Below are 72,089 nucleotides of genomic sequence, written 5' to 3'. Positions count from 1 at the left end.
TGCCCACTCACTGAGCCTATCTATGTCGTTTTGCAGGTTTTTTGTGTCCTCCGCACACATTGCTTTTCCTCCCACCTTAGCTACATTACACTCGGTCCCTTCATCCAAGTCGTTAATATAAATTGTAAATAGTTGGGGTCCCAACACTGATTCCTGCGGCACACCACTAGTTACTGATTGCCAACCCGAGAATTTATCCTGACTCTCTGTTTTCTGTTAGTTAGCCAATTCTCTATCCATGCGAAAATATTACCCCCAACCCCATGAACTTTTATCTTGTGCAGTCAAATACCTTCTGGAAGTCCAAATACACCACATCCACTGGTCCCCTTCATCCACCCTGTTCCTCAAAGCCAGAGTCAGCACTTTTAGGGGAAGAGAGGGAGGGAAACTAGAGAATGTGGAACCTAGTGCAGCCACACTCAGCACCTTCAGGGGTGGGGAGGGAGGGGAACCAGAGAGTGTAGACATGAACCCAGCCAGAATTGGTGGTGAAAACTGGGAATGGAGGAGAAACAGTGTAGAAATGTGCGATTGTTTGGATTTCAGCACAGCAGAAGGGACAATGTGTGGGACAGGGATTTACAGCTTTGGAAGAACAAGAAAGGAAAGAATGTTCCATGGAAACTAGATGTGTCTATCCTGAATCTCTGTCTTACACTGACAGCGATGAGTTTTATTATTTCCTTTTACAGAATATTAGAAGGGGAGATTTTAAGACAGGAAACGCAAACCAAACATCATGTCAAGATCTGACGGAGTCAGTCGATTCATCAGGACCTGAATATCATCGGTCTTTGAAAGTTGAAGGAGAAATGTTTGTCTGTTCTGTTTGTGGGAAAAGATTTCAAACATCAGTGTGACTGGAAAAACACCGAGACACACACACGTGAGTGAGAATGTTCCAGTGCACTGCCTGTGGAAAGAGCTTTAACCAATTGCACAGCATGAAAAAACATCGCCCCATTCACAGCACGTAGAAATTGTAAACGTGTTGTGTGCGTGTGCGAGGCTTCAACCCATCGTCCAACCATGGAGAGTCACAAGGATACCCGCACCAAGGAGAAACCGTGGAAATGTGGTGACTGTGGGAAGCTATTCAGATCACTGTCTAAGCTGAAATTTCATCGCCGCAGTCACACTGGGGAGAGGCCATTCACCTGCTCCGAGTGTGGGAAGGGATTCACTCAGTCATCTGACCTGATGCCACACCAGCGAGTTCACACTGGGGAGAGGCCGTTCACCTGCTCCGAGTGTGGGAAAGGATTCACTACTTCATCCAGCCTGCTGATACACCAGCGAGTTCACACTGGGGAGAGGCCATTCACCTGCCCTGAATGTGGGAAGGGATTCACTTGTTCATCCAACCTGCTGAAACACCAGCGAGTTCACACTGGGGAGAGGCCATTCATCTGCACTGAGTGTGGAAACGGATTCACTCAGTCATCTGACCTGCTGAAACACCAGCGAGTTCACACTGGGGAGAGGCCATTCACGTGCTCAGAGTGTGGGAAGGGATTTACTCAGTCATCCGCTCTGCTGAAACACCAGCGAGTTCACACTGGGGAGAGGCCATTCACCTGCTCCGTGTGTGGGAAGGGATTCAATGTGTCACACGACCTTGTAAATCACCAGCGAGTTCACACTGGGGAGAGGCCGTTCACCTGCTCTGAGTGTGGGAAGGGTTTCACTTCTTCATCCAACCTGCTGAAACACCAGCGAGTTCACACTGGGGAGAGGCCATTCATCTGCACTGAGTGTGGAAACGGATTCACTCAGTCATCTGACCTGCTGAAACACCAGCGAGTTCACACTGGGGAGAGGCCATTCACGTGCTCTGAGTGTGGGAAGGGATTTACTCAGTCATCCGACCTGCTGACACACCAGCGAGTTCACACTGGGGAGAGGCCATTCACCTGCCCTGAGTGTGGGAAAGGATTCAATGTGTCACATGACCTTGTAAATCACCAGCGAGTTCACACTGGGGAGAGGCCGTTCACCTGCTCTGAGTGTGGGAAGCGATTCACATGTTCATCCAACCTGCTGAAACACCAGCGAGTTCACACTGGGGAGAGGCCGTTCACCTGCTCCGTGTGTGGGAAGGGATTCACTTGTTCATCCGACCTGCTGAGACACCAGCGAGTTCACACTGGGGAGAGGCCATTCACCTGCTCTGAGTGTGGGAAGGGATTTACTCAGTCATCCACCCTGCTGACACACCAACGAGTTCACAAGTGACTGCAGGGGTTGGAATCTGCTGTTATTACTGCTGTTAATCACATCCCGACTGAACCATGTTCATTCTGACAGTTGGGGTTTTATTCTGCTGCTGTTAATAACCCTATAACTGGGCTGGACTTTAATATTCTGGATATATTGCTGATTGAGTTGTCGGGGCTGCAGTGTCCATTTAAGCAACGCTGTGTTTTATCTTTCCCAGTTAATTCAGCAACTCTCAATAGAAAGTTAGTTTGCAATAAAATTATGAACTTTTACTTTAATCCTAAATTGATCTTTCGTACAAAATCTGCAATAGTGTGTGAAAGTTTCTGCTGAATAAAATGTCCAATTAGAAAGAGCTGGCTGACAATTCTTACTGACTTGCACATTACACACAGTGGCCCATCCATTATCCACCAGACAGAAGGGGAATTGGAATTAGTGGGGAAACCGTGTTCCCAAATGTTGCCCCTCCCATCTGGTGCAGCAATTCCCTCGGCATGGGAATAGAGACAAGTCCAGACCAAAACTGTATGCAGTACTCCAGGTGTGGTCTTACCAACGCCCTGCACAGTTGCAGCAGGACTTCCTTACTTTTATACTCCACCCCCCTTGCAATAAATGCCAGTATTCCATTTGCCTTCCTGATTATTTGCTGTACTTGCATGCTAACTTGTTGAGTTTCATTTACAAGAACCCCCAGATCCTTCTGTACATAGAAACATAGAAAACAGGTGCAGGAGTAGGCCATTCGGCCCTTCGAGCCTGCACCACCATAAGATCATGGCTGATCATTCACCTCAATACCCCTTTCCTGCTTTCTCTCCATACCCCTTCATGCCTTTCGCTATAAGGGCCGTCTCTAACTCTCCCTTGAATATATCCAATGAACTGGCATCAACAACTCTCTGCGGTCGGGAATTCCACAGGTTAACAACTCTGAATGAAGAAGTTTCTCCTCATCTCAATCCTAAATGGCTTACCACTTATCCTTAGACTGTGTCTTCTGGTTCTGGACTTCCCCAACATCGGGAACATTCTCCCTGCATCTAACCTGTCCAGTCCCGTCAGAATCTTAGACGTTTCTATGAGATCCCCTTTCATCCTTCCAAACTTCAGTGTATAAAGGTCCAGTTGATCCAATCTCTCCTTATGTGTCAATCCTGCCATCCCGGGAATCAATCTGGTGAACCTTCGCTGCACTCCCTCAATAGCAAGAACGTCCTTCCTCAGGTTAGGAGACCAAAACTGAACACAATATTCTAGGTGAGGCCAGACCAAGGCCCTGTACAACTGCAGTAAGAGCTCCCTGCTCCTATACTCAAAAGCCCGAGCTATGAAGGCCAACATACCATTTTAATTCTTCACCGCCTGCTGTACCTGCATGCCAACTTTCAATGAGTGATGTACCATGACACCCAGGTCTCGTTGCACCTCCCTTTTTCCTAATCTGCCGCCATTCAGATAATATTCTGCCTTCGTGTTTTTACCCCAAAGTGGATAACCTCACATTTATCCACATTATACTGCATCTGCCAAGCATTTGCCCACTCAGCTAATTTATCCAAGTAACCCTTCAGCCTCGTAGCATCCTCCTCACAACTCAACCGCCATCCAGTTTAATGTCATCTGAAAACTTGGAAATATTATACTCATTTGAGATAATCACTAGCACTGGTGGGGTAGTGCTGGACAGGATAATGGGACTCAAGGTAGACAAGTCCCCTGTTCCTGATGAAATGCATCCCAGGCTATTAAAAGAGATGGCGGAAATTATAGCAGATGCATTCGTTATAATCTACAAAAATGCTCTGCACTCTGGGGAGGGACCAGAGAATTGGAAAGCAGCTAATGTAACACCTCTGCTTAAAAAAGGGGGCAGACAAAAGGCGGGTAACAATAGGCCGGTTAGTTTAACATCTGGAGTGGAGAAAATGCTTGAAGCTATCATTAAGGAAGAAATAGCGGGACATCTAGATTCAAATAGTGCAATCAAGCAGAAGCAGCATGGATTCATGAAGGGGAAATCATGTTTAACTAATTTACTGGAAATCTTTGAGGATATCACGTGCATGGTGGATAGAGGCGTAATGATGGATGTGGTATATTCAGATTTCCAAAAGGCATTTGATAAGGTACCACACAAAAGGTTACTGCAGAAGATAAAGGTACGCGGAGTCAGAGGAAATGTATTAGCATGGATAGAAAATTGGCTGGCTAACAGAAAGCAGAGTCGGGATAAATGGGTCCTTTTCGGGTTGGAAATCAGTGGTTAGTGGTGTGCCACAGGGAACGGTACTGGGACCACAACTGTTTACAATATACATAGATGACCTGGAAGAGGGGACAGAGTGTAGTGTAACAAAATTTGCAGATTACACTAAGATTAGTGGGAAAGCGCGTTGTGTAGAGGATACAGAAAGGCTGCAAAGAGATTTAGAAGGTTAAGCGAATGGGCTAAGGTTTGGCAGATGGAATACAATGTCGGAAAATGTGAGGTCATCCACCTTGGAAAAAAAAACAGTAATAGGGAATATTATTTGAATGTGGAGAAATTACAACGTGCTGCGGTGCATGGGTGCTGGGGATCCTTGTGCTTGAAACCCAAAAAGTTAATTTGCTGGTGCCTCAGGTAATCATGAAGGCGAATGGAATGTTGGCCTTCATTGCGAGAAGGATGGAGTACAAAAGCAGGGAGGTCCTGCGGCAACTGCACAGGCTATTGGTGAGGCTGCACCTGGAGTACAGCATGCAGTTTTGGTCACCTTACTAAAGGAAGGATATACTAACTTTGGAGTGGGTACAGAGACGATTCATTCGGCTGATTCCGGAGATGAGGGGGTTACCTTATGATGATAGATTGAGTAGACTCATTGATGTTCAGAAGGATAAGGGGTGATCTCATGGAAACATTTAAAATAATGAAAGGGATAGACAAGATAGAGGCAGAGAGGTTGTTTCTGCTCGTCGGGGTGACTAGAACTAGGGGGCACAGCCTCAAAATACGGGAGAGCCAATTTAAAACCGAGTTGAGAAGGAATTTCTTCTCCCAGAGGGTTGTGAATCTGTGGTAATTCTCTGCCCAGGGAAGCAGTTGAGGCTAGCTCATTGAAAGTATTCACGTCACAGATAGATAGATTTTTAACCAATAAGGGAATTAAGGGTTATGGGGAGCAGGCGGGTAATTGGAGCTGAGTCCACGGCCAGATCAGCCATGATCTTGTTGAATGGCGGAGCAGGCTCTAGGGTCTAGATGGTCTACTCCTGTTCCATGTTCTTATGTTCTTATGTTCTTATTCCTTCATCCAAATTATTAATGTATATTGTAAATAGCTGGGATCCCAGCACTGAGCCCTGCGGCACCCCACTAGTCACTGCCTGGCATTCTGAAAAGGACCCGTTTATCCCGACTCTCGGCTTCCTGTCTGCCAACCAGTTCTCTATCCACGTCAGTGCATAACCACCAATACCATGTGCTTTAATTTTGCACACCAATCTCTTGTGTGGGACCTTGTCAAAAGCCTTTTGAAAGTCCAAATACACCATATCCACTGGTTCTCCCTTGGCCACTCTTCTCGTTACATCCTCAATAAATTCTAAAAGATTTGTCAAGCATGATTTCTCTTTCTTACATCCATGTTGATTTGGACCGCTCCTGTCACTGCTTTCCAAATGCACTGTTATTTCATCTTTAATAATTGATTCCAACATTTTCCTCACTACTGATGTCAGCATAACTGGTCTATAATTACCCGTTTTCTCTCTCCCTCCATCTTATAAAAGTGGTTTTACATTCGCTACCCTCCAGCACATAGGAAATGATCCAGAGTCGATAGACTGTTGGAAAATGATACCCAATGCATCCACTATTTCTAGGGCCACTTCCTTAAGTCCTCTGGGATGCAGACTATCAGGCCCCGGGGATTTACCGGCCTTCAATCCCATCAACTTCCCGAACGCAATTTCCCGCCTAATAAGGATATCCTTCAGTGCCTCCTCACTGGACCCTCGGTCCCATTGTACTTCCGGAAGGTTATTTGTGTCTTCCTTCGTGAAGACAGAACCAAAGTATTTGTTCAACTGGTCTGCCATTTCTTTGTTCCCCGTTATACATTCACCTGAATGTGACTGCAAGGGACCTACGTTTGTCTTCACTAATCCTTTCCTTTTCACATATGTATAGAAGCTTTTGCAGTCAGTTTTTATGTTCCCGGCCAGCTTCCTCTCATTTTCCCCCTCCTAATTAAACCTTTTGTCCTCTGCTGAATTCTAAATTTCTCCCAGTGCTCAGAATTGCTGCATTTTCTGGCCAGTTTATATGCCTCTTCCTTGGATTTAACACTATCCCTAATTTACCTTGTTAGACACGGTTGAGCCACCTTCCCCGTTTTATTTTTACTCCAGACAGGAATGTACAATTGTTGAAGTTCAGCCATGTGATCATTAAATGTTTGCCATTGCCTATCAACCGTCAACCCTTTAAATATCATCTGCCAGTCTAAATTCCTTAAATTCAGGACCCTCGTCTCTGAATTAATTGTATCACTCTCCATCTTAATGAAGAATTCTACCATATTATGGTCAGTCTTCCCCAAGGGGCCTTGCACAACAAGATTGCTAATTAGCCTTTCTCATTACACATCATCCAGTCTAGGATGGCCTGCCCTCTACTTGGTTCCTCGACATATTGGTCTAGAAAACCATCCCTAGTACATTCCAGGAAATCCTCCTCCACCGTATTGCTACTAGTTTCGTTAGCCCAATCGATATGTAGATTAAAGTCACCTGATAACTGCTGTATGTTTATTGCATGCATCCATAATCTCTTGTTTGATGCTGTCCCCAACCTCACTGCTACTATTTGGTGGTCTGTACACAACTCCCATTAATGTTTTCTGCCCTTTGGTATTCCGCAGCTCGCCCCATACAGATTCCACATCATCCAAGCTAATGTCCTTCCTTATATTGCGTTAATTTCCTCTTTAACCAGCAATGCTACCACACCTTCTATTCTTTTCTCTCTATCATTCTTGAATGTTGAAGAACCCTGGATGTTGAGTTCCCAGCCTTGGTCACCCTCGAGCCATGTCTCTGTGATGCCAATGATATCATATTCATTAATTGCTGCCTGTGCAGTTAATTCGTCCCTTATTCCGAATACTCCTCGCATTGAGGCACAGAGCCTTCAGGCTTGTCTTTTTAAGACACTTTGCCCCTTTAGAATTTTGTTGTAATATGGCCCTTTTTTATTTTTGCCTTGGGTTTCTCTGCCCGCCACTTTTACGTTTCTTATTTCTATCTTTTGATTCTGCCCCCATTCTACTTCCCTCTGTCTCCCTGCATAGGTTCTCATCCCCCTGCCATATTAGTTTAACATCTCCCAACAGCACTCGCAAACACTCCCCCTAGGACGTTGGTTCCAATCCTGCCGTGGTGCAGACCGTCCTGTTTGTACTGGTCCCACCTCCCCCAGAACCGGTTCCAATGTCCCAGGAATTTGAATCCCTCCATTCTGCACCATTCTTCAAGCCACGTATTCATCTGAGCTATCCTGCTCTGACGAATACGTGGCACTGACAGCCATCCTGAGATTACTACCTTTGAGGTCCTACTTTTTAAATTCAACTCCTTGCTCCATAAATTCAGCTTGCAGGACGTCATCCCATTTTTTTCCTACATCGTTGGTACCTATATGCACCATGACAACTGGTTGTTCACCCCCCATCCCCCTCCAAAATATCCTGCAGCCGCTCTGAGACATCTTTGACCTTTGCACCAGGGAGGCAACGTACCATCCTGGAGTCTCGATTGCGGCCGCAGAAACATCTAACTATTCCCCTTACAATAGAATCCCCTACCACTATAGCTCTACCATTCTCAAGAGTAACAAGTGTTTCATTCTCTTCAAATGAGGGAACTATTCAGGCAGATAATTACAGGTTTATTAACCTCATGCCAGGTACAGGTAGCTTTATTTTTACCATCACTTACACCAATCATCACACACTCCAGGTGTATATCAGGAGATTGTGTGTGATGGTGAGGCGATCAGTGCAGAGACCAGTGTGTGGCTGCTCATTATACTCAGTGTGATTGAATCCCCTTTCCCACTGAATACTGTGGCCAGACATGGTCACCTTGGTAATGGAATGGTCAGTGTGACATCACTTTCTAAGCAAGACAATGGGTTATCAATAAATGGTAATGATATTAAACTATCTGCAATTACGTTCTGAATTAAAGGATATAAAATGGTGAAAAATAACTGGTGAAGATAATCATTTATTTTTGCAGAATGCACTTGCAAACATTAAAAATGATGTACTTTGTACACCCACACACCCCACATATATAGAGTGAGGTGTGTGCTTTTTTTTCCCGTTGTTCCTCTCAACCAGATGAGAGTTACTGAACCCGGCGGACATTAGGACCCTGCGGCTTCCCATCCGGCGGTGCTGTGAGGTCCCGGTTCCAGGCTCTGTCTGACCCAATCAGTGGGCCAGGCAAAGCTCAATGGAAAACACTGCAGGAAAAACAATCTTTAGCTTTAAAATCTGTGAGCAGTTGTCACAGGACACAGTGTGAATTAGTAACCTTTAACACACAGAGTGCCACTAAATAGTGCAAATTGAATTGCTCCCCTTCAGTCCTGTCCCTCAATCCCAGTCCACCTCTGGGAGATTGTTACAACATTCACCCCATCCTCTCAACACAAATATTAACCTCAAAATACCAGATCAATAGGACATTGCCCACAAAACTGCTGATAGCTATTAACAAGAATAAACCTGCTTCAAAGTAAAAAAAAACTAAATGATTGCATCCTCTCACACATGCAAATACATATCTTTACGATTATCAATATTTATCTATTCCTCTATCTATCATCTGTCTCTCTGTGTTACAGACGCAAGGTCTGGTTCAATTTTAGCTGAGACTGGTTCTATTGTGATATAAAGTGAGAAATGCAATCGTGTCAATTAAATGGGTTAGGGGCTCGTGTCATATAAACAGAGCCAGGGTCTAGTGCAGTAATAACTGATACAGGGCGCAGAGTGATGTAAACAGATACAGGATCTAGTGTAATATATAGACAGAGTGGGGTGCAATATTAACAGAGACAGGGTCTCGTGTAATAAAATATAGACAGGGTCTCGTGTAATATAAACAGAGACAGGGCCTTGTGTAATAAAAACAGAGGCAGGGTCTAGTGTAATATAAAAAGGGACAGGGTCTTGTGTAATATAAACAGAGACAGGGCCTAGTGTAATATATACAGAGGCAGGGTCTAGTGTAATATAAACAGAGACAGGGTCTAGTGTATGATAAACAGAGACAGGGTCGAGTGTAATTAAAACAGAGACAGAGCCTCGTGTAATATAAACAGAGACAGGGTCTAGTCTAATATAAACAGAGACAGGGTCTAGTGTAATATAAACAGAGACAGAGCCTAGTGTAATATAAACAGTGACAGGGTCTAGTGTAATATAAACAGAGACAGGGCCCAATGTAATATAAACAGACACAGGGTCTCGTGTGATGTAAACACAGACAGGGCCTAGTGTAATATAAACAGACTCAGGGTCTAGTGTAATATAAACAGACAGGGCCTAGTTTAATATAAACAGAGACAGGGCCCAGTGTAATATAAACACAGACAGGGCCTAGTGTAATATAAACAGACACAGGGTCTAGCGTAATATAAACACAGACAGGGTCCAGTGTAATATAAACAGACACAGGGTGTAGTGTAATATGAACAGAAACATGATGTAGTTACTGAATCACAGAGTCGAAGAATGATACATTTCAGATCGTGTACATCCAGCCCACTGGTGCCAGTGCCAGCACTCATGTGAAAGATCTAACCAATTATCCCACTCCACCTGCTCCTTCCCAATATCCCAATCAGTCCCACTCCACCTGCTCCTTCCCAATATCCTAATCAATCCTATTCCCCCGGCTCCTTTCCAATATCCCAATTAGTCCCATTCCCTCTACTCTTTCCCAATATCCCTGCATTTTTTCCAATTCAAGTATTTACTCAATTCCCTTTAGAACCTTATTACTGAATCTGCTCCTGGCACCCTTTCTGGCCGTGTATTCCAGATCATAACAGCTCACTGCGTACTTTCTTTCCTCATTTCGCCTCTGATTCTTTCGCTAGTTAAAACTTTGTCCTCGGGTTACACACCCTTCATCTCTGGAAACTAGTAAAGAACATAAAAGCATAAGAATTGGAAGCAGGGGTAAGCCATACAGCACTTGGAGCCTGCTCTGTCACTCCATAAGATCATGGCTAATCATCGACCTGAATTCTATTTTCAGGCCTGTTCCCCATAGTCCCGTGATTCCCCTGGAGTCCATAACTCTATCTAGCTTAACTTTAGTTACATTCAATGACTCAGCATCCACAGTCCTTTTAGGTAGACAATTTCCAAGATTCACAACCCTCTGAGTGAAGACATTCCTCCTCAACTTTGTCTGAAAAGGCATACCCCTTATCCTGACACTATGCCCCCTATTTCGGATTCTCCAGCCAGGGGAAGCAACCTCTCAGCATCTACCCTGTCAATCCCCCTCAGAATCTTATATTTTTCTATGAGATACCCTCTCATTCTTCTAAACTCCAGAGAGTATAATCTACTCAATCTCTCCTCATAGAACAACCCTCTCATCCCAGGGATCAATCTCGTGAACCTTCATTGGACCGCCTCTGTGGTCTCACCAAAGCCCTGTACAATTGTAGTAAGACGTTCTCACTGTTGTCATCGAAACCTCTTGCAATAAAGGCCAACATGCCATTCACCTTCTTAATTGCTTGCTGTACCTGCATGCCAACTGTGTGTTTCCTGTACGAGGATGCCCAAGCCTCTCGGAACACCCAACATTTAACATTTTCTCACAACTTAAAACATTCTGTTTTTCTGTCCTTCCGACTAAAGTGAATAACCTCACAGTTCCCCACGTGATGCTCCATCTGCCATCTTATTGCCCACTTTCTTAACCTGACCATATCCCTTTGCAGATGCTTTGTATTCTCCTCACAGCTTACTGTCCCACCCATCCCCGATACTGCCCCCGATACCCAGCACCTCTCGATACTGCTCCAGATACCTGTCATCTCTTGAACCACTGCATCAAGATTGGGAACAAATGACTGGGCTGAGGCCTGTCTTAGATTAAAAACATGAGGACCACTGTGTCACCATCTGCAACAGCAAGTCAACAATGCTTCTGCGACTGCATCTTCTAAACCCACAATCTCCACCGTGTAGAAGGACAAACATAGAAACATAGAAACATAGAAAATAGGTGCAGGAGCAGGCCATTCAGCCCTTCTAGCCTGCACCGCCATTCAATGAGTTCATGGCTGAACATGAAACTTCAGTACCCCCTTCCTGCTTTCTCGCCATTACCCTTGATCCCCCGAGTAGTAAGGACTTCATCTAACTCCCTTTTGAATATATTTAGTGAATTGGCCTCAACTACTTTCTGTGGTAGAGAATTCCACAGGTTCACCACTCTCTGGGTGAAGAAGTTTCTCCTCATCTCGGTCCTAAATGGCTTACCCCTTATCCTCAGACTGTGACCCCTGGTTCTGGACTTCCCCAACATTGGGAACATTCTTTCTGCATCTAACCTGTCTAAACCCGTCAGAATTTTAAACGTTTCTATGAGGTCCCCTCTCATTCTTCTGAACTCCAGTGAATACAAGCCCAATTGATCCAATCTTTCTTGATAGGTCAGTCCCGCCATCCCGGGAATCAGTCTGGTGAACCTTCGCTGCACTCCCTCAATAGCAAGAATGTCCTTCCTCAAGTTAGGAGACCAAAACTGTACACAATACTCCAGGTGTGGCCTCACCAAGGCCCTGTACAACTGTAGCAACACCTCCCTGCCCCTGTATTCAAATCCCCTCGCTATGAAGGCCAACATGCCATTTGCTTTCTTAACCGCCTGCTGTACCTGCATGCCAACCTTCAATGACTGATGTACCATGACACCCAGGTCTCGTTGCACCTTCCCTTTTCCTAATCTGTCACCATTCAGATAATAGTCTGTCTCTCTGTTTTTACCACCAAAGTGGATAACCTCACATTTATCCACATTATACTTCATCTGCCATGCATTTGCCCACTCACCTAACCTATCCAAGTCACTCTGCAGCCTAATAGCATCCTCCTCGCAGCTCACACTGCCACCCAACTTAGTATCATCCGCAAATTTGGAGATACTGCATTTAATCCCCTCGTCTAAATCATTAATGTACAATGTAAACAGCTGGGGCCCCAGCACAGAACCTTGCGGCACTCCACTAGTCACTGCCTGCCATTCTGAAAAGTACCCGTTTACTCCTACTCTTTGCTTCCTGTCTGACAACCAGTTCTCAATCCACGTCAGCACACTACCCCCAATCCCATGTGCTTTAACTTTGCACATTAATCTCTTGTGTGGGACCTTGTCGAAAGCCTTCTGAAAGTCCAAATATACCACATCAACTGGTTCTCCTTTGTCCACTTTACTGGAAACATCCTCAAAAAATTCCAGAAGATTTGTCAAGCATGATTTCCCTTTCACAAATCCATGCTGACTTGGACCTATCATGTCACCATTTTCCAGATGCACTGCTATGACATCCTTAATAATTGATTCCATCATTTTACCCACTACTGAGGTCAGGCTGACCGGTCTATAATTCCCTGTTTTCTCTCTCCCTCCTTTTTTAAAAAGTGGGGTTACATTGGCTACCCTCCACTCCATAGGAACTGATCCAGAGTCAATGGAATGTTGGAAAATGACTGTCAATGCATCCGCTATTTCCAAGGCCACCTCCTTAAGTACTCTAGGATGCAGGCCATCAGGCCCTGGGGATTTATCTGCCTTCAATCCCATCAATTTCCCCAACACAATTTCCCGACTAATAAAGATTTCCCTCAGTTCCTCTTCCTTACTAGACCCTCTGACCCCTTTTATATCCGGAAGGTTGTTTGTATCCTCCTTAGTGAATACCGAACCAAAGTACTTGTTCAATTGATCCGCCATTTCTTTGTTCCCCGTTATGACTTCCCCTGATTCTGACTGCAGGGGACCTACGTTTGTCTTCACCAACCTTTTTCTCTTTACATACCTATAGAAACTTTTGCAATCCGCCTTAATGTTCCCTGCAAGCTTCTTCTCGTACTCCATTTTCCCTGTCCTAATCAAACCCTTTGTCCTCCTCTGCTGAGTTCTAAATTTCTCCCAGTCCCCAGGTTCGCTGCTATTTCTGGCCAATTTGTATGCCACTTCCTTGGCTTTAATACTATCCCTGATTTCCCTAGATAGCCACGGTTGAGCCACCTTCCCCTTTTTATTTTTACGCCAGACAGGAATGTACAATTGTTGTACTTCATCCATGCGGTCTCTAAATGTCTGCCATTGCCCATCCACAGTCAACCCCCTAAGTATCATTCGCCAATCTATCCTAGCCAATTCTCGCCTCATACCTTCAAAGTTACCCTTCTTTAAGTTCTGGACCATGGTCTCTGAATTTACTGTTTCATTCTCCATCCTAATGCAGAATTCCACCATATTATGGTCACTCTTCCCCAAGGGGCCTCGCACAATGAGATTGCTAATTAATCCTCTCTCATTACACAACACCCAGTCCAAGATGGCCTCCCCCCTAGTTGGTTCCTCAACATATTGGTCTAGAAAACCATCCCTTATGTACTCCAGGAAATCCTCCTCCACCGTATTGCTTCCAGTTTGGCTAGCCCAATCTATGTGCATATTAAAGTCACCCATTATAACTGCTACACCTTTATTGCATGCAACCCTAATTTCCTGTTTGATGCCCTCCCCAACATCCCTATTACTGTTTGGAGGTCTGTACACAACTCCTACTAACGTTTTTTGCCCTTTGGTGTTCTGCAGCTCTACCCATATAGATTCCACATCATCCAAGCTAATGTCTTTCCTAACTATTGCATTAATCTCCTCTTTAACCAGCAATGCTACCCCACCTCCTTTTCCTTTTATTCTATCCTTCCTGAATGTTGAATACCCCTGAATGTTGAGTTCCCAGCCCTGATCATCCTGGAGCCACGTCTCCGTAATCCCAATCACATCATATTTGTTAACATCTATTTGCACAATTAATTCATCCACCTTATTGCGGATACTCCTTGCATTAAGACACAAAGCCTTCAGGCTTGTTTTATTAACACCCTTTGTCCTTTTAGAATTTTGCTGTACAGTGGCCCTTTTTGTTCTTTGCCTTGGGTTTCTCTGCCCTACACTTTTCCTCATCTCCTTTCTGTCTTTTGCTTTTGGCTCCTTTTTGTTTCCCTCTGTCTCCCTGCATTGGTTCCCGTCCCCCTGCCATATTAGTTTAAATCCTCCCCAACAGCACTAGCAAACACTCCCCCGAGGACATTGGTTCCAGTCCTGCCCAGGTGCAGACCGTCCGGTTTGTACTGGTCCCACCTCCCCCAGAACCGGTCCCAATGCCCCAGGAATTTGAATCCCTCCCTGCTGCACCACTGCTCAAGCCACGTATTCATCTGCGCTATCCTGCGATTCCTACTCTGACTATCACGTGGCACTGGTAGCAATCCCGAGATTACTACTTTTGAGGTCCTACTTTTTAATTTAGCTCCTAGCTCCTTAAATTCGTTTCGTAGGACCTCATCCCTTTTTTTGCCTATGTCGTTGGTACCAATGTGCACCACGACAACTGGCTGTTCTCCCTCCCATTTCAGAATGTCCTGCACCCGCTCCGAGACATCCTTGACCCTTGCACCAGGGAGGCAACATACCATCCTGGAGTCTCGGTTGCGGCCGCAGAAACGCCTATCTATTCCCCTCACAATTGAATCCCCTATCACTATCGCTCTCCCACTCTTTTTCTTGCCCTCCTGTGCAGCAGAGCCAGCCACGGTGCCATGAACTTGGCTGCTGCTGCCCTCCCCTGATGAGTCATTCCCCTCAACAGTACCCAAAGCGGTGTATCTGTTTTGCAGGGGGATGACCGCAGGGGACCCCTGCACTACCTTCCTTGCTCTACTCTTCCTGCTGGTCTTCCATTCCCTATCTGGCTGTGGACCCTTTCCCTGCGGTAAGACCAACTCACTACACGTGATACTCACGTCATTCTCAGCATCGTGGATGCTCCAGAGTGAATCCACCTTCAGCTCCAATTCCGTAACGCGGACCGTCAGGAGCTGGAGGCGGATACACTTCCCGCACACATAGTCGTCAGGGACACCGGAAGCGTCCCTGAGTTCCCACATGGTACAGGAGGAGCACAACACCCGACCGAGCTCTCCTGCCATGTCTTAACCCTTAGATACACTTAAACTGGTAATAACAATGTTAAAAGTTACTGACCAATATAAGAAGAAAAAGAAAAACTACTCACCAATCACCAGCCAATCACTTACCCCCTAGGCTGTGACGTCACCTTTGTTTTTTTTGCCTTCTCCCTGTAGCTGCACCGGTACGCCTCTCGCCGACCCCGGACTCGCGCTGCTCCGAGCTCCCGCCTCCTCGACTGACTGCTCCGAGCTCCCGCTGGCCTTTATAGGCCTCTCGCCGACCCCGGACTCGCGCTGCTCCGAGCTCCCGCCTCCTCGACTGACTGCTCCGAGCTCCCGCTGGCCTTTATAGGCCTCTCGCCGACCCCGGACTCGCGCTGCTCCGAGCTCCCGCCTCCTCGACTGACTGCTCCGAGCTCCCGCTGGCCTTTATAGGCCTCTCGCCGACCCCGGACTCGCGCTGCTCGAGCTCCCGCCTCCTCGACTGACTGCTCCGAGCTCCCGCTGGCCTTTATAGGCCTCTCGCCGACCCCGGACTCGCGCTGCTCCGAGCTCCCGCCTCCTCGACTGACTGCTCCGAGCTCCCGCTGGCCTTTATAGGCCTCTCGCCGACCCCGGACTCGCGCTGCTCCGAGCTCCCGCCTCCTCGACTGACTGCTCCGAGCTCTCGCTGGCCTTTATAGGCCTCTCGCCGACCCCGGACTCGCGCTGCTCCGAGCTCCCGCCTCCTCGACTGACTGCTCCGAGCTCCCGCTGGCCTTTATAGGCCTCTCGCCGACCCCGGACTCGCGCTGCTCCGAGCTCCCGCCTCCTCGACTGACAGCAGGTCCATGGAAAGACCAGCACATCCAAGTTCCCCTCCAAGTCACACACCATCCTGACCTCAACACATAGACTGCAGCATGGTTCAAGAAGGCAGCGGCTCACCACCACCTTCTAAAGGGGCAATTAAGGATGGGCAATAAATGCCGACCTGGCTCGCCCACATTCCGAGGATGAATGAAGAAATAAAGAATTAACTCACAGTGAGAAAGGAGCTGCAGAACTGCCGACACCGTCAGCTTAATGAGGCCTTTCCCTTTGGAGATCATATTGCCCATTGAGTTGAACTGATGTTAAAGTAACAATGCTGCTTTGCCCCGTGACAATAACAGATTATCAGAATATTTCCCATAATTTGAAATTGAATGTCAGACTTGGACATTTTGTAGATTCAGCTTTTAAATAGTTGTGGTAACTCTGTACTAAATGGATTCCACCCAGTTCTATGTTCTATGTTCTATGTTCTAGTTCGTAACAAGTCCTCAATCAGCTTGGCTCGTCATTGAGATATCAAGGACGAGGCACACGGTGTTTAAACGAAAGCTGATTGATTTATTTCACATTTATACAGAGTATCAAACTATAGCCCAGTTATAGGCAGAAACAAATCCCAACTTTCAGAATTAACATAGTTCTGCCTTGGGTGTAATTAACAGCAGAATCCAACCCCTGCAGTCAGTTGTGAACTTGTTGGTGTTTCAGGAGGTCGGATGAAACAGTGAATCCCTTCCAACAAATGGAGCAAGGGAACGGTCTCTCCTTCATGTGAACTCGTTTGTTGTGTACCAGCAGGTGGGATGACTGAGTGAATCTCTTCCCACATTTGGTGCAAGTGAACGGCCTCTACCCGGTGTGAACTCGCTGGTGTGTCTGGAGGTTGGATAACTGAGTGAATCTCTTCCCACAGACAGAGCAGCTGAACGGCCTCTCTCCAGTGTGAACTCGCTGGTGTTTCAGAAGGGTGGATGACAAAACGAATCACTTCCCACATTCAGAGCAAGGGAACGACCTCTCCTCAGTGTGAACTCGTTTGTGTGTCAGCAGGTTGGATAACCGAGTGAATCCCTTCTCACACACAGAGCAAGTGAACGCCGTCTCCTCAATGTGATCTCGCTTGTTGTGTGCGAACAGGCCAGATGACTGAGTGAATCCGTCCCACAGACAGAGCAGGTGAACGGCCTCTCCCCAGTATGAACTCGCTGGTGATTCAGCAGGGAAGCTGACTGAGCGGATCCCTTCCCACATATGGAGCAGGTGAATGGCCTCTCCCCAGTGTGAACTCGCTGGTAATTCAGCAGGGAAGCTGCCTGAGTGAATCCCTTCCCACAAACGGAGCAGGTGAACGGCCTCTCCCCAGTGTGAACTAGTTTTTGTGTCAGCAGGTTGGATAACTGAGCAAATCCCTTCTCACACACAGAGCAGCTGAATGGCCACTCTCCGCAATGTGAAATCGTCGATGAGTTTCCAGCTGGGACGGGTAATTGAATCGCTTACAACAGTCCTCACATTTCCACGGTTTCTCCATGGTGTGTGTGTCCATGTGTTTGTCCAGGTTGGATGATCAGTTGAAGCCTCATCCACACCAGAACAGATGTACGGTATCTCTCCGCTGTGCAATGTTTTTTCAGGCTGTGTAACTGGTTAAAGCTCTTTCCACAGTCAGTGCACTGGAACACTCTTAATCGGGTGTGTGTGTCTCGGTGCTTTTCCAGTCACACTGATGTTTGAAATCATTTCCCACAGACAGAACAAACAAACATTTCTCCTTCCACTTTCCAGATCCGATGATATTCAGATCCTGATGACTCGAGTGACTCTGTCAGATCTTGATGTGATGTTTGGTTTGAGTTTCCCGTCTGCAAATCCTCCCCTTCTAATACCCTGCAAACGGAGTTTACAAAAGTCATCACTGTAAGTACAGGATAAAAATTCACAACAGACAATTCTCGTTTGTTCACACGCCCGGGATCATTTAACCCACTCTGTTAATTGCTTTTAGCGACTGAACTTAACGTGTGCCCCACAGCATCTCTCTCACCTTCAATGTGCGAATAGAGCATCACGCCTGCAAATCTGGTTTTCAATTTACTCAGCAAATGTATTGAACAGAAGATGAACAAGTAAACAGATCATGGCCTAATGTTACAGCTCTAAATTCAAAGGAGAAAGTCTGTTATCTAACTCCTCGAGTGGACAAAATAAAGATCCAAAATGCAAGAGTCCCTCGAATCCTTTGTTAAAACATTTCAAATCTTGGCCGGTTCCTTCCTTATTACAGAATTATTCCTCCCTGTGGGAGTCGATATTGGTCAAAAACTACCAATTGTAAATTTGTAACTTTCAGTTTCAAGCTGACCAGATCCTTCTCTCAGAGAATCTCCAAAGAGATTATTTGATTTAAACACAGCTCTCCTCTCCTTCAAATCCAGGATTAGAGTTACCGGGAATTTGAATACTTGACCACATAAATTTAAAAGGGCATGTCAGTGAATTATTCATCTCTCCAGCCTTTAACCGATGAAACTTGTAACACCGAGCCTGAAATTCCACTTACGTGCACTGGATTCCAAACCTGGGACTGTACATGGGGATTCTAATCCTGGGACTGTACATGGGGATTCTATCCCTGGGACTGTACATGGGGATTCTAACTCTGGGACTATACATGGGGATTCTATCCCTGGGACTGTACATGGGTATTCCAACCCTGGGACTGTACATGGGGTTTCTATCCCTGGGACTATACATGGGGATTCTAAACCTGGGACTGTACATGGTGATTCTATCCCTGGGACTGTACATGGGGATTATATCCCCGAGACTGTACACGGGGATTCTAACACTGGGACTGTATATGGAGTTTCTATCCCTGGGACTGTACATGGGGATTGTATCCCTGGGACTGTACATGGGGATTGTATCCCTGGGACTGTACATGGGGATTCTAACCCTGGGACAGTACATGGGGATTCTAACCCTGGGAATATACGTGCAGATTTTAACCCTAGGACTGTTGAACGGGGCCCAGCTCTGCGGCTGGCTCTTCTGTTAGAATTGTGTGGGATGTAAACCGTAAGCTGGGCACTTACCAACACCTTCAGGAGAGAAGGTGAGAAATACGATGGGTGGAGAGTGGGGATAAAACAAATGAGGCGATGATTTCACTCCCGGACACTGGGACCCGGTTGGGAACAGACTGTAGCCCCGCCCACTCTGTACCAAGATGGCTGCGCATGCGCTGTTATGCCATGAAGCGAGCAGGCCGCAATTTGAACCTTCCCACCTTCCTGCACAAAGATGGCGGTTAATCTGGGCCTGTTACCGGGAGAAAAAGCCCGTCGCTGCCAACGCGGGAGTTTCGGGTAATTACTCGGGGCTTGCGGCCTACACCAAATGCTTATGAAGCCTCCCCGCCCAGTTACCGATCGATGGCTTATCTGTGCCCCGCTGATTCTCACGCGGTGCAGAATCCGGCTCCGGCCTGAGCTCGGCTCAGCATGCGTGTGTCTCCACTGCTCACTCTGCGCATGCTCAGCTCACAATGCCGGGGAGATTGACGGCAGCTCCGGACCAATAGGAAGACCTGGGGGGGCGGGACTGGAGGACGGTTGGTCCTCCAATCAATCGGAGTGTGAGAGGGGCGGGGCTTGCGGTCCCCCAGTGGGCGGGGATGAGCCCGGATCTCCATCACTGAGCATGCGTGGCCAGAGTAGCCGGATGTTGGTGGAACAGACGCTTCGGGTAGGCGCTCGGAGATGGTGGCCGCGGGGGAGGAGATGGACCCACGGGTGGGCCGGCGAGCATCATAAATACCCGGTGTTGGTCTCAGGCGCAGAATAATAGCCCGCAGACCCCGTGGTTGCTCCGCGGTGACACACCCGGTTCAGCGGGGTCTCTGGCCGCCATCTTCGGCAGGGCGGGGTCACGGCGCATGCGCCGCCGCCTTGGCCAGGTACAATGAATGGGCGGGACTTCAGGGTCCCAGTGCCCGCGAGACACAGTAACCTGGGCAACAGGCGGATCATCACCTCACAGCAGTAACCTCGACAATAGGTGCAGGAATAGGCCATTCGGCCCTTCGAACCTGCACCGCCATTCAATAAGATCATGGCTGATCATTCACCTCAGTATCCCTTTCCTGCTTTCCCTCCATACCCCTTGAACCCTTTAGCCGCAAGGGCCATATCTAACTCCCCCTTGAATATATACAATGAACTGGCCTCAACAACACTCTGCGGCAGGAAATTCCACAGGTTAACACCTATGAGTGAAGAAGTTTCTCCTCATCTCAGTCCTAAATGGCCGACCCCTTATCCTTAGACTGTGTCCCCTGGTTCTGGACTTCCCCCAAAATTGGGCACATTCTTCGTGCATATAACCTGTCCAATCCCCTCAGAATTTTATATGTTTCTATGAGATCCCCTCATCCTTCTAAACTCCAGTGTATAAAGGCCCAATCGATCCAGTCTCTCCTCATTTGTCAGTCCTGCCATCCCGGGAATCAGTCTGGTGAACCTTCGCTGCACTCCCTCAATAGCAATCACGTCCTTCCTCAGATTAGGAGACCAAAACTGCACACAATATTTCAGGTGAGGCCTCACCAAGGTCCTGCACAACTGCATTAAGACCTCACTGCTCCTATACTGAAATCCATTCGCTATGAAGGCCAACTTGCAATTTGCTTTCTTCACTGCCTGCTGTACCTGCATGCCAAACTTCAATGACTGATGTACCATGACACCCAGGTCTCGTTGCACCTCCCCTTTTCTGAATCTGTCAGATAATCTGCCTTCCTGTTTTTACCACCAAAGGGGATAACCTCACATTTATCGACATTATACTGCATCTGCCAGGCATTTTCCCACTCACCTAACCTGTCCAACTCACCCTGCAGCCTCATAGCATCCGCTTCATAGCTCACACTGCCACCCAGCGTATTGTCATCTACAAACTTGGAAATATTACATTGAATTCCTTTGTTTAAATCATTAATGTATATTGTAAATAGCTGGGGTCCCAGCGCTGAACCTTGCGGTACGCCACCAGTCACTGCCTGCCATTCTGAAAAGGACCCGTTTATTCCTACTCTTTGCTTCCTGTTTGCCAACAAGTTCTCTATCCACGTCAGTACATTACCCCCAATACCATGTGCTTTAATTTTGCACATTAATCTCTCAAGTGGCACCTTCTCAAAATCCCTTTGAAAGTCCAAATACACCACATCCACTGGCTCCCCCTTGTCCACTCCACTAGTTACATCCTCAAAAAATTCTAAAAGATTTGTCAGGGGTGGGTGGAGGGATAGAGGGGAAGAGGTTACAGTAAGATAATAGAGGAGGAGTGGTTACAGGGGAAGGGGAGGGGTTACAGGGTAAGGGGGATAGAGGGGGAATAATTACAGGGGGAGCGATTGCAGTGGGAGGGTGATAGAGGAGGCGGGGTTACAGCGGAAGCGGTAACAGAGGTTGAGGGCTTACAGGCGGAGGGGATAGAGGGGGAGCGGTTACAGGGGAAGGGGGATAGAGGGGAAAGGGTTAGGGGGTGGGGGATAGAGGGGAAGGGTTTACAGGGGAGGGGGATAGAGGGGACGGGTTTACGGGGAGGGGGATAGAGGGGAAGGGGTTAGGGGGAGGGCGATAGAGGGGAAGGGTTTACGGGGGGAGGGGATAGAGGGGAAGGGGTTACAGGGGGAGGGGATAGAGGGGAAGGGGTTACAGGGGGAGGGGGTAGAGGGGAAGAGGTTACGGGGAGGGGGATAGAGGGGAAGGGTTCATGGGGAGAGGGATGTACGGGGATAGAGGAGAAGGGGTTAAAGGGGAGGGTGATAGAGGGGACGGGTTTATGGGGAGAGGGATAGAGGAGAAGTGCTGACAGCGGGAGCGAGATAGAGGGCCACGGTTACACGGGGCGGGGTAGAAGGGGAGGGGTTACAGTGGGAGTGATTACAGGGGAGGATAGACGAGGCGAGGTTACAGGGAGAGGGGGTGGGGTTGCAGCGGGAGTGATATAGAGGAGGAGGGAGATAGAGTGGGAGGGGTTAGAGAGGCAGTTCCCCCCCTCTTCAGCCCCGTATTGCATGGAGCTGACCGACCTGGGGAGGCCTCACAGATTCATCCCTGGTCTGTTCTTGGTTAAGGGGAGAAGGCTGCAATTAGCATAGACCGGTTGAGCCGAATGGCCTGTTTCTGTGAAATGTTACAGGAGGGCGGGTAAATGGAGCTGAGTACGCGCTCTGATTGCGGGATCTTTCTATGCTAGCATTTCAGAACATTAAAAAGTGCGACAGATCGACGCCGTAGGCTACAGGAATGACCGAGGTCCCGTCCCACGCCTGCCTCCGCCCGGTAGGAATGTCACCACCCCAAACTCCTTGTCAAACGGTTTGCCCGTTCGGGTCACCCTGACCCCAACCCACCCGCCCCCAGCCCAACAAGTGGAGGGGGAGGAGGGGATACACGTGGGACCTGTCCACACAGCGCTCGCAGGGAAGGCCCAGTCTCCATCCCTGGCCCCATCTGAGTTAACCTGATCTCGGCCGGTGTGCAGGAATAGGGACATGATTGGAGCTTGATGTCCCGGGGGTGGGATGTGCAAATCAGCCGAGTACGCTGCTCCTACTCGCTATCCAACGGCTCAAGAATTCAACAGCAGGGAGGTTATGCTTAAATGTATAAAACACTTGCTGGGCCACAACTAGAATACTGCGATCAGTTCTGGTCACCACATTACAGGGAAGGTGTGCTTGCACTGGAGAGGGTACATAGGAGATTTATGAGGATGTTGCCCTGGATTGCAGAATTATAGCTATGAAGAAAGACTGGATAGGCTGGGTTTGTTTTCTTTGGAACAGAGGAGGCTGAGGGGAGACTTTTGTGAGATGTATAAAATTAAGAGGGGCTTAGATAGAGTGAATAGGACGGACCTATTTCCCTCAGGAGAGGGTCAATAACATTCGGCATAGATTTAAAGTAATTGGTAAGGGGATATGAGGGGTAATTTGAGAGTTGTGGGGGTCTGGAACTCACTGCCTAAAAGGGTGGTAGAGGCAGAAATCCTCACCACATTTAAAAAGTGTTTGGATGTGCACCTGAAGTTCTGTAACCTACGGGGCTACGGACCAAGGGCTGAAACATGTGATTTAGCTGGATAGCGCTTTGTCTGCTGGCGTGGACACGATGGGCCGAAATGAATTCCTTCTGTGTCGTAAATTTCCACGATTCTGTGACCCTTGTGAAGCGGGTAAGCGTGTATGGAGTGTGTGCCTAGAGCCTGTGCATGGGAGAGGCAATGTTTAGGGTTGGTTGTGAAGCCCTTCACAGGCGAATAGCTTGTCAGCAAAATCTTACATCATAGTGTGGGTGTCATTGCCTCGAAAAGGAGAAGATCTTGGGACATTATTGGAGAACACCGAGGGTTAGTTAAAAGAAGACATTTATTGCTGACTCCTCTGTGACACCAGTCTCTGTCCGATCTTTTATAGATGTCAGGCTAGATGTCACTCCCGTGTCATTGGGCCCAGCCCGGGCTCACAGCCAGCAGAGGGTTCCCCCAACATCTGGGGCGAGTTCACCTCAGTCACCAAGTAAGTAAATACCGACACACTCCTCGGGGACTCCATGTAAATACTGACACACTCCACGGGAATTCCCTGGAAATACTGACACACTCCTGGGGACTCCCTGTGCTACTTGCACACTCCCCGGAACACCCTGTAAAAACTGACACACTCGCAGGGACCCCATGTAAATATCGATACTGTTTCAGGGACCCTTGTAAATACTGACACACTCTCCGGGACCCCTTTTAAACACCGACAAACCCCCAGGGACCCCCTGTAAACACTGACACACTATTGGGGACCCCTGTAAATACAGACGCACCATCAGGGGTCCTTGTAAATACGGACACACACCTGGGGACCCCCTGTAAACACTGACACACTCCCGACGACCCCCTATATGTATAGACACACTCCTGGGGATCACCTGTAAATACTGACACAAATCTGGCAGCTACTTGTAAATACTGACACACTATCGGGGGACCTTGTAAATACAGGCACACTCCTGTCGACACCCTGTTATTACTTACACACTCCTGGATACCCGTTGTAAACACTGACACACACCCGGGAATCCACTGTAAGTACTGACACACTCCCGAGGAGCCCCTGTAAACACTGACAGACTCCCGGAAACTCCCAGTAAAGACCGACACAATCCCGATGACCCCCTGTAAATACTGACACACTCCCTGGGAAAACTCCTGTAGACACTGACACATTCCTTGTGGATCCCCTGTAAATACAGACACACTCCTGGGGGCAGCTTCTGTACATACAGACATAATCCCCGGGGATCCTGTATAAATACTGGAACACTCCCGGGGACTCCCGTAAATGCTGATACAGTCACCAGGACCCCTTGTGAATACTGAGACACTCCCGGGAACCCCTGTAAATACAGATAAACTCCCGGTAAATACTGAAACACCCCTGGTGACTCCCTGTCAGGATTGAGAAAGTCCTGGGGAACCCCTGCTAAGTACTGACTCACTCACTGCAACATTCTATGAATATCAACACTCTCCCGGGCCCCGCTGTAAACACCGACACACCTCTGGAGACCCCCTGTAAATATAGACAAACTCCTGGGGATCCCTTGTAAATACTGACACACTCCTGGCAACACCCCTTGTACACACTGACATATTCCCCGGCGATCGAACATAGTGCCACACTTCCGGGGACCCAGGTAAATACTGACACACTCACAGGGACTACTTGTAAATACTGACACACTCCTGAGAACCCCCTATAAACACTGACACACACCCGTGGAACCCCTGTAAACACTGACATACTCCCGGGAACTAACAGTAAAAACCGACACACTCCCGGGGACCCCCTGTAAATACAGACAAACTCCCGGGGATCCCCTGTAAATACAGACACCCGCGTACATGCTGACATACTCCCGGGGACCCCTGTAAAAACTGACACATTCCCAGGGACACCCGATAAATATTGACACACACCCAGCGACCCGCTGTAAACACCGACACACCTGCGGGGGTCCCTGTAAATACTCACACACCTCTGGGGACCCCCTGTCAACATTCAGACACTCCGGGATATCCCCTGTTAATTACTGACTCACTCATGGTAACCCTCAATGAATACCGACACACTCTCCGGGGACTCGCTGTAAAAATCGACACACACCCAGGGACGCCCTCTAAATACTGACACACACCCGGGGAGACCCTGTAACTACAGACATACTCCTTAGGACAACCCCTGTAGATACTGACACATTTTCTGGGGCAACCCCTGTTGACACTGACACATTCCCTGGGTATCCCCTGTAAATACAGACATACTCCTGAGGACAGCCCTGTACACACTGACATATTCCTCGCGGATCCGCTATAAATACTGCCACACTCCCGGAAACCCCTGCAAATACTGACACAGTCACAGGGACTCCTTATAAATACAGAGTCACTACCGGGGACCGCTGTAAATACTGACTCACTCCCGGTGACTCCCTGTAAACACTGACACACTCCCGTGGGCTTCCTGTAAATACAGAAACCCCCGTACATGCTGACACACTCGCGGGAACTCTCAATAAATATTGACAACTCCCAGGGACCCCCTGTAAAGACTGACAGGCTAGCGGGGGTTCCTGTAAATACTGAAACACCCCTGGGGACCCCTGTCAACACTGAGACATAAGAACATAAGAATATAAGAATTAGGAACAGGAGTAGGCCATCTAGCCCCTCGAGCCTGCTCCGCCATTAAATAAGATCATGGTTGATCTGGTCGTTGTCTCATCTCCACTGAGCCGCCCTCTCCCGTAACCCTTAATTCCCTTATTGGTTAAAAATCTATCTATCTTTGTCTTGAAAACATTCAATGAGCTTTGCCTCATCTGCTCCCCTGGGCAGATAATTCCACAGATTCACAACCCTCTGGGAGAAGAAATTCCTTCTCAACTCTCTTTTAAATTGGCTCCCCTGTTTTTTGAGGCTGTGCCCCGTAGTTCTAGTCTCCCCTACCAATGGAGACAACCTCTCTGCCTCTATCTTGTCTATCCCTTTCATGATTTTAAATGTTTCTATAAGACCACCTCTCATCCTTCTGAACTCCAACGAGTAAAGACCCAGTCTACTCAATCTATCATCATAAGGTAACCCCCTCATTTCTGGAATCAGCCGAGTGAATCGTCTCTGTACCCCTTCAAAAACTAGTACATCCTTCCTTAATTAAGGTGACCAAAACTGCACGCAGAACTCCAGGTGCGGCCTTAGCCATAATTTATACAGTTGCAGCAAGACCTCCCTGCTTATGCACTCCATCCCTCTCACAATGAAGGCCAACATTCCATTCGCCTTCCTTATTACCTGCTGCACCTGCAAACTAACCTTTTGGGATTCATGCACAAGGACCCCCAGGTCCCTCCGCACCACAGCATGATGTAATTTCTCCCCATTCAAATAATATTCCCTTTTACTGTTTTTTTTCCCAAGGTGGATGATCTCACACTTTCCGACATTGTATTCCATCTGCCAAAACTTAGCCCATTCGCTTAACCTATCGAAATCTCCTTGTAGCCTCTCTGAGTATTCTACACAACCCGCTTTCCCACTAATCTTTGTGTCATCTGCAAATTTTGTTGCATTACACTCTGTCCCCTCTTATAGTTCATCTATGTATATTGTAAACAGTTGTGATCCCAGCACTGATCCCAGTGCCACATGACTAACCACTGATTTCCAACCGGAAAAGCACCCATTTATCCCGACTCTCTGCTTTCTGTTAGCCAGCCAATTCTCTATCCATGCGAATACATTTCCACTGACTCCGCATACCTTTTTCTTCTGCAGTAACCTTTTCTGTGGCTCCTTATCGAATGCTTTTCGGAAATCTAAATACACCACATCCATCGGTACACCTTAATCCACCATGCTCGTTATATCCTCAAAGAATTCCAGTAAGGTAGTTAAACATGATTTCGCCTTCATGACTCCATGCTGCGTCTGCTTGGTTGCACTATTCCTATCTAGATGTCCCGCTATTTTTTCCTTAATGATAGTTTCAAGCAATTTCCCCACTACAGATGTTAAACTAACCGGCCTATATTTACCTGCCTTTTGCCTGCCCCCTTTTCTAAACTTAGGCGTTACATTAGCTGTTTTCCAATCCGCTGGTACCTCCCCAGAGTCCAGATAATTTTGGTAGATTATAACGAATGCATCTGCTATAACTTCCGCCATCTCTTTTAATACCCTGGGATGTATTTCATCAGGAACAGGGGACTTGTCTACCTTCAGTCCCATTAGCCTGTCCAGCACTACCCCCCTAGTGATAGTGATTGTCTCAAGGTCCTCCCTTCCCACATTTCTGTGGCCTGCAAATGTTGGCATTGTTTTTGTGTCTTCCACAGTGAAGACGGAAGCAAAATAATTGTTTAAGGTCTCAGACATTTCCACATTTCCCATTATTAAATCCCCCTTTTCATCTTCTAAGGGACCAACATTTACTTTAGTCATTCTTTTCCGTTTTATATATCTGCAAAAGCTTTTACTATCTGTTTTTATGTTTTGCGCAAGTTTACCTTCGTAATCTATCTTCCCTTCCTTTATTGCTTTTTTAGTCATTCTTTGCTGTTGCTTAAATTTTTCCCAATCCTCTAGTTTCCCACTAACCTTGGCCACCTTACACGTATTGGTCTTTGATTTGATAATGTGAATGTTTAAAAATGTATAGAGACATTGAAGTTGAGAACGTGGGAATTGTATAGGGACAGTATAAGCTAACAAAGAATCCTTTCCTTTTCACATATGTATAGAAGCTTTTGCAGTCAGTTTTTATGTTCCCGGCCAGCTTCCTCTCATTTTCCCCCTCCTAATTAAACCTTTTGTCCTCTGCTGAATTCTAAATTTCTCCCAGTGCTCAGAATTGCTGCATTTTCTGGCCAGTTTATATGCCTCTTCCTTGGATTTAACACTATCCCTAATTTACCTTGTTAGACACGGTTGAGCCACCTTCCCCGTTTTATTTTTACTCCAGACAGGAATGTACAATTGTTGAAGTTCAGCCATGTGATCATTAAATGTTTGCCATTGCCTATCAACCGTCAACCCTTTAAATATCATCTGCCAGTCTAAATTCCTTAAATTCAGGACCCTCGTCTCTGAATTAATTGTATCACTCTCCATCTTAATGAAGAATTCTACCATATTATGGTCAGTCTTCCCCAAGGGGCCTTGCACAACAAGATTGCTAATTAGCCTTTCTCATTACACATCATCCAGTCTAGGATGGCCTGCCCTCTACTTGGTTCCTCGACATATTGGTCTAGAAAACCATCCCTAGTACATTCCAGGAAATCCTCCTCCACCGTATTGCTACTAGTTTCGTTAGCCCAATCGATATGTAGATTAAAGTCACCTGATAACTGCTGTATGTTTATTGCATGCATCCATAATCTCTTGTTTGATGCTGTCCCCAACCTCACTGCTACTATTTGGTGGTCTGTACACAACTCCCATTAATGTTTTCTGCCCTTTGGTATTCCGCAGCTCGCCCCATACAGATTCCACATCATCCAAGCTAATGTCCTTCCTTATATTGCGTTAATTTCCTCTTTAACCAGCAATGCTACCACACCTTCTATTCTTTTCTCTCTATCATTCTTGAATGTTGAAGAACCCTGGATGTTGAGTTCCCAGCCTTGGTCACCCTCGAGCCATGTCTCTGTGATGCCAATGATATCATATTCATTAATTGCTGCCTGTGCAGTTAATTCGTCCCTTATTCCGAATACTCCTCGCATTGAGGCACAGAGCCTTCAGGCTTGTCTTTTTAAGACACTTTGCCCCTTTAGAATTTTGTTGTAATATGGCCCTTTTTTATTTTTGCCTTGGGTTTCTCTGCCCGCCACTTTTACGTTTCTTATTTCTATCTTTTGATTCTGCCCCCATTCTACTTCCCTCTGTCTCCCTGCATAGGTTCTCATCCCCCTGCCATATTAGTTTAACATCTCCCAACAGCACTCGCAAACACTCCCCCTAGGACGTTGGTTCCAATCCTGCCGTGGTGCAGACCGTCCTGTTTGTACTGGTCCCACCTCCCCCAGAACCGGTTCCAATGTCCCAGGAATTTGAATCCCTCCATTCTGCACCATTCTTCAAGCCACGTATTCATCTGAGCTATCCTGCTCTGACGAATACGTGGCACTGACAGCCATCCTGAGATTACTACCTTTGAGGTCCTACTTTTTAAATTCAACTCCTTGCTCCATAAATTCAGCTTGCAGGACGTCATCCCATTTTTTTCCTACATCGTTGGTACCTATATGCACCATGACAACTGGTTGTTCACCCCCCATCCCCCTCCAAAATATCCTGCAGCCGCTCTGAGACATCTTTGACCTTTGCACCAGGGAGGCAACGTACCATCCTGGAGTCTCGATTGCGGCCGCAGAAACATCTAACTATTCCCCTTACAATAGAATCCCCTACCACTATAGCTCTACCATTCTCAAGAGTAACAAGTGTTTCATTCTCTTCAAATGAGGGAACTATTCAGGCAGATAATTACAGGTTTATTAACCTCATGCCAGGTACAGGTAGCTTTATTTTTACCATCACTTACACCAATCATCACACACTCCAGGTGTATATCAGGAGATTGTGTGTGATGGTGAGGCGATCAGTGCAGAGACCAGTGTGTGGCTGCTCATTATACTCAGTGTGATTGAATCCCCTTTCCCACTGAATACTGTGGCCAGACATGGTCACCTTGGTAATGGAATGGTCAGTGTGACATCACTTTCTAAGCAAGACAATGGGTTATCAATAAATGGTAATGATATTAAACTATCTGCAATTACGTTCTGAATTAAAGGATATAAAATGGTGAAAAATAACTGGTGAAGATAATCATTTATTTTTGCAGAATGCACTTGCAAACATTAAAAATGATGTACTTTGTACACCCACACACCCCACATATATAGAGTGAGGTGTGTGCTTTTTTTTCCCGTTGTTCCTCTCAACCAGATGAGAGTTACTGAACCCGGCGGACATTAGGACCCTGCGGCTTCCCATCCGGCGGTGCTGTGAGGTCCCGGTTCCAGGCTCTGTCTGACCCAATCAGTGGGCCAGGCAAAGCTCAATGGAAAACACTGCAGGAAAAACAATCTTTAGCTTTAAAATCTGTGAGCAGTTGTCACAGGACACAGTGTGAATTAGTAACCTTTAACACACAGAGTGCCACTAAATAGTGCAAATTGAATTGCTCCCCTTCAGTCCTGTCCCTCAATCCCAGTCCACCTCTGGGAGATTGTTACAACATTCACCCCATCCTCTCAACACAAATATTAACCTCAAAATACCAGATCAATAGGACATTGCCCACAAAACTGCTGATAGCTATTAACAAGAATAAACCTGCTTCAAAGTAAAAAAAAACTAAATGATTGCATCCTCTCACACATGCAAATACATATCTTTACGATTATCAATATTTATCTATTCCTCTATCTATCATCTGTCTCTCTGTGTTACAGACGCAAGGTCTGGTTCAATTTTAGCTGAGACTGGTTCTATTGTGATATAAAGTGAGAAATGCAATCGTGTCAATTAAATGGGTTAGGGGCTCGTGTCATATAAACAGAGCCAGGGTCTAGTGCAGTAATAACTGATACAGGGCGCAGAGTGATGTAAACAGATACAGGATCTAGTGTAATATATAGACAGAGTGGGGTGCAATATTAACAGAGACAGGGTCTCGTGTAATAAAATATAGACAGGGTCTCGTGTAATATAAACAGAGACAGGGCCTTGTGTAATAAAAACAGAGGCAGGGTCTAGTGTAATATAAAAAGGGACAGGGTCTTGTGTAATATAAACAGAGACAGGGCCTAGTGTAATATATACAGAGGCAGGGTCTAGTGTAATATAAACAGAGACAGGGTCTAGTGTATGATAAACAGAGACAGGGTCGAGTGTAATTAAAACAGAGACAGAGCCTCGTGTAATATAAACAGAGACAGGGTCTAGTCTAATATAAACAGAGACAGGGTCTAGTGTAATATAAACAGAGACAGAGCCTAGTGTAATATAAACAGTGACAGGGTCTAGTGTAATATAAACAGAGACAGGGCCCAATGTAATATAAACAGACACAGGGTCTCGTGTGATGTAAACACAGACAGGGCCTAGTGTAATATAAACAGACTCAGGGTCTAGTGTAATATAAACAGACAGGGCCTAGTTTAATATAAACAGAGACAGGGCCCAGTGTAATATAAACACAGACAGGGCCTAGTGTAATATAAACAGACACAGGGTCTAGCGTAATATAAACACAGACAGGGTCCAGTGTAATATAAACAGACACAGGGTGTAGTGTAATATGAACAGAAACATGATGTAGTTACTGAATCACAGAGTCGAAGAATGATACATTTCAGATCGTGTACATCCAGCCCACTGGTGCCAGTGCCAGCACTCATGTGAAAGATCTAACCAATTATCCCACTCCACCTGCTCCTTCCCAATATCCCAATCAGTCCCACTCCACCTGCTCCTTCCCAATATCCTAATCAATCCTATTCCCCCGGCTCCTTTCCAATATCCCAATTAGTCCCATTCCCTCTACTCTTTCCCAATATCCCTGCATTTTTTCCAATTCAAGTATTTACTCAATTCCCTTTAGAACCTTATTACTGAATCTGCTCCTGGCACCCTTTCTGGCCGTGTATTCCAGATCATAACAGCTCACTGCGTACTTTCTTTCCTCATTTCGCCTCTGATTCTTTCGCTAGTTAAAACTTTGTCCTCGGGTTACACACCCTTCATCTCTGGAAACTAGTAAAGAACATAAAAGCATAAGAATTGGAAGCAGGGGTAAGCCATACAGCACTTGGAGCCTGCTCTGTCACTCCATAAGATCATGGCTAATCATCGACCTGAATTCTATTTTCAGGCCTGTTCCCCATAGTCCCGTGATTCCCCTGGAGTCCATAACTCTATCTAGCTTAACTTTAGTTACATTCAATGACTCAGCATCCACAGTCCTTTTAGGTAGACAATTTCCAAGATTCACAACCCTCTGAGTGAAGACATTCCTCCTCAACTTTGTCTGAAAAGGCATACCCCTTATCCTGACACTATGCCCCCTATTTCGGATTCTCCAGCCAGGGGAAGCAACCTCTCAGCATCTACCCTGTCAATCCCCCTCAGAATCTTATATTTTTCTATGAGATACCCTCTCATTCTTCTAAACTCCAGAGAGTATAATCTACTCAATCTCTCCTCATAGAACAACCCTCTCATCCCAGGGATCAATCTCGTGAACCTTCATTGGACCGCCTCTGTGGTCTCACCAAAGCCCTGTACAATTGTAGTAAGACGTTCTCACTGTTGTCATCGAAACCTCTTGCAATAAAGGCCAACATGCCATTCACCTTCTTAATTGCTTGCTGTACCTGCATGCCAACTGTGTGTTTCCTGTACGAGGATGCCCAAGCCTCTCGGAACACCCAACATTTAACATTTTCTCACAACTTAAAACATTCTGTTTTTCTGTCCTTCCGACTAAAGTGAATAACCTCACAGTTCCCCACGTGATGCTCCATCTGCCATCTTATTGCCCACTTTCTTAACCTGACCATATCCCTTTGCAGATGCTTTGTATTCTCCTCACAGCTTACTGTCCCACCCATCCCCGATACTGCCCCCGATACCCAGCACCTCTCGATACTGCTCCAGATACCTGTCATCTCTTGAACCACTGCATCAAGATTGGGAACAAATGACTGGGCTGAGGCCTGTCTTAGATTAAAAACATGAGGACCACTGTGTCACCATCTGCAACAGCAAGTCAACAATGCTTCTGCGACTGCATCTTCTAAACCCACAATCTCCACCGTGTAGAAGGACAAACATAGAAACATAGAAACATAGAAAATAGGTGCAGGAGCAGGCCATTCAGCCCTTCTAGCCTGCACCGCCATTCAATGAGTTCATGGCTGAACATGAAACTTCAGTACCCCCTTCCTGCTTTCTCGCCATTACCCTTGATCCCCCGAGTAGTAAGGACTTCATCTAACTCCCTTTTGAATATATTTAGTGAATTGGCCTCAACTACTTTCTGTGGTAGAGAATTCCACAGGTTCACCACTCTCTGGGTGAAGAAGTTTCTCCTCATCTCGGTCCTAAATGGCTTACCCCTTATCCTCAGACTGTGACCCCTGGTTCTGGACTTCCCCAACATTGGGAACATTCTTTCTGCATCTAACCTGTCTAAACCCGTCAGAATTTTAAACGTTTCTATGAGGTCCCCTCTCATTCTTCTGAACTCCAGTGAATACAAGCCCAATTGATCCAATCTTTCTTGATAGGTCAGTCCCGCCATCCCGGGAATCAGTCTGGTGAACCTTCGCTGCACTCCCTCAATAGCAAGAATGTCCTTCCTCAAGTTAGGAGACCAAAACTGTACACAATACTCCAGGTGTGGCCTCACCAAGGCCCTGTACAACTGTAGCAACACCTCCCTGCCCCTGTATTCAAATCCCCTCGCTATGAAGGCCAACATGCCATTTGCTTTCTTAACCGCCTGCTGTACCTGCATGCCAACCTTCAATGACTGATGTACCATGACACCCAGGTCTCGTTGCACCTTCCCTTTTCCTAATCTGTCACCATTCAGATAATAGTCTGTCTCTCTGTTTTTACCACCAAAGTGGATAACCTCACATTTATCCACATTATACTTCATCTGCCATGCATTTGCCCACTCACCTAACCTATCCAAGTCACTCTGCAGCCTAATAGCATCCTCCTCGCAGCTCACACTGCCACCCAACTTAGTATCATCCGCAAATTTGGAGATACTGCATTTAATCCCCTCGTCTAAATCATTAATGTACAATGTAAACAGCTGGGGCCCCAGCACAGAACCTTGCGGCACTCCACTAGTCACTGCCTGCCATTCTGAAAAGTACCCGTTTACTCCTACTCTTTGCTTCCTGTCTGACAACCAGTTCTCAATCCACGTCAGCACACTACCCCCAATCCCATGTGCTTTAACTTTGCACATTAATCTCTTGTGTGGGACCTTGTCGAAAGCCTTCTGAAAGTCCAAATATACCACATCAACTGGTTCTCCTTTGTCCACTTTACTGGAAACATCCTCAAAAAATTCCAGAAGATTTGTCAAGCATGATTTCCCTTTCACAAATCCATGCTGACTTGGACCTATCATGTCACCATTTTCCAGATGCACTGCTATGACATCCTTAATAATTGATTCCATCATTTTACCCACTACTGAGGTCAGGCTGACCGGTCTATAATTCTCTGTTTTCTCTCTCCCTCCTTTTTTAAAAAGTGGGGTTACATTGGCTACCCTCCACTCCATAGGAACTGATCCAGAGTCAATGGAATGTTGGAAAATGACTGTCAATGCATCCGCTATTTCCAAGGCCACCTCCTTAAGTACTCTAGGATGCAGGCCATCAGGCCCTGGGGATTTATCTGCCTTCAATCCCATCAATTTCCCCAACACAATTTCCCGACTAATAAAGATTTCCCTCAGTTCCTCTTCCTTACTAGACCCTCTGACCCCTTTTATATCCGGAAGGTTGTTTGTATCCTCCTTAGTGAATACCGAACCAAAGTACTTGTTCAATTGATCCGCCATTTCTTTGTTCCCCGTTATGACTTCCCCTGATTCTGACTGCAGGGGACCTACGTTTGTCTTCACCAACCTTTTTCTCTTTACATACCTATAGAAACTTTTGCAATCCGCCTTAATGTTCCCTGCAAGCTTCTTCTCGTACTCCATTTTCCCTGTCCTAATCAAACCCTTTGTCCTCCTCTGCTGAGTTCTAAATTTCTCCCAGTCCCCAGGTTCGCTGCTATTTCTGGCCAATTTGTATGCCACTTCCTTGGCTTTAATACTATCCCTGATTTCCCTAGATAGCCACGGTTGAGCCACCTTCCCCTTTTTATTTTTACGCCAGACAGGAATGTACAATTGTTGTACTTCATCCATGCGGTCTCTAAATGTCTGCCATTGCCCATCCACAGTCAACCCCCTAAGTATCATTCGCCAATCTATCCTAGCCAATTCTCGCCTCATACCTTCAAAGTTACCCTTCTTTAAGTTCTGGACCATGGTCTCTGAATTTACTGTTTCATTCTCCATCCTAATGCAGAATTCCACCATATTATGGTCACTCTTCCCCAAGGGGCCTCGCACAATGAGATTGCTAATTAATCCTCTCTCATTACACAACACCCAGTCCAAGATGGCCTCCCCCCTAGTTGGTTCCTCAACATATTGGTCTAGAAAACCATCCCTTATGTACTCCAGGAAATCCTCCTCCACCGTATTGCTTCCAGTTTGGCTAGCCCAATCTATGTGCATATTAAAGTCACCCATTATAACTGCTACACCTTTATTGCATGCAACCCTAATTTCCTGTTTGATGCCCTCCCCAACATCCCTATTACTGTTTGGAGGTCTGTACACAACTCCTACTAACGTTTTTTGCCCTTTGGTGTTCTGCAGCTCTACCCATATAGATTCCACATCATCCAAGCTAATGTCTTTCCTAACTATTGCATTAATCTCCTCTTTAACCAGCAATGCTACCCCACCTCCTTTTCCTTTTATTCTATCCTTCCTGAATGTTGAATACCCCTGAATGTTGAGTTCCCAGCCCTGATCATCCTGGAGCCACGTCTCCGTAATCCCAATCACATCATATTTGTTAACATCTATTTGCACAATTAATTCATCCACCTTATTGCGGATACTCCTTGCATTAAGACACAAAGCCTTCAGGCTTGTTTTATTAACACCCTTTGTCCTTTTAGAATTTTGCTGTACAGTGGCCCTTTTTGTTCTTTGCCTTGGGTTTCTCTGCCCTACACTTTTCCTCATCTCCTTTCTGTCTTTTGCTTTTGGCTCCTTTTTGTTTCCCTCTGTCTCCCTGCATTGGTTCCCGTCCCCCTGCCATATTAGTTTAAATCCTCCCCAACAGCACTAGCAAACACTCCCCCGAGGACATTGGTTCCAGTCCTGCCCAGGTGCAGACCGTCCGGTTTGTACTGGTCCCACCTCCCCCAGAACCGGTCCCAATGCCCCAGGAATTTGAATCCCTCCCTGCTGCACCACTGCTCAAGCCACGTATTCATCTGCGCTATCCTGCGATTCCTACTCTGACTATCACGTGGCACTGGTAGCAATCCCGAGATTACTACTTTTGAGGTCCTACTTTTTAATTTAGCTCCTAGCTCCTTAAATTCGTTTCGTAGGACCTCATCCCTTTTTTTGCCTATGTCGTTGGTACCAATGTGCACCACGACAACTGGCTGTTCTCCCTCCCATTTCAGAATGTCCTGCACCCGCTCCGAGACATCCTTGACCCTTGCACCAGGGAGGCAACATACCATCCTGGAGTCTCGGTTGCGGCCGCAGAAACGCCTATCTATTCCCCTCACAATTGAATCCCCTATCACTATCGCTCTCCCACTCTTTTTCTTGCCCTCCTGTGCAGCAGAGCCAGCCACGGTGCCATGAACTTGGCTGCTGCTGCCCTCCCCTGATGAGTCATTCCCCTCAACAGTACCCAAAGCGGTGTATCTGTTTTGCAGGGGGATGACCGCAGGGGACCCCTGCACTACCTTCCTTGCTCTACTCTTCCTGCTGGTCTTCCATTCCCTATCTGGCTGTGGACCCTTTCCCTGCGGTAAGACCAACTCACTACACGTGATACTCACGTCATTCTCAGCATCGTGGATGCTCCAGAGTGAATCCACCTTCAGCTCCAATTCCGTAACGCGGACCGTCAGGAGCTGGAGGCGGATACACTTCCCGCACACATAGTCGTCAGGGACACCGGAAGCGTCCCTGAGTTCCCACATGGTACAGGAGGAGCACAACACCCGACCGAGCTCTCCTGCCATGTCTTAACCCTTAGATACACTTAAACTGGTAATAACAATGTTAAAAGTTACTGACCAATATAAGAAGAAAAAGAAAAACTACTCACCAATCACCAGCCAATCACTTACCCCCTAGGCTGTGACGTCACCTTTGTTTTTTTTGCCTTCTCCCTGTAGCTGCACCGGTACGCCTCTCGCCGACCCCGGACTCGCGCTGCTCCGAGCTCCCGCCTCCTCGACTGACTGCTCCGAGCTCCCGCTGGCCTTTATAGGCCTCTCGCCGACCCCGGACTCGCGCTGCTCCGAGCTCCCGCCTCCTCGACTGACTGCTCCGAGCTCCCGCTGGCCTTTATAGGCCTCTCGCCGACCCCGGACTCGCGCTGCTCCGAGCTCCCGCCTCCTCGACTGACTGCTCCGAGCTCCCGCTGGCCTTTATAGGCCTCTCGCCGACCCCGGACTCGCGCTGCTCGAGCTCCCGCCTCCTCGACTGACTGCTCCGAGCTCCCGCTGGCCTTTATAGGCCTCTCGCCGACCCCGGACTCGCGCTGCTCCGAGCTCCCGCCTCCTCGACTGACTGCTCCGAGCTCCCGCTGGCCTTTATAGGCCTCTCGCCGACCCCGGACTCGCGCTGCTCCGAGCTCCCGCCTCCTCGACTGACTGCTCCGAGCTCTCGCTGGCCTTTATAGGCCTCTCGCCGACCCCGGACTCGCGCTGCTCCGAGCTCCCGCCTCCTCGACTGACTGCTCCGAGCTCCCGCTGGCCTTTATAGGCCTCTCGCCGACCCCGGACTCGCGCTGCTCCGAGCTCCCGCCTCCTCGACTGACAGCAGGTCCATGGAAAGACCAGCACATCCAAGTTCCCCTCCAAGTCACACACCATCCTGACCTCAACACATAGACTGCAGCATGGTTCAAGAAGGCAGCGGCTCACCACCACCTTCTAAAGGGGCAATTAAGGATGGGCAATAAATGCCGACCTGGCTCGCCCACATTCCGAGGATGAATGAAGAAATAAAGAATTAACTCACAGTGAGAAAGGAGCTGCAGAACTGCCGACACCGTCAGCTTAATGAGGCCTTTCCCTTTGGAGATCATATTGCCCATTGAGTTGAACTGATGTTAAAGTAACAATGCTGCTTTGCCCCGTGACAATAACAGATTATCAGAATATTTCCCATAATTTGAAATTGAATGTCAGACTTGGACATTTTGTAGATTCAGCTTTTAAATAGTTGTGGTAACTCTGTACTAAATGGATTCCACCCAGTTCTATGTTCTATGTTCTATGTTCTAGTTCGTAACAAGTCCTCAATCAGCTTGGCTCGTCATTGAGATATCAAGGACGAGGCACACGGTGTTTAAACGAAAGCTGATTGATTTATTTCACATTTATACAGAGTATCAAACTATAGCCCAGTTATAGGCAGAAACAAATCCCAACTTTCAGAATTAACATAGTTCTGCCTTGGGTGTAATTAACAGCAGAATCCAACCCCTGCAGTCAGTTGTGAACTTGTTGGTGTTTCAGGAGGTCGGATGAAACAGTGAATCCCTTCCAACAAATGGAGCAAGGGAACGGTCTCTCCTTCATGTGAACTCGTTTGTTGTGTACCAGCAGGTGGGATGACTGAGTGAATCTCTTCCCACATTTGGTGCAAGTGAACGGCCTCTACCCGGTGTGAACTCGCTGGTGTGTCTGGAGGTTGGATAACTGAGTGAATCTCTTCCCACAGACAGAGCAGCTGAACGGCCTCTCTCCAGTGTGAACTCGCTGGTGTTTCAGAAGGGTGGATGACAAAACGAATCACTTCCCACATTCAGAGCAAGGGAACGACCTCTCCTCAGTGTGAACTCGTTTGTGTGTCAGCAGGTTGGATAACCGAGTGAATCCCTTCTCACACACAGAGCAAGTGAACGCCGTCTCCTCAATGTGATCTCGCTTGTTGTGTGCGAACAGGCCAGATGACTGAGTGAATCCGTCCCACAGACAGAGCAGGTGAACGGCCTCTCCCCAGTATGAACTCGCTGGTGATTCAGCAGGGAAGCTGACTGAGCGGATCCCTTCCCACATATGGAGCAGGTGAATGGCCTCTCCCCAGTGTGAACTCGCTGGTAATTCAGCAGGGAAGCTGCCTGAGTGAATCCCTTCCCACAAACGGAGCAGGTGAACGGCCTCTCCCCAGTGTGAACTAGTTTTTGTGTCAGCAGGTTGGATAACTGAGCAAATCCCTTCTCACACACAGAGCAGCTGAATGGCCACTCTCCGCAATGTGAAATCGTCGATGAGTTTCCAGCTGGGACGGGTAATTGAATCGCTTACAACAGTCCTCACATTTCCACGGTTTCTCCATGGTGTGTGTGTCCATGTGTTTGTCCAGGTTGGATGATCAGTTGAAGCCTCATCCACACCAGAACAGATGTACGGTATCTCTCCGCTGTGCAATGTTTTTTCAGGCTGTGTAACTGGTTAAAGCTCTTTCCACAGTCAGTGCACTGGAACACTCTTAATCGGGTGTGTGTGTCTCGGTGCTTTTCCAGTCACACTGATGTTTGAAATCATTTCCCACAGACAGAACAAACAAACATTTCTCCTTCCACTTTCCAGATCCGATGATATTCAGATCCTGATGACTCGAGTGACTCTGTCAGATCTTGATGTGATGTTTGGTTTGAGTTTCCCGTCTGCAAATCCTCCCCTTCTAATACCCTGCAAACGGAGTTTACAAAAGTCATCACTGTAAGTACAGGATAAAAATTCACAACAGACAATTCTCGTTTGTTCACACGCCCGGGATCATTTAACCCACTCTGTTAATTGCTTTTAGCGACTGAACTTAACGTGTGCCCCACAGCATCTCTCTCACCTTCAATGTGCGAATAGAGCATCACGCCTGCAAATCTGGTTTTCAATTTACTCAGCAAATGTATTGAACAGAAGATGAACAAGTAAACAGATCATGGCCTAATGTTACAGCTCTAAATTCAAAGGAGAAAGTCTGTTATCTAACTCCTCGAGTGGACAAAATAAAGATCCAAAATGCAAGAGTCCCTCGAATCCTTTGTTAAAACATTTCAAATCTTGGCCGGTTCCTTCCTTATTACAGAATTATTCCTCCCTGTGGGAGTCGATATTGGTCAAAAACTACCAATTGTAAATTTGTAACTTTCAGTTTCAAGCTGACCAGATCCTTCTCTCAGAGAATCTCCAAAGAGATTATTTGATTTAAACACAGCTCTCCTCTCCTTCAAATCCAGGATTAGAGTTACCGGGAATTTGAATACTTGACCACATAAATTTAAAAGGGCATGTCAGTGAATTATTCATCTCTCCAGCCTTTAACCGATGAAACTTGTAACACCGAGCCTGAAATTCCACTTACGTGCACTGGATTCCAAACCTGGGACTGTACATGGGGATTCTAATCCTGGGACTGTACATGGGGATTCTATCCCTGGGACTGTACATGGGGATTCTAACTCTGGGACTATACATGGGGATTCTATCCCTGGGACTGTACATGGGTATTCCAACCCTGGGACTGTACATGGGGTTTCTATCCCTGGGACTATACATGGGGATTCTAAACCTGGGACTGTACATGGTGATTCTATCCCTGGGACTGTACATGGGGATTATATCCCCGAGACTGTACACGGGGATTCTAACACTGGGACTGTATATGGAGTTTCTATCCCTGGGACTGTACATGGGGATTGTATCCCTGGGACTGTACATGGGGATTGTATCCCTGGGACTGTACATGGGGATTCTAACCCTGGGACAGTACATGGGGATTCTAACCCTGGGAATATACGTGCAGATTTTAACCCTAGGACTGTTGAACGGGGCCCAGCTCTGCGGCTGGCTCTTCTGTTAGAATTGTGTGGGATGTAAACCGTAAGCTGGGCACTTACCAACACCTTCAGGAGAGAAGGTGAGAAATACGATGGGTGGAGAGTGGGGATAAAACAAATGAGGCGATGATTTCACTCCCGGACACTGGGACCCGGTTGGGAACAGACTGTAGCCCCGCCCACTCTGTACCAAGATGGCTGCGCATGCGCTGTTATGCCATGAAGCGAGCAGGCCGCAATTTGAACCTTCCCACCTTCCTGCACAAAGATGGCGGTTAATCTGGGCCTGTTACCGGGAGAAAAAGCCCGTCGCTGCCAACGCGGGAGTTTCGGGTAATTACTCGGGGCTTGCGGCCTACACCAAATGCTTATGAAGCCTCCCCGCCCAGTTACCGATCGATGGCTTATCTGTGCCCCGCTGATTCTCACGCGGTGCAGAATCCGGCTCCGGCCTGAGCTCGGCTCAGCATGCGTGTGTCTCCACTGCTCACTCTGCGCATGCTCAGCTCACAATGCCGGGGAGATTGACGGCAGCTCCGGACCAATAGGAAGACCTGGGGGGGCGGGACTGGAGGACGGTTGGTCCTCCAATCAATCGGAGTGTGAGAGGGGCGGGGCTTGCGGTCCCCCAGTGGGCGGGGATGAGCCCGGATCTCCATCACTGAGCATGCGTGGCCAGAGTAGCCGGATGTTGGTGGAACAGACGCTTCGGGTAGGCGCTCGGAGATGGTGGCCGCGGGGGAGGAGATGGACCCACGGGTGGGCCGGCGAGCATCATAAATACCCGGTGTTGGTCTCAGGCGCAGAATAATAGCCCGCAGACCCCGTGGTTGCTCCGCGGTGACACACCCGGTTCAGCGGGGTCTCTGGCCGCCATCTTCGGCAGGGCGGGGTCACGGCGCATGCGCCGCCGCCTTGGCCAGGTACAATGAATGGGCGGGACTTCAGGGTCCCAGTGCCCGCGAGACACAGTAACCTGGGCAACAGGCGGATCATCACCTCACAGCAGTAACCTCGACAATAGGTGCAGGAATAGGCCATTCGGCCCTTCGAACCTGCACCGCCATTCAATAAGATCATGGCTGATCATTCACCTCAGTATCCCTTTCCTGCTTTCCCTCCATACCCCTTGAACCCTTTAGCCGCAAGGGCCATATCTAACTCCCCCTTGAATATATACAATGAACTGGCCTCAACAACACTCTGCGGCAGGAAATTCCACAGGTTAACACCTATGAGTGAAGAAGTTTCTCCTCATCTCAGTCCTAAATGGCCGACCCCTTATCCTTAGACTGTGTCCCCTGGTTCTGGACTTCCCCCAAAATTGGGCACATTCTTCGTGCATATAACCTGTCCAATCCCCTCAGAATTTTATATGTTTCTATGAGATCCCCTCATCCTTCTAAACTCCAGTGTATAAAGGCCCAATCGATCCAGTCTCTCCTCATTTGTCAGTCCTGCCATCCCGGGAATCAGTCTGGTGAACCTTCGCTGCACTCCCTCAATAGCAATCACGTCCTTCCTCAGATTAGGAGACCAAAACTGCACACAATATTTCAGGTGAGGCCTCACCAAGGTCCTGCACAACTGCATTAAGACCTCACTGCTCCTATACTGAAATCCATTCGCTATGAAGGCCAACTTGCAATTTGCTTTCTTCACTGCCTGCTGTACCTGCATGCCAAACTTCAATGACTGATGTACCATGACACCCAGGTCTCGTTGCACCTCCCCTTTTCTGAATCTGTCAGATAATCTGCCTTCCTGTTTTTACCACCAAAGGGGATAACCTCACATTTATCGACATTATACTGCATCTGCCAGGCATTTTCCCACTCACCTAACCTGTCCAACTCACCCTGCAGCCTCATAGCATCCGCTTCATAGCTCACACTGCCACCCAGCGTATTGTCATCTACAAACTTGGAAATATTACATTGAATTCCTTTGTTTAAATCATTAATGTATATTGTAAATAGCTGGGGTCCCAGCGCTGAACCTTGCGGTACGCCACCAGTCACTGCCTGCCATTCTGAAAAGGACCCGTTTATTCCTACTCTTTGCTTCCTGTTTGCCAACAAGTTCTCTATCCACGTCAGTACATTACCCCCAATACCATGTGCTTTAATTTTGCACATTAATCTCTCAAGTGGCACCTTCTCAAAATCCCTTTGAAAGTCCAAATACACCACATCCACTGGCTCCCCCTTGTCCACTCCACTAGTTACATCCTCAAAAAATTCTAAAAGATTTGTCAGGGGTGGGTGGAGGGATAGAGGGGAAGAGGTTACAGTAAGATAATAGAGGAGGAGTGGTTACAGGGGAAGGGGAGGGGTTACAGGGTAAGGGGGATAGAGGGGGAATAATTACAGGGGGAGCGATTGCAGTGGGAGGGTGATAGAGGAGGCGGGGTTACAGCGGAAGCGGTAACAGAGGTTGAGGGCTTACAGGCGGAGGGGATAGAGGGGGAGCGGTTACAGGGGAAGGGGGATAGAGGGGAAAGGGTTAGGGGGTGGGGGATAGAGGGGAAGGGTTTACAGGGGAGGGGGATAGAGGGGACGGGTTTACGGGGAGGGGGATAGAGGGGAAGGGGTTAGGGGGAGGGCGATAGAGGGGAAGGGTTTACGGGGGGAGGGGATAGAGGGGAAGGGGTTACAGGGGGAGGGGATAGAGGGGAAGGGGTTACAGGGGGAGGGGGTAGAGGGGAAGAGGTTACGGGGAGGGGGATAGAGGGGAAGGGTTCATGGGGAGAGGGATGTACGGGGATAGAGGAGAAGGGGTTAAAGGGGAGGGTGATAGAGGGGACGGGTTTATGGGGAGAGGGATAGAGGAGAAGTGCTGACAGCGGGAGCGAGATAGAGGGCCACGGTTACACGGGGCGGGGTAGAAGGGGAGGGGTTACAGTGGGAGTGATTACAGGGGAGGATAGACGAGGCGAGGTTACAGGGAGAGGGGGTGGGGTTGCAGCGGGAGTGATATAGAGGAGGAGGGAGATAGAGTGGGAGGGGTTAGAGAGGCAGTTCCCCCCCTCTTCAGCCCCGTATTGCATGGAGCTGACCGACCTGGGGAGGCCTCACAGATTCATCCCTGGTCTGTTCTTGGTTAAGGGGAGAAGGCTGCAATTAGCATAGACCGGTTGAGCCGAATGGCCTGTTTCTGTGAAATGTTACAGGAGGGCGGGTAAATGGAGCTGAGTACGCGCTCTGATTGCGGGATCTTTCTATGCTAGCATTTCAGAACATTAAAAAGTGCGACAGATCGACGCCGTAGGCTACAGGAATGACCGAGGTCCCGTCCCACGCCTGCCTCCGCCCGGTAGGAATGTCACCACCCCAAACTCCTTGTCAAACGGTTTGCCCGTTCGGGTCACCCTGACCCCAACCCACCCGCCCCCAGCCCAACAAGTGGAGGGGGAGGAGGGGATACACGTGGGACCTGTCCACACAGCGCTCGCAGGGAAGGCCCAGTCTCCATCCCTGGCCCCATCTGAGTTAACCTGATCTCGGCCGGTGTGCAGGAATAGGGACATGATTGGAGCTTGATGTCCCGGGGGTGGGATGTGCAAATCAGCCGAGTACGCTGCTCCTACTCGCTATCCAACGGCTCAAGAATTCAACAGCAGGGAGGTTATGCTTAAATGTATAAAACACTTGCTGGGCCACAACTAGAATACTGCGATCAGTTCTGGTCACCACATTACAGGGAAGGTGTGCTTGCACTGGAGAGGGTACATAGGAGATTTATGAGGATGTTGCCCTGGATTGCAGAATTATAGCTATGAAGAAAGACTGGATAGGCTGGGTTTGTTTTCTTTGGAACAGAGGAGGCTGAGGGGAGACTTTTGTGAGATGTATAAAATTAAGAGGGGCTTAGATAGAGTGAATAGGACGGACCTATTTCCCTCAGGAGAGGGTCAATAACATTCGGCATAGATTTAAAGTAATTGGTAAGGGGATATGAGGGGTAATTTGAGAGTTGTGGGGGTCTGGAACTCACTGCCTAAAAGGGTGGTAGAGGCAGAAATCCTCACCACATTTAAAAAGTGTTTGGATGTGCACCTGAAGTTCTGTAACCTACGGGGCTACGGACCAAGGGCTGAAACATGTGATTTAGCTGGATAGCGCTTTGTCTGCTGGCGTGGACACGATGGGCCGAAATGAATTCCTTCTGTGTCGTAAATTTCCACGATTCTGTGACCCTTGTGAAGCGGGTAAGCGTGTATGGAGTGTGTGCCTAGAGCCTGTGCATGGGAGAGGCAATGTTTAGGGTTGGTTGTGAAGCCCTTCACAGGCGAATAGCTTGTCAGCAAAATCTTACATCATAGTGTGGGTGTCATTGCCTCGAAAAGGAGAAGATCTTGGGACATTATTGGAGAACACCGAGGGTTAGTTAAAAGAAGACATTTATTGCTGACTCCTCTGTGACACCAGTCTCTGTCCGATCTTTTATAGATGTCAGGCTAGATGTCACTCCCGTGTCATTGGGCCCAGCCCGGGCTCACAGCCAGCAGAGGGTTCCCCCAACATCTGGGGCGAGTTCACCTCAGTCACCAAGTAAGTAAATACCGACACACTCCTCGGGGACTCCATGTAAATACTGACACACTCCACGGGAATTCCCTGGAAATACTGACACACTCCTGGGGACTCCCTGTGCTACTTGCACACTCCCCGGAACACCCTGTAAAAACTGACACACTCGCAGGGACCCCATGTAAATATCGATACTGTTTCAGGGACCCTTGTAAATACTGACACACTCTCCGGGACCCCTTTTAAACACCGACAAACCCCCAGGGACCCCCTGTAAACACTGACACACTATTGGGGACCCCTGTAAATACAGACGCACCATCAGGGGTCCTTGTAAATACGGACACACACCTGGGGACCCCCTGTAAACACTGACACACTCCCGACGACCCCCTATATGTATAGACACACTCCTGGGGATCACCTGTAAATACTGACACAAATCTGGCAGCTACTTGTAAATACTGACACACTATCGGGGGACCTTGTAAATACAGGCACACTCCTGTCGACACCCTGTTATTACTTACACACTCCTGGATACCCGTTGTAAACACTGACACACACCCGGGAATCCACTGTAAGTACTGACACACTCCCGAGGAGCCCCTGTAAACACTGACAGACTCCCGGAAACTCCCAGTAAAGACCGACACAATCCCGATGACCCCCTGTAAATACTGACACACTCCCTGGGAAAACTCCTGTAGACACTGACACATTCCTTGTGGATCCCCTGTAAATACAGACACACTCCTGGGGGCAGCTTCTGTACATACAGACATAATCCCCGGGGATCCTGTATAAATACTGGAACACTCCCGGGGACTCCCGTAAATGCTGATACAGTCACCAGGACCCCTTGTGAATACTGAGACACTCCCGGGAACCCCTGTAAATACAGATAAACTCCCGGTAAATACTGAAACACCCCTGGTGACTCCCTGTCAGGATTGAGAAAGTCCTGGGGAACCCCTGCTAAGTACTGACTCACTCACTGCAACATTCTATGAATATCAACACTCTCCCGGGCCCCGCTGTAAACACCGACACACCTCTGGAGACCCCCTGTAAATATAGACAAACTCCTGGGGATCCCTTGTAAATACTGACACACTCCTGGCAACACCCCTTGTACACACTGACATATTCCCCGGCGATCGAACATAGTGCCACACTTCCGGGGACCCAGGTAAATACTGACACACTCACAGGGACTACTTGTAAATACTGACACACTCCTGAGAACCCCCTATAAACACTGACACACACCCGTGGAACCCCTGTAAACACTGACATACTCCCGGGAACTAACAGTAAAAACCGACACACTCCCGGGGACCCCCTGTAAATACAGACAAACTCCCGGGGATCCCCTGTAAATACAGACACCCGCGTACATGCTGACATACTCCCGGGGACCCCTGTAAAAACTGACACATTCCCAGGGACACCCGATAAATATTGACACACACCCAGCGACCCGCTGTAAACACCGACACACCTGCGGGGGTCCCTGTAAATACTCACACACCTCTGGGGACCCCCTGTCAACATTCAGACACTCCGGGATATCCCCTGTTAATTACTGACTCACTCATGGTAACCCTCAATGAATACCGACACACTCTCCGGGGACTCGCTGTAAAAATCGACACACACCCAGGGACGCCCTCTAAATACTGACACACACCCGGGGAGACCCTGTAACTACAGACATACTCCTTAGGACAACCCCTGTAGATACTGACACATTTTCTGGGGCAACCCCTGTTGACACTGACACATTCCCTGGGTATCCCCTGTAAATATAGACATACTCCTGAGGACAGCCCTGTACACACTGACATATTCCTCGCGGATCCGCTATAAATACTGCCACACTCCCGGAAACCCCTGCAAATACTGACACAGTCACAGGGACTCCTTATAAATACAGAGTCACTACCGGGGACCGCTGTAAATACTGACTCACTCCCGGTGACTCCCTGTAAACACTGACACACTCCCGTGGGCTTCCTGTAAATACAGAAACCCCCGTACATGCTGACACACTCGCGGGAACTCTCAATAAATATTGACAACTCCCAGGGACCCCCTGTAAAGACTGACAGGCTAGCGGGGGTTCCTGTAAATACTGAAACACCCCTGGGGACCCCTGTCAACACTGAGACATAAGAACATAAGAATATAAGAATTAGGAACAGGAGTAGGCCATCTAGCCCCTCGAGCCTGCTCCGCCATTAAATAAGATCATGGTTGATCTGGTCGTTGTCTCATCTCCACTGAGCCGCCCTCTCCCGTAACCCTTAATTCCCTTATTGGTTAAAAATCTATCTATCTTTGTCTTGAAAACATTCAATGAGCTTTGCCTCATCTGCTCCCCTGGGCAGATAATTCCACAGATTCACAACCCTCTGGGAGAAGAAATTCCTTCTCAACTCTCTTTTAAATTGGCTCCCCTGTTTTTTGAGGCTGTGCCCCGTAGTTCTAGTCTCCCCTACCAATGGAGACAACCTCTCTGCCTCTATCTTGTCTATCCCTTTCATGATTTTAAATGTTTCTATAAGACCACCTCTCATCCTTCTGAACTCCAACGAGTAAAGACCCAGTCTACTCAATCTATCATCATAAGGTAACCCCCTCATTTCTGGAATCAGCCGAGTGAATCGTCTCTGTACCCCTTCAAAAACTAGTACATCCTTCCTTAATTAAGGTGACCAAAACTGCACGCAGAACTCCAGGTGCGGCCTTAGCCATAATTTATACAGTTGCAGCAAGACCTCCCTGCTTATGCACTCCATCCCTCTCACAATGAAGGCCAACATTCCATTCGCCTTCCTTATTACCTGCTGCACCTGCAAACTAACCTTTTGGGATTCATGCACAAGGACCCCCAGGTCCCTCCGCACCACAGCATGATGTAATTTCTCCCCATTCAAATAATATTCCCTTTTACTGTTTTTTTTCCCAAGGTGGATGATCTCACACTTTCCGACATTGTATTCCATCTGCCAAAACTTAGCCCATTCGCTTAACCTATCGAAATCTCCTTGTAGCCTCTCTGAGTATTCTACACAACCCGCTTTCCCACTAATCTTTGTGTCATCTGCAAATTTTGTTGCATTACACTCTGTCCCCTCTTATAGTTCATCTATGTATATTGTAAACAGTTGTGATCCCAGCACTGATCCCAGTGCCACATGACTAACCACTGATTTCCAACCGGAAAAGCACCCATTTATCCCGACTCTCTGCTTTCTGTTAGCCAGCCAATTCTCTATCCATGCGAATACATTTCCACTGACTCCGCATACCTTTTTCTTCTGCAGTAACCTTTTCTGTGGCTCCTTATCGAATGCTTTTCGGAAATCTAAATACACCACATCCATCGGTACACCTTAATCCACCATGCTCGTTATATCCTCAAAGAATTCCAGTAAGGTAGTTAAACATGATTTCGCCTTCATGACTCCATGCTGCGTCTGCTTGGTTGCACTATTCCTATCTAGATGTCCCGCTATTTTTTCCTTAATGATAGTTTCAAGCAATTTCCCCACTACAGATGTTAAACTAACCGGCCTATATTTACCTGCCTTTTGCCTGCCCCCTTTTCTAAACTTAGGCGTTACATTAGCTGTTTTCCAATCCGCTGGTACCTCCCCAGAGTCCAGATAATTTTGGTAGATTATAACGAATGCATCTGCTATAACTTCCGCCATCTCTTTTAATACCCTGGGATGTATTTCATCAGGAACAGGGGACTTGTCTACCTTCAGTCCCATTAGCCTGTCCAGCACTACCCCCCTAGTGATAGTGATTGTCTCAAGGTCCTCCCTTCCCACATTTCTGTGGCCTGCAAATGTTGGCATTGTTTTTGTGTCTTCCACAGTGAAGACGGAAGCAAAATAATTGTTTAAGGTCTCAGACATTTCCACATTTCCCATTATTAAATCCCCCTTTTCATCTTCTAAGGGACCAACATTTACTTTAGTCATTCTTTTCCGTTTTATATATCTGCAAAAGCTTTTACTATCTGTTTTTATGTTTTGCGCAAGTTTACCTTCGTAATCTATCTTCCCTTCCTTTATTGCTTTTTTAGTCATTCTTTGCTGTTGCTTAAATTTTTCCCAATCCTCTAGTTTCCCACTAACCTTGGCCACCTTACACGTATTGGTCTTTGATTTGATAATGTGAATGTTTAAAAATGTATAGAGACATTGAAGTTGAGAACGTGGGAATTGTATAGGGACAGTATAAGCTAACAAAGAATTCATGGCGGAATAGCCATGACATCTCAGACTCGAGACTGCAAAATTTTACAACACTAACACATATTGAAACAAAACCCACAGCTTGCAGAAAAAACCTCAAGGTCTTATTAAATCATGTTATTAACCTGAAACATTGACAGAAGGTCTTTGTTTAAAATCAAACCATACTTAGGTCGGCTTATGAGTGGACAAAGGGAAAGAGGGATCAAAAAGGATAGGCTGAACTAGTATATCACTCTCGTCCTATCTTGTTATCTTTTGCCGAAAATGTATAACCGTCTTCCCTTTACAATGTAACGTCACTTTGTCCATAGGAAGTGGGTGCGATCTATCAGAGTTGCATTTCATCTGTCTGAAAAAGTCCCCGATCGGGATTTGCTTTTTAAATAAAAGCTTGCTTTGTTTAAAGCACAAACGGTATTCGTTTCAGTAATTTTGCTGAACCAGATTGAGAGAAAATAATCTGCATTTACATTTGGTGTCAGAAGTGGGATCTCAACGGACGACTGCCGAAAACTTGCAAATTAAGAGCCAGACTTGCCTTGGACGAGACGATGGGAAAGTGGCCACTGGAGTGAGTATGATTTCAATACTGCTCCAATTTCCCCCGGTTTCAAAAGTCTGAGGAAAGTTTAGCCAACTCGCTGGTCCTCAGGTAGTGTCTAAACGAGATCCAGGACAATCTGGTGAATACCTTTCAAACTTTGAATAGGGATAGATATAGGGAAATTGCGCGGTGACGCAAACCAAGCAGCGACTTGGAAAGATAAGTTAGAATAGGAAAGTATTGCGCGTTGATGCAAACCAAGCGGCGACTTGAAAAGATAGGTTAGAGTAGGTAAGTATTGGCGGTGACGCAAACCAAGCGACGACTTGGAAAGATAGGTTAGAATAGGTAAGTCTTGCGTGGTGAAGCAAACCAAGTGGCGAATTGGAAAGAGTAGATCCGTGCGGCGACACGGAAAGTAGGGATAGTTAAAGCTAGATATGGATAGATGATCAATCCTGAGCCAAATATTAATAGGAAAGAAAAGAGACTCTTGTGAACGTCTGTTTAAATGAGAAATGCTTGTGTGATTTTTACTGTAAAAAAAAAAGCCGGGGAGTTGTGGTTTGTTTCAGCTCCACCTACTTTTTCAAACATAATGAAAGTTATTTTTAACCTTTCGTAGTGTTGTCCTATATGTGGGAAGTTTAAGAGTGTGAACCTTATTGAATTACGTATATTCGGATGAGAAGTTACGGAGCCAGGAAATGCACAAAGGATAGGTTTGTTGAGAAAAAAAAAAGAAAAAAATACATGGTCCCGGTGGCTAAAAAAGGATTTGACATGTTCACTTACTTGTCGAAAGAAAACATTCAGAGAAGGCACAGCAAAACAATTGAGATGTATTCAAAAGGATTAAAAAAAAATATGATGATAAATAACACGACCTTGAGGCTGGAACAATTGAGATAACGAAAAGCAGTCCACAGCCTACGTGCCAGACTTCTCTCTAGTTATGAAAAAGACAAAAAAAAAGGAACCGACTAAATAGGTGCTGAAAGAAAAAAAAATGTTCTGAGATTTTAAATTATGAGAAAAATTCCACTGCAGTCTAAAAAAAAATCACTCCTGTCCAGTTGGCAGAAAAACTCCATTAAATTATAGCTTTCATTGACAGAAGGAGGAAATATTAAAAACCGTAGACGTCTTAAAGAAAGAGTGCACGAACGAGAAACGTACTCCGAGTTCCACTGGGACCTCTGAGAAAGGTATCGATAGACTACTAGTTAAAATGGTTGGCTTTGCATTGACCGAGGCTGATGACGAAATTGAATTTCAGTAAACAAATGTGTGGTCTCGTTTTAAATCAATTAAAAAAATATATCTTTGGCAAGTACTTGAATAAGAAGTTAAAAAATATTGGAGTTTAATCAAATGCTGCCTTTCCTGATGAAAAGATTTTTTTTTCAGATGGTTACGTGAAGTCACGTAATGACATCAGGTCTTCTTACAAACCTGTAAAGGAGTTAACCCTTTCCATTGAGAGCCGTTTCATACTGAACATTATCAATTTGGATTTCTTAATAGAAAAAAACTCACCGAACAGAGGAATGGTGCGATAGTCAGAATAAAAATAAAAACAGAACTAGCTTATGTAATAATACTTGCCTGATACAATAAAGAAATAGATGCTAAAACAAAACAAATTGAAGAGTTAAAAGGCTAAGATAAATAAGCTGAAAGAAATCCAGAAACCCAACTTAACCCTGTCCTCCGATTTCACGGAGTGACCTCGACATGCATGGATATAATGCAGAATCAAGGGACCTGTGGGCCCTGGTAAAGCAAACCCTGAGCCCAACTGAGCATGCCCGATTTCTAACTCACCGAGGGTGTGCTACTCATGGTGCATTGGTGGTTGCTCACCCTAACGATGTCCAGGATCCCCTAAACGCTATCTTTAATGCTCTCACCACGAACCTTCAGAAGCCCATCAGTATGGCCACAGTATTAGAAACTAAACCCAAACGAGAAGAAACTGCCGATGAATTCATGGAAAGATTTATTGAAATATACGGAAGACAATCAGGAGATAATGCCGTCAGGGCAGGAGAGGATTCTCCTCAATTCTGACCCTACCAGCCGGGATATGCAAATTGTAAAACATGGCCGAACAGTCCAATTCCACGGGGACCCCGAGAAGGTCTTAACGACTCTGCAGCATCATACTTGCTCTGACATACCTGACTATGTGGATCCTCATGTGTGGGCAGAGGACCCCTCCCAAGTGGGTTATACTCCCATTGATCTCATTGTGGAGCAAGAACCACGAGTGATACACTTTTGGCTACTGGTGGCACCCTAGACTCCAGGCGCTCGCCCAGAACATCAGTCGTCATTGCCTGGTTTGCCAGCAACATGATCCAGGGAAGGGAATCCCCTGTGATTGGGGTAAAGCGCCCCCACCCGTTGGTCCCTTTGAGATATTTCAGTTGGACTACATTGAGTTGCAAAAAGTTCAGTGTTACAAATATGTGTTAGTAATAGGAGATGTGTTTAGCAGATGGATTGAAGCCTACCCTACCCTGGACCATAAGGTTCAAACTGTTGTTAAGGTGTTAATGAGGGAAACTGTTCCTAGATATGGTATCTCAGCTCGACTGATGACCACCTATGTTCCTTCTCTGACTCAGGCTCTGCGACTAGCTCACAACCAGGTTCGAGAGGCTCACCTCGACTTCCCACTTTTACCCGAATGGATTCGGAAGGGACTAAAGCCACAATGGGAGGGGCCTTTTCAGGTGTTACTCACTACAGCCACTGCAGCCAAGGTTGAGGGGAGGGGTGCCTGGGATCTCCTGCACCACTGCAAGCTCACCACCCTCTACCGAACCTGTTTTAATGGTTATTCCAATTATGTTTCTGTTCCAGACCTCCTCTTCTCCATAGCTGAACAAGGCCGTTGGCATCCTAATTAGAACGTGGGCCAGTTTGAACTTTTACCCGTAGTGATAGACAGCCAGCTACACCGCCGGTGACCGAAGAAGAGAGACGGGAGAACTGAACTCTTTTAATCAGCAAAATAATTGGACTATTCATCTGAAATCTGAGCCATAAGATGAAACTGTCTGTATGCCACAGTCTGTATAATAAGTTGATATATGACAGTCTCGACACATGGGAGGGGAAACAGAGACGTGAGCTCCATGTAAACACCTTTTTGTACATGTCTTATGTTTATGCGCAAAATGGGAACTTTTCTAGATGCTGGGTGTGTTCACATTCCTTATACATTCCAAAGGGGGAATTCCTTTTGCGCCCCATTCCACTAACCCTAACTGAGACTGTCAGATGGATTCAGAGCCAAACTATCACGAGAGAAGGGAGGCCAATACAATACTGCTGAAGCTCTGGAGGGCATCACAGCTGAAATGGTAGCAATAAGGACCGTAGCATTACAAAACCGAATGGCCCTCGATTACCAGTTAGCTGAGAAAGGGGAACGCGTGCCTTTATAGGGTCTGAATGTTGCACTTACATTCCTGATAGCTCAGAAAACATAACCAATCTCGCTGATCACATAAGAAGGGAGGTGAAGCAGTTATCCACACCAGCAGAAGGATCTAGCTGATTTGATAGGCGATCAGATGGATCTTGGAGATCCTATCTAATTGTTGGTTGCCTTAACCTTTGTTGTAAATTTATGATGGCAAGGTTAGCAAATCCTCTTGTGGTCAAGGGCTCCCGAGTTATGATCCAACAAAGTAAAGAACTACTCGACAATAACACAATATGGATCAGGAAAGAGAGGGCGAACGGCTGAATGCGATACTCCTGGATAGTCACCAGGGTTATCATGGAATGAAAAAAGGGGGGAATGTGAATGTTTAAAAATGTACAGAGACATTGAAGTTGAGAACGTAGGAATTGTATAGGGACAGTATAAGCTAACAAAGAATCCATGGTGGAATAGCCATGACATCTCAGACTCGATACTGCGAAATGTTACAACACTAACACATATTGAAACTAAACCCACAGCTTGCAGAAAAACCTCAAGGTCTTATTAAATCATGTTATTAACCTGAAGCATTAACAGAAGGTCTTTGTTTAAAATCAGACCATACTTCGGTCGGCTTATGAGTGGACAAAGGGAAAGAGAGATCAAAAGGGATAAGCTGGACTACGATGTCACTCTAGCCCTATCTTGTTATCTTTTGCCGAAAATGTATAACCGTCGTCCCTTTACAATGTAACGTCACTTTGTCCGTAGGAAGTGGGTGCGTTCTATCAGAGTTGCATGCCTTCTGTCTGATAAGGTCCCCGATCGGGATTTGCTTTTTAAATAAAAGCTTGCTTTGTTTAAAGCACAAACTGTATTCGTTTCAGTAATTATGCTGAACCAGATTGAGGTAAAATAATCTACATTTACAGTTACATCCTCAAAAATTCCAGAAGATTCGTCAACCATGATTTCCCTTTCATAAATCCATGCTGACTTGGACCGATCCTGTCACTGCTTTCCAAATGCCCTGCTGTTTCATCCTTAATAATTGATTCCAACATTTTCCCCACTACTGATGTAAGGCTAACTGGTCTACAATTACTCGTTTTCTCTCTCCCTCCTTTTTAAAAAAGTGGCGTTACATTAGCTACCCTCCAGTCCATAGGAACTGATCCCGAGTCGATAGCATGTTGGAAAAAGACCACCAATGCATCCACTATTTCTAGGGCCACGTCCTTAAGTACTGTGGGATGCAAACTATCAGGCGCCGGGGATTTATCAGCCTTTAATCCCATCAATTTCCCTAACACAATTTCCCGCCTAATAAGGATATCCTTCAGTTCCTCCTTCTCACTAGACCATCGCTCCCCTCGTACAATCGGAAGGTTATTCGTGTCTTCCGTCTTGAAGACAGAACCGAAGTATTTTTACTATTCGTCTGCTTTTTCTTTGTTCCCCATTATAAATTCACCTGAATCCGAATGCAAGGGACCGACGTTTGTCTTCCCTAATCTTTTTCTCTTCACATATTTACAGAAGCTTTTATTTTCCAAGCAAGCTTCCCCTCCAAATGAAACCCTTAGCCCTCCTCTGTTGAATTCTAAATTTCTCCCAGTCCTCATGTTTGCTGCTTTTTCTGGCCGATTTAAATGCCTTTTCCTTGGTTTTAACACTGTCCTGAATTTCCCTTGTTAGCCACGGTTGAGCAACGTTCTCCGCTCTGTTTTTACTCCAGACAGGGATGAACAATTGCTGAAGTTCACCCATGTATTCTTTAAATGTTTGCCATTGCCTCTGCACTGTCAACCCTTTAAGTATCCTTGGCCAGTCTATTCTCGCCAATTCACACCTCATACCGTCAAAGTTCCCTGTCCTTAAGTTCAGGACCCTAGTTTCTGAATTAACTGTGACACTCTCCATCTGGCATTTGGAACATGCTGTCCCTGGGCCCTCGGCTCTCCTGAGCCCCGATCACGACGCTCCTGGGCGCCGATCTCTCACCCCGATCCAAAATGGAGCAGTCAGAAACAGGACATCAATTCGTCTCGCTTATCGTGGAGACATCAAATATCAACAATTTTAATTGAAATATCAAAATATTAAACTCCAGCCTAGTTGAAGGGTTATTAACATCAGCAGAAACAAACATCAACTTTGTTAATATTGAAACATTAATGTCAATTATTCCATTTTTTCTAATATTTAATTGAACAATGTTCAAAATGTTTCCACTCGGTTTTGAACCGGGGAACTTTTCGCGTGCTAGGCGAACGTGTTAACCACTACACTACAGAAAAACTGCGGTTGACAAAGTGCTAGGAACATAACCAGAGCTTTAACCTACACAGCTGGCCGATACTTCAGGAGCTCGTTTTCCGAGAATAGAATGACGGTGCTATATTTAGGGAGGCTGTGAGTGTGGCAGGAATTGATCTCGTGTTTCCCAGACTTTACACATAGGAACAGGAGCGAGTGGTTAGGATCTGGGATGCACGGCTTGAAAGGGCGGTGGAGACGGACTCAATCGTATCTTTCAGATGGGAGTTGGATAAGTGTCTGAAGGAAAATCAATTGCAGGGCTACGGGGAAAGGGCGGGGGAGTGGGACTCGCTGAGAGTCGGTACGGTCTCGACGGGCCGAATGGCCTTCCGTGCTGTAACCCTTCCATGATTCGATAAGTTAGTGGCACATTTCATAATGTGGGTGGAAGAAGAACATTGCAAAGGGACATGGATTGAGTCGGCAAAACTAGAGGCATCTGATTCAGGAGATTCGCGGGACATGGAAATTCGGGAGTTTAATGACTTTGAAAGGAACATTTTTGTTTTGTGCCGTTTCGGTCAGAGAAATGTTTGTGAAAGGAATTTTTTGCAGAAATGGATGCAGCATTTAACCTTCTGTCTTAACACTTCTTTCTCGGTGTCAGGTCACATTTCGTTTCAGTGTTATTCTTCCAGAATTGCTATAAGAACATAAGAACATAAGAATTAGGAACAGGAGTGGGTCATCTAGCCCCTCGAGCCTGCTCCAACTTCCCCAACATCGGGAACAACCTACTCACATCTAACCAGTACTGCCCCATCAGAATCTTATATGTTTCGACGAGATCCCCTCTCATCCTTCTAAACTTCAATGTATAAAGGCCCAGTTGATCCAATCTCTCCTCATATGTCAGTCCAGCCATCCCGGGAATCAGTCTGGTGAACTTTCGCTGCACTCCTTCAATAGCAAGAATGTCCTTCCTCAGATTAGGAGACCAAAATTGAAAACAATATTCCAGGTGAGGCCTCACCAAGGCCCTGTACAACTGCAGTAAGAACTCCCTGCTCCAATACTCAAATCTCCTAGCTATGAATGCCAACATACCATTTACCTTTTTCCTGGCTGCTGTACCTGTATGCCAACTTTCAGTGACTGTTGAACCATGACACCCAGGTCTCATTGCACCTCCCCTTTTCCTAATCTGCCACCATTCAGATAGTAAACCCCCAACCTCCCTTTTGGCCGACAGCTAGGCCAAAAATGCGAACGCATCGGCCCGCACACAGAGGTGGGCACTCACGTTTGCCGCCTATGACTAGACAATTCGGCACAGACCGGGCACCGAAAACTGCGCCGATGCACTCAGCAGGCGCCCACTAGCCACCACTGAGGGGGCTACTGAGCATGGTGCTGAGATGGTCATGGCTGTTGAAGCTTCCAGAAGTGAAGGCTCAACCGTGACAGCCCGTCAGATTAACGTCTGGAGAAATAGAGACCCGCTATTGTCTCTAGTCAAGAAATTGGTCCTGAATGGGGACTGGGCAGCCACGTACAGGGCATGTCCGGAGGAAGTTAAACTATTTCACAGGCGCAGGGATGAACTCTCGATTCAGGCCGATTGCCTACTGTGGGCAAACCGCTTAGGAACCAGATGGGCAGAGAGGTGTTCATCAGAGAACTCCACAATGAGCACCCGGGCATTGTCATGAGGAAGGCAATTGCCAAGTCACACATTTGGTGGCCAGGGATAGATGCAGATCTGGAACTTTGTGTTCGCAGGTGCAACACGTTTGCCCAGCTGGGTAATGCGCCCAGGGAAGCCCCCCTTAGCCCCTGGTCATGGCCCACCAAGACTTGGGCACGCATCCATGAGGACTACGCAGGTCCTTTCAAAAATGTTTTTGGTTGTAGTAAACGCCTACTCCAAAAGAAACATTAGAAACATAAGAATTAGGAACAAGAGTAGGCCATCTAGACCGTCGAGCCTGCTCCGCCATTCAAAAAGATCATGGCTGATCTGGCCGTTGACTCAGCTCCACTTACCCGCCCGCTCCCCGTAACCCTTAATTCCCGAAGTGATTAAAAATCTATCTATCTGTAACTTGAAGACATTCAATGAACTCGCCTCAACTGCTTCCTTGGGCAGGCAATTCCACAGATTCACAACCCTCTGGGAGACGGAATTCCTTCTCAACTCGGTTTTAAATTGGCTCCCCCATATTTTGAGGCTGTGCCTCCTCGTTCTAGTCTCCCCTACCAGTGGAAACAACCTGTCTGCCTCTATCTTGTCTATCCCTTTCATTATTATAAATGTTCCAATGAGATCACCCCTCATCCTTCTGAACTCCAAGGAGTTAAGACCCAGTCTACTCAATCTATCATCATAAGATAACCCCATCATCTGCGGAATCAGCCGAGCGAATCGTCTCTGTATCCCCTCCAAAGCCAGTGTATCCTTCCTTAAGTAAGGTGACCAAAACTGCAAGCAGTACTCCAGGTGCGGCCTCATCAATACGCTAAACAGTTGCAGCAGGACCTCCCTGCTTTTGTACTCCATCCCTCTCGCAATGAAGGCGAACATTCCATTCACCTTCCTGATTACCTGCTGCACCTGCAAACTAACTTTTGGGGATTCATGCACAAGGACCCCCAGGCCCATCTGCACCGCAGCATGTTGTAATTTCTCACTATTCAAATAATATTCCCTTTTACTGTTTTTTTTCCCAAGGTGAATGACCTCACACTGTCCGACATTGTATTCCATCTGCCAAACCTTAGCCCATTCGCTTAACCTATCCAAATCCTTTGCAGTCTCTCTGTGTCCTCTGCACAACCCGCTTTCCCACTAATCTTTGTGTCATCTGCAAATTTTGTGACATTACACTCTGTCCCCTCTTCCAGGTCATCTATGTAAATTGCAAACAGTTGTGGTCCCAGCACCGATCCCTGTGGCAGACCACTAACCACCGATTTCCAACCTGAAATGCACCCAATGTTCCCGACTCTCTGCCTTCTGTTCGCCAGCCAATTCTCGATCCATGCTAATACATATCCTCTGACTCCGCGGAACTCTATCTTCGGAAGTAACCTTTTGTGTGGTACCTTATCGAATGCCTTTTGGAAATCTAAATACACCACATTCATCGGTACACTTCTATCCACCATGCTCGTTATATCGTCAAAGAATTCCAGTAAATTAGTTAAACATGATTTCCCCTTCATGAATCCATGCTGTGTCTGCTTGATTGCACTAAGCCTATCTAGATGTGCCACTATTTCTTCCTTAATGATAGTTTCAAGCATTTTCCCCACTACAGATGTTAAACTAACCGGCCTATAGTTACCTGCTTTTTGTCTGCCCCCTTTTTTAAACAGAGGCGTTACATGAGCTGCTTTCCAATCCGCTGTTACCTCCCCAGAGTTCAGAGAATTTTGGAAGATTATAAAGAATGCATCTGCTATAACTTTCGCCCTGGGATGCATTTCATCAGGACCAGGGAGCCTGTCTACCTTGAGTCCCATTAGCCTGTCCAGCACTATCCGCCGAGTAATAGTCATTGTCTCAATGTCCTCCCTTCTCACATTCCTGTGATCAGCAATTTCTGCCATGGTTTTTGTGTATTCCACTGTGAAGACCGAAGCAAAATAATTGTTTAATATCTCAGCCATTTCCACATTTCCCATTATTAAATCCCCCTTCTCATCTTTTGAGGGACCAACATTTACTTTAGTCACTCTTTGCCGTTTTATATATCGGTAAAAATTTTACGATCTGTTTTTATGTTTTGCGCAAGTTTAATTTCGTAATCTATCTTTCCTTTCTTTATTGCTTTCTTAGTCATTGTTTGCTGTCGTTTAAAATTTTCCCAATCTTCTAGTTTCCCACTAACCTTGGCCACCTTATATGCATTGGTTTTTAATTTGAGACTCACCTTTATTTCCTTGATTATCCACGGCAGGTTATCCCTTCTCTTACTGCCCTCCTTTTTCACTGGAATATATTTTTGTTGTGCACTATCAAAGAGCTCCTTAAAAGTCCTCTGCTGTTCCTCAATTGTGCCACCGTATAGTCTGTGTTCCCAGTCTACTTTAGCCAACTCTGCCCTCATCCCACTGTAGTCCCCTTTGTTCAAGCAGAGTATGCTCGTTTGAGACACTGCTTCCTCACCCTCAATCTATATTACAAATTCATCCAAACTGTGATCACTCATTCCGAGAGGATCTTTTACTAGGAGATCGTTTATTATTCCTGTCTCATTGCACAGGACCAGATCTAGGATAGCTTGCTCCCTTGTACGTTCTGTAACATATTGTTCTAAGAAACAATCCAGTATGCATTCTATGAATTCCTCCTCCAGGCTACCCCGTGCGATTTGATTTGAACAATCAATATGCAGGATAAAATCCCCCATGATTACTGCCGTTCCTTTTTCACATGCCTCCATTATTCCCATGAGTATTGCCCACCCCACCGTCAAGTTATTATTTGGGGCCGATAAACTACGCCCACCAGTGACTTTTTCCCCTGACTATCTCTAATCTCCACCCACAATGATTCAACATTTTGTTCATTAGATCCAATATCGTCTCTCACAACTGCCCTGATATCATCCTTTATTAACAGAGCCTCCCCACCTCCTTTCTCTTCTTGTCTATCTTTACGAATTGTCAGCTACCCCTGTATGTTTAATTCCCAGTCTTCGCCACCCTGCAACCACGTTTCTGTAATGGCCACCAAATCATACCCATTTGTCATGATTTGTGCCGTCAAATCATTTACTTTATTTTGAATGCTGCGTGCGTTTAGGTAGAGTGTTTAATACTAGTTTTTAAACCATGATTTTTAGTTTTGACACCTCCTGCATCCACTTTATTTTCATACATATTGTCACTTCCTGCTACCTTGAGGTTTACACTTACCCCAGTGCTACTCTGCTCTGTTGCATCCTGCCTTTGGCATTCTTTCTTGGGGTCCTGTTTATCTGCGCTCTCACCCATTCTAACTAGCTCAGAGCCCTCTCCTGCGTTCGGAATACTCCTCGCATTGAGGCAGCGAGCTTTCAAGCTCGCCTTTTGATTGCACTTTGATCCTTTAGAATTTTGCTGTACAGTGGCCCTTTTTGTTTTTTGCGTTGGGTTTCTCTGCCCTCCACTTTTACTCATCTCCTTTCTGTCTTTTGTTTCTGTCTCCATTTTGTTTCCCTCTGTCTCCCTACATTGTTTCCCATCCCCCTGCCATATTAGTTTAACTCCTCCCCAACAGCACTAGCAAACATTCCCCCTAGGACATTGTTTCCGGATATGCCCAGGTGCAGACCGTCTGGTTTGTACTGGTCCCACCTCCCCCAGAACCGGTTCCAATGCCCCAGGAATTTGAATCCTTCCCTGCTGCACCACTGCTCAAGCCACGTATTCATCTGAGCTATCCTGCGATTCCTACTCTGACTAGCACGTGGCATTGGTATCAATCCCGAGATTACTACTTTTTAGGTCCTACTTTTAATTTAGCTCCTAGCTCCTTAAAGTCATCTCGTAAGACCTCATCCCTTTTTTGACCTAAATCTTTGATACCAATGTGCACACTACAACTGGCTGTTCACCCTCCCTTTTCAGAATGTCCTGCACCCGCTCCGAGACCTCCTTGACCCTTGCACCAGGGAGGAAACATAACATCCTGGAGTCTCGTTTGCGGCCGCAGAAACGCCTGTCTATTCCTCTTACAATCGAATCTCCTCTCACTATCGCTGTCCCACTCTTTTTCCTGCCCTCCTGTGCAGCAGAGCCAGCCACGGTGCCATGAACTTGGCTGCTGCTGCCCTCCCCTGAAGAGTCATCCCCCTCAACAGTACTCAATGTGAGGCCAACGTGATATCCGCTACACTGCAGCCCATCAAAGGGCGAGAAACCACTGAATATAAAGGATGAGCTCACAAATACCAGGGGCAGTGCAGTCTGGTCAATGTCAAACCCTCTTTTCTTATTCAGCAGTGGCATGAACGGGAGTCAGACGCCACAAAGTTTAATTAAAAACACAAATACAAGCAACACTTGCAAATCTTTTCAGTGTAAAATTCTTTCACTTTATTTGAAATGCTACTGCGTTGAATCTGAAACTACGCATGTTGTGATTTTGTCTTCACTACTGATTGTATTTTGTGTGCACAGTAGGAATAACCGGTGCTCTTAAATTTGATAAAAGTTGCCCCAGATTCGTGGTGTCATCGGCAATGAAGATTTTGAACCAGAAAGCTATAATACAGTGAATAAAATGGGATATGGTTTTCGAGTTAAGATGCAAAGCACAGGACAAATGATTGAAGTATGGACTGTTCTTGAGTTAGCATTTGTTTGATTGTGCATAAGAAGGTGAGGGGTTAATTAAGATGGTTTCCCGTGAAATCAAGAGAAAAGTTGAATAAGAAACGAAACGGTGCCTGTCAGGTGAGTGCTGGTTGTTATACCTGGTGGGAATGGGCGGGGATTTTAAAGCCCCTTGTATTGCAGAACCTTCATATAGACGAACATCTCAAAGTCACTGTGTAGGTCTCATGATGCAACGGTAGTGCGTCTGCCTCCCGATCAGAAGATTGCGTGTTCAAATCACGTCGGGGTCACTGTTCTTTTGGATATTGTTCTTCCAGAATTAATATTTCCTTTGCTGTTTTGCAATAACCAGATCCGTGCTCCAAGGTCTGTTCGCTGCTTCGCCGGTGTCAGGCAGAGATTTTTTTTTATTTTTAAAAAAATACTTTATTGATGCAAAAATTTGTACAGTACATTCAAAAGCAGTTCAGTACATTTAGCTGCGGTCAGCAATCCCATACACTACATTTGTGTGCTGACGGCAGTTCTGGTCGATATATTCTCTTGCTTTTCAGTTCCAGTACAATTCGGTACAATACGGGATACCTTGTAGTACACTCAACAAATTACATCACACGTGTCACTATACAGTACGTGGAATGGGTGCCGGTACATTTACACTTTTTTTTCAACGTGCATCACGAAACAGACATTACATTGTACATGGCACTCCATAGGTGTTTCCAGATCATGGTGCTCATGTACACAACAAAGAAGTTACAATCACGGCCCGAGGGGAGTTTTATACTGATTCCAGCCCCGGGGTTTACCGTGTCAGAAGGGCTTTAAACTGTGGCCCTTCCCCACCCTGCCTTTGCGGCAACTACACCAATTTTAAGTGCATCCCTCAGCACGTAATCCTGGATAGTGGATTGCGTAAGTCTGCAACAGGCAGACGTGGACATCTGCTTGCTCTGGAGATGGACCTGCTCCTCGAGCCTGTTGCACAGAAACAGGAGGAGGCCCATTCAGCCCCTCGAGCCTGTTACACAGGTACAGGAGGAGGCCATTCAGCCCCTCGAGCCTATTACACAGGAACAGGAGGAGGCCATTTAGCCCCTCGAGCCTGTGACACAGGAACATGAGGAGGCCCATTCAGCCATTCAGCCTGTTACACTGGAACAGGAGGAGGCCCATTCAGCCCCTCGAGCCTGTTACACAGGAACAGGAGGAGGCCCATTCAGCTCCTCGAATCTGTTACACAGGAGCAGGAGGAGGCCCGTTAAGCCCCTCGAGCCTGTTTCACAGGAACAGGAGGAGGCCTATTCAGCCCCTTTAGCCTGTTACATAGGAACAGGAGGAGGACCATTCAGCCCCTCGAGCCTGTTACACAGGAACAGGAGGAGGCCCATTCAGCTCCTCGAATCTGTTACACAGGAGCAGGAGGAGGCCCATTCAGCTCCCCGAGTCTGTTACACAGGAATAGAAGGAGGCCCATTCAGCCCCTCGAGCCTGTTACACAGGAACAGGAGGAGGCCCATTCAGCCCCTCGAGCCTCTTACACAGTAACAGGAGACGCCATTCAGGTCCTCGAGCCTTTTACACAGGAACAGGAGGCCGCCATTCAGCCACTCGAGCCTGTGACACAGGAACAGGAGGAGGCCATTCAGCCTCTCGAGCCTGTTCCGCCATTCAATGTGATCATGGCTGATCTGTGACGAAACTCCATATACCCATCTTTGGCCCATATTCCTTAAAAATTTTAGTCAAAATGCGATGTAAAATGAACAACTGACCCCGCACCAACTGCCCTTTGCAGAAGGCAGTTCCAAACATCTCCTATCCTGTGTGTTTAGGACTGTTTCCTAATTTCACTCCTGAAAAGTCTGGCTCTAATGTTTAGACTATGGTCCCTAGTCTGGGAATCCCCAACCAGCGGAAATCATTTCTCACTATCTACTCTATCTGTTCCCTTATTATCTTGAAAATTTTCATCAAATCACTGCTCGACCCTCTAATTTCCAGTGGGTGCAATCTCATATCTTAATTTAAATCTTGGAATCCAGGTATCATTCTGGGAAACCTACACAGTGCTCCCTCCAAAGCCAATACAGCCTTCCTAAGGCAAGGTCAGTGAAAACTGAATCAAGGTGCGGGTCTTACCAGATTTAATCTGAAGGTTTCCAGCAGGCATTTGGTTAGGTCCCACACATCATCATCATCATCATCATAGGTGGGTCCTGGAACGATGAAGGCTTACTTCCACATGGGTTCACAGGTGTTGCAATGAAGGACCCGATGTTCCAGTCCTGCACGCCAATAAAAGGGTGGAAGATGCCTGCCAGTGGATTGTTTTAACGTGGTGTGACCATTGCACACCAGCCACCACACGGGCTTGACAGAGCGAGATCTTGGTCCAGTGGCAAGGGTTAACCAGGACGGCTGGAGACCTGCTCTGCTGCACGTCATCAAAACCCAGGTCGCCGTTTGGTGCATGGGCAGGAACATCGGCGGGACCCAGGTACAGCGGAGGAGCGGGAAAGTCAGTGAGGAGGAAAGGTGAGAGATCGTGGTGGAGGAACGGTGAGAGATCGTGGTAATGGAACGGTGAGAGATCGTGGTGAAGGAACGGTGAGAGATCGTGGTGGAGGAACGGTGAGAGATCATGGTGGAGGAGCAGTGATAGGTCGTGGTGGAGGAGCGGTGAGAGGTCGTGGTGGAGGAGCGGTGAGAGGTCATGGTGGAGGAGCGGTGAGAGATCGTGGTGGTGGAACGGTGAGAGGTCGTGGTGGAGGAGCGGTGAGAGGTCGTGGTGGAGGAGCGGTGAGAGATTGTGGTGGATGAGTGACGAGAGATCGTGGTGGTGGAACGGTGAGAGTTCGTGGTGGAGGAACGGTGAGAGATCGTGGCGGAGGTGCGGCTAAGGTTAAACACAAGGGATGTTGGCAGAAATCAAAGTTGAGGCAATGTATGTGTTGTGTATCTGTAAAGCATGCACTCCCATGTTCCGCCACCAGGGAGCTCATCCCCTGAAGTCCCAAGGGAGCCCAGCACCCCTTGGGAGCACTGTATTTAAGCCGGCCCCTAAGGCCAGTTTCTCACTCTGGAGTGTCTTATGAGAGACTGAGGTCACTATTACTTTAACATCCCTGTGTGCAGCATCATCTGTGTTCGGACCACAACAACTGGCGACGAGAATACGAATCCAACAGAAACCTGCAGCAAACTTTGTGAATCGTGCAGAAGTTCTCGGACGGTGAGGACTGGGAAGCCTATGTCGAACAGCTAGACCAGTACATTGTAGCCAATGAGCTGGACGGAGAAGGAAGTGCTGCAAAAAGGAGGGCGGTCCTCTCCACAGTCTGTGGGGAACCGACCAACAGCCTCAAGAAGAATCTTCTGGCTCAAGTGAAACCCACAGATAAATCGTATGAGGAGCTTTGTACACTGATTCTGGACCATCTTCACCCGAGGAAGAGCGTGCTATGGCGAGGTATCGGTTCTACACGTGCCAGCGATCTGAAGATCCGGAAGTGGCGAGCTACGTTGCCGAGCTAAGGCGACTTGCAGGATAATGTGAGTTTGATGGCTACCTGGAGCAAATGCTCAGAGACATTTTTTGTGCTGGGCATTGGCCACGAGACCATCCTACGAAAACTTTTGGCTGTAGAGACACCGACCCTCAGTAAGGCCATTGCGATAACACAGGTATTTATGTCCCCCAGTGACAACACCAAACAAATCTCTCAGCACACAAGTGCTGGTAATGTTCATAAATTAAGTGGAACTGTGTCTGTGAGCAGACATGTACAGGGCAGAAACCACGAGTCTGCAACTGTCAGCAGGCCTCAGGTGACCCAGATGACTCAGAGTCCCCGACAAAGGATGAATGCATGGCAATTCACACATTGTTGGCGTTGTGGAGGCTTCCATTCAGCCTATTCATGCCGCTTCAAAGGGTATGTTTGCAAGAGCTTTGGAAGAATGGGGCATCTCCAACGGGCTTGCGAATGAGCTGCAAGCTCTGCAAAACCTGCTAACCACCATGTGGCAGAAGAAGATCGGTCCATGGTGGATCAAAGCAATTTAGAGCCTCAGAGAAGGAGGCAGATGCTAAAGTACACGGGGTGCACACATTTTCGACGAAATGTCCACCTATCATGCTAAATGTAATATTGAATGGCTTACCAGTAACCATGGAACTGGACACTGGCGCTAGCCAATCCATCGTGAGTAAAAAGATGTTTGAGAGACTGTGGTGCAACAAGGCATTCAGACCAGCCCGAAGCCCCATCCACACGAAACAGAGAATGTACAACAAAGAGCTTATCACTGTCCTGGGCAGCGCCATGGTCAAGGACACCTACGAGGGCACGGTGCACAAACTGCCACTCTGGATTGTCTCGGGCGATGGCCCCACACTGCTTGGAAGGAGCTGGATGGGCAAAATCCGCTGGAACTGGGATAACATCCGAGCGTTATCACATGCCGACGAGGCCTTATGTACCCAGGTTCTGAACAAATTTCCTTCCCTTTCTGAGCCAGGCATTGGAAACTTTTCCAGGGCAAAGGTGCGGATCCACTTGGTCCCAGAGGCACGGCCCATTCACCACAAGGCGCGAGCGGAACCTCACATGATGAGGAGAGAGTGGATATCGAGCTGGACAGGCTGCAACATGAGGGCATCATCTCCCCAGTGGAATTCAGCGAGTGGGCCAGCCCGATTGTTCCAGTACTCAAAAGTGATGGCACGGTCAGGGTTTGCGGCGATTATAAAGTAACTATTAATCGTTCCTCGCTACAGGATCAATACCCGCTACCTAAGACAGACGACCTATTTGGCGCGCTGGCATGAGGCAAGGCGTTCACCAAGCTCGACCTGACTTCGACTGATATGACGCAGGAGCTGGAGGAGTCTTCGATGGGCCTCACATGCATCAACACGCACAAGGGTCTATTCATCTACAACAGATTCCCGTTTGGAATTCGGTCGGCTGCAGCGATCTTCCAGAGAAACATGGAGAGCCTACTCAAGTCGGTACCACACACGGTGGTCTTTCAGGACGACATATTGGTTATGGGTCGGGACACTGCTGAACATATATAAAAAACCTGGAGGATGTCCTCCAGCGACTGGATCGTGTAGGGCTGCGGCTGAAGAGGTCGAAATGCGTCTTCATGGCAACAGAAGTGCAGTTTTAGGGGAGAAAGATCACGGCGGACAGCATTCGGCCCACAGACGCCAAGACAGAGGCTATCAGGAATGCACCCAGGCTACAGATCGTCACGGAGCTGCGGTCGTTCCTGGGACTCCTCAACTATTTTGGTAACTTCCTACCGGGGTTAAGCACCTTTTAGAGCCCCGACATGTGATATTGCACAAAGGTGAGAACTGGGTATGGGTAGAAAAAACAAGGAATTGCTTTTGAGAAAGCCAGAAACCTTTTATGCTCCAACAAGCTGCTTGTATAGTATAAACCATGTAAAAGACTTGTGCTAGCTTGTGATGCGTCGTAGTCGGGAGTCGGGTGTGTATTACAGCAAGCGAACATTGCAGGCAAGTTGTAACCTGTCGCCTATGCTTCCAGGAACTTGTTTAAGGCCGTGAGGGCCTACAGCATGATTGAGAAAGAGGCATTAGCATGTGTGTTCGGGGTAAAGAAAATGCATCAGTACCTGTTTGGCCTCAAATTTGAGCTGGAAACCGATCACATGCCCCTCACACCCCTGTTCGCTGAAAACAAGAGGTTAAATACTAATGCCTCAGCCCGCATAGAAAGGTGGGCACTCACGTTCTCAGCGTATAACTATACCATCCGCCACAGGCCAGGCACTGAGAACTGTGCGGATGCTCTCAGTCGGCTACCATTGCCCACCACGGGGGTGGCAATGGCGCAGCCTGCAAACTTGTTGTAGGTGGCGCAGCCCGCTGACTTGTTGATGGTCATAGGAGCGTTTGAAAATGATAAATCACCTGTCACGGCCCACCAAATTAGGACTTGCACCAGCCAAGATCCTCTACTGTCCCTAGTAAAAAAACTATGGACTACATGGGAGCTGGGCCAGCATCCCCGTTGAAATGCAAGAGCCAATCAAGCCGTTCCAGCGGAGAAAGGACGAGCTGTCCAGTCAGGCAGACTGCCTGTTGTGGGGTAATCGCATAGTGCTACCAAAAAAGGGCAGGGAGACGTTCATCTCGGATCTCCACAGCACACACTCGAGTATAGTAATGATGAAAGCGATAGCCAGATCCCACGTGTGGTGGCACGGTATCGACTCTGACTTCGAATCCTGTGTACGGCAATGCAGCGTATGTGCTCAGTTGACCAACGCGCCCAGAGAGGCACCACTAAGTTTGTGGTCCTGGCCCTCCAGACCATGATCGAGGATCCATGTCATCTATGCGGGCCCGTTTCTCGGTAAAATAATCCTGGTGGTGGTTGATGCTTTTTCAAAATGGATTGAATGTGAAATAATGTCGGGAAGCACTGCCACCACCACCATTGAAAGCCTGAGGGCTATGTTTGCCACCCACGGCCTGCCTGACACACTGGTCAGTGACAACGTGTCATGTTTCACCAGTGCCAAATTTAAAGAATCCATGACCCGCAATGGCATCAAACATGTCATCTCGACCCCATTAAACCAGCCTCCAATGGGCAGGCAGAGCGGGCAGTACAAACCATCAAACAGAGCCTTAAACGAGTCACAGAAGGCTCACTCCAAATCCGCCTGTCCCGAGTACTGCTCAGCTATAGCACGAGACCCCACTCGCTCACAGGGGTGCCCCCGGCTGAGCAACTCATGAAAAAGACACTTAAAAGCAGACTCTCGCTGGTCCACCCCTACCTGCATGATCAGTTAGAGAGCAGGCGTCAGCAACAAAATGTACATGATGGTCGCGCCACTGTGTCACGGGAAATTGATCTGAATGAACGTGTATGTGCTAAACAATGGACATGGTCCCAAGTGGATCGCGGGCACGGTGATAGCTAAAGAAGGAAGTAGGGTGTATGTCGTCAAACTAGAAAATGGACAAATTTGCAGAAAGCACCTGAACCAAACTAGGCTGCGGTTCACAGACTGCCCTGAACAACCGACAGCAGACACCACCTTTTTCGAACCCACAACAAACACCCAAAAGATCAACGACACCACAACGGACCAGGAAATCGAACCCATCACGCCCAACAGCCCAGCAAGGCCAGGCTCACCCAGCAGCCCTGCAGGGCCAACAATACGCCAGCCCAGCGAGGGCACAGCCAACACACTAGAACACACATTTGTGCCGAGGCAGTCCACCAGGGAAAGAAAGGCTCCCGATCGCCTCACCTTGTAAATAGTTTTCACATTGACTTTGGCGAGGGAGTGATGTTGTGTCTCTGTAAAGCATGCACTCCTATGTTCCACCACCGGGGAGCGCATCCCCTGAAGTCCCAATGGATCCCAAGGGACTGTTGGATGCTCTAGTTACAAGTTATTACTCTGGAAAGTTTCAGACCGGGCACTTGTTCAGTGTTGCTGGAAGGCCCATTGACCGGGATATCCTCTACTCGGGGTTTTCCTGAGCCTGTGCTCGGTGTACGGGGAACTTTGGTCCGGGTCCGAGATAGCTTGCATCATGTGACAATGTACCCTGGACTGCTCTTGTTCCATTTTATCGTCCACAAGATTTCATTTCAAAAATGTTTGTGCCAACAGGCGCTCAATCCTTCTCTCTGCAAAAAGTTCCTTTCACAAACATTTCTCTGAACGGAACTGCACCAAACAACAATGTTCCTTTAAAAGTCATTAAACTCCGCAATTTCCACGTCCGCAATTTTAAGGACAAGGACTGAAAGCGCATTGCGATCAGAAAATTGCCGGACCCCCTGTGGTTAATGACAGAGCTTTTGATGGTTGATCTCCGTACACACCTTGGAATTCAGGAAAACCTTTTTCGTGGTTTGAAGTTGGAGGTAAACGCACGGGGCGGAGCCAACAGGCGCCTTGCAGCAATCAGCGACAGGAAGATGATACTTAAGCAGGCCCGGCTATCAACGGCATTACCATCGCTGAATCCCCCGCCATCAACAGCCTGGAAAGTTTCAGAGCGGGCACTTGTTCAGTGTTACTGGAAGGCCCAGTGACCGGGATATCCTCTCCCCCGGGGTTTTCCTGAGCCTCTGCTCGGTCTACGGGGACATTTGGAACGGGTCCGCGGTAGCTTAAATGTGTAGGCTGCTTGCTGGCTTCAGCTGGTCTCTTACCAGTGTGCTCAATTCTTCAAACGACTTGCTTGCTGGTTTCTCGGTTGCCAGCAGGTCCTTCATTGAAGCGCATGTTTTCGAGCCACAGCTGGTCAAGAGATGCGCTCTTCTCTTGTCTGCCTTATTGTCGCCGAACCAGTCTTTGGTTACAAAGCTTTGCTGGAGCCTTTCTATGAAGTCCTCCCAATTATCTCCAGCATTGTATTTTTCATCTGAGCCGTTGGTCGCCATTCAATGGATTCTGTAATCCCGTAACTCGTCGCCACTGTAAAGTCCTTACCGTGTAATACAGACACACACGAGGCACATACTAAATTCAAGGTCAATCAGGACCTGCACCTTTATTACACAGCTCTCGAATGCCACACTTGCCTGAGACCTGTCCTGATATACCTGTCTGGGAAAGGTATTCAATGTCTCCTGCAAATGCACCCCTGGTGGTAAGTTAAGCTTATGTTTACAGGTCATCTCTGGTTACAGTCATGTATGGCATGGTAAGGTACAGTTATGCACAGTAGTGTGAGATACATGACAGTATTGGTATTCATCTTGATTAAAGCAATTATTAATCGTCTCACAGACCGCAATTATTTTTATGCGATGAATTCATCGAGGATTGAAACCAGGTTAGTGCGCCAGATCTTAACTCCTTGACCACCAGGAACCGTTACGATACGTGTCGATATATTTATATATATTTATATATGAACCTGAATATCAATGGCTACCGACCTAGACCCATGGTGCAACGGTAGTGTGTCTAACTTTGAGTGAGAGAAATTGTTCCACAGTGACACGCATTTCATCTTTTGTTCCCTTTTAAACACTAGAAACTGAGGCAGGGGAATAAATAGAGAAACCAAAGCCCAGGGATATAGACAAGAGGAAGCGAGAAGGGGAAATATAGTGTCCCCACCCAGAACTAATGCAGAAACCCCTCTGCTGCGCTCGTGGTGACCACCCACAGCCTGGATACACTAACGTCCCAACAGGTCATTGACTGTCGGAGTGGGACCGTGCGGTGCTTCAGAATACAGTTCGAAAAAGCAAAGTCACTGATTCCGTCCCATGTGCTCCTCCGATCAAGAATAACAACACACTAAAAATGCTTCAATAATGGTTACACCTTATCTCCACATTTATCAAGCAGTTGGCTCGTTGTTCTAGGTGTATGATTCTTACTTCGGGGTTGTTACTTGAAATTTGTGAAAAATCGCGGGTTCAAATCCCGGACGAGCCCTCAGTTTACTCACGAATTTTGAATTTGCATCGAACTTTTGCAAAGAAGGACTTGCATTTCTTCAACA

At 47.2% G+C, this 72,089-nt stretch overlaps 2 protein-coding genes and 1 long non-coding RNA gene across 4 annotated transcripts; 2 read left to right on the top strand and 1 right to left on the bottom strand.

Annotated features, from left to right (window-relative positions):
- The first annotated feature begins 927 nt into the window (after window positions 1–927).
- LOC139240666 (zinc finger protein 229-like) lies at window positions 928–2,470 on the top strand. Its single transcript, XM_070869230.1, has one exon. It carries the CDS (start codon window positions 1,033–1,035, stop codon window positions 2,236–2,238), a length of 1,206 nt encoding a protein of 401 aa, XP_070725331.1. The 5' UTR covers window positions 928–1,032; the 3' UTR covers window positions 2,239–2,470.
- Window positions 2,471–17,321: 14,851 nt separating this feature from the next.
- Window positions 17,322–39,666, bottom strand: LOC139240663 (zinc finger protein 79-like). Its single transcript, XM_070869227.1, has 4 exons — window positions 39,636–39,666; window positions 39,301–39,504; window positions 17,507–17,811; window positions 17,322–17,408 (listed from the first exon to the last, which is right to left on the bottom strand). Exons 1-4 carry the CDS (start codon window positions 39,664–39,666, stop codon window positions 17,322–17,324), a joined length of 627 nt encoding a protein of 208 aa, XP_070725328.1.
- Window positions 39,667–39,925: 259 nt separating this feature from the next.
- Window positions 39,926–53,761, top strand: LOC139240668 (uncharacterized). Of its 2 annotated transcripts, none has more exons than XR_011588739.1 (3): window positions 39,926–40,052; window positions 45,622–45,723; window positions 53,395–53,761. It is a non-coding gene; the product is annotated as an uncharacterized lncRNA (long non-coding RNA). The 2 variants fall into 2 exon arrangements; XR_011588738.1 differs by lacking the exon at window positions 39,926–40,052 and adding an exon at window positions 41,853–41,882.
- The last annotated feature ends 18,328 nt before the right edge of the window (window positions 53,762–72,089 follow it).

The sequence above is a fragment of the Pristiophorus japonicus genome, chromosome 33 (genome assembly GCF_044704955.1).
Source record: "Pristiophorus japonicus isolate sPriJap1 chromosome 33, sPriJap1.hap1, whole genome shotgun sequence".
Classification (NCBI taxonomy): Eukaryota; Metazoa; Chordata; class Chondrichthyes; family Pristiophoridae; genus Pristiophorus; species Pristiophorus japonicus.
Note: the sequence above shows the minus strand (reverse complement) of the source record. Positions and strands in the feature narration are given on the sequence as shown.

Bases quoted from the DNA above. Each gene is read 5' to 3' on its own strand.
- LOC139240666 (XM_070869230.1), top strand. From the start codon at position 1,033: ATGGAGAGTCACAAGGATACCCGCACCAAGGAGAAACCGTGGAAATGT.
- LOC139240663 (XM_070869227.1), bottom strand. From the start codon at position 39,666: ATGGAGAAACCGTGGAAATGTGAGGACTGTT. The intron at 39,505-39,635 runs GTAAGCGATTCA...CACAAAAACTAG, and splicing joins GTGGAAATGTGAGGACTGTT to TTCACACTGGGGAGAGGCCG. The intron at 17,812-39,300 runs GTGGGACGGATT...TACCCGTCCCAG, and splicing joins GCCGTTCACCTGCTCTGTCT to CTGGAAACTCATCGACGATT.